This window comes from Pleurodeles waltl, chromosome 9 (assembly GCF_031143425.1).
Source record: "Pleurodeles waltl isolate 20211129_DDA chromosome 9, aPleWal1.hap1.20221129, whole genome shotgun sequence".
Classification (NCBI taxonomy): Eukaryota; Metazoa; Chordata; class Amphibia; order Caudata; family Salamandridae; genus Pleurodeles; species Pleurodeles waltl.
In genome coordinates, this window is record NC_090448.1 from 1,062,875,297 (window position 1) to 1,062,947,385 (window position 72,089).

Genomic DNA, 72,089 nt, shown 5'->3' on the forward strand with positions numbered 1-72,089 from the left:
CAAGAGGAACTAAAACTAATTTACATTCTGTATTTTATCCGTATTTTCCAAATCAACCAAAGTTATGTGTCAGTTCTTTTTTTAAATGTTATGAGCAAAGAACAGCCTCACTAAGAGCACCCTTCATCAATCATTAACTTATTTCTGTAAAAAAACACATAAACAAGTTTCATTTCCATCTTTAGCACACTGGGTTAAATGGCATAATCATTTTAGGAGCACATTCCACTAGAGAAGCCAAGCAAAGATTGTTGATTTGGCTCTAGTTTTGAAGACATTCATAAGTCTGCTGGTTATTCTAATGATTAAGTTTTCATGCCTGGTACTGTACATAACTTTCTAATGTTGTTTCTTATTTAGTCAATATGCTTTAACCAAACATAGCATGAACCTTTGGTCTTGCTGTTAAATGCTGATTTACCTAGCCAGTTGTGAAGGAAAGTTTTGATTGTATTAAAGACATGGATGCGAGCATGAGCTCCCTTCATTATAATTATCTTCAATTTTATAATTTCAGCAACACATCCTCAACCAACTACAGTGGTTGGGAGTTGGATTTCGGCCCAGAAAAATCAACTTCCTGAATCCTCAATGGGAAATGTTTGGATCTCAGGTTCATCATCAATGACAGTCAGTTCTACCTTTTCTCATTGCTTAACCTTCAATATTCTTATTGAGTTCTTTCAAGATGTGTTTGCCTTATCATTGGCTGCCTCATTGCATTGATTATTACTCATTTTGTTGCCCCTTCTTAAACGTTTCCACACAAGACAAGAGGATTTGTTGTTCACAGACAGGGTAAATGTACTTAATACTGAATACTGATTGGATATTGATTTATTTTTCCCCATTGGCCATTTTCCTTTTGGGCTGCTGGCTGAAGTACATGGATGCCACTTAGGGGTCACCAGGGGTTGCAGCTGCGACCCCTAGCTTGCCCTTTGTGATCTCTGGCACTACCTTTGCCAACCCTGGCCTGTAGAGATGGAACAATTGGAGCCACAAACACGTTTCACACATTGGATGATGCTGTGCAGTGCAGCACAAATGTGTGCCTCACTGCAGAGCATCATCCACTGTGTGAAACGTTTTAAAATGTGTCCGGTCATAAGATTTTGTAACAGAAGGGTTTAGCGCACCATCGCTGGGGAAGAAAGCAGCAGCAGGCACATTTTCATTCTACTCTGCTATCTTCCCCTCGAGCACTGCTACACAAAATCTGTCCTAATACCCCTACTATATCCAGTCTTGCTGGTTGCTTACTGACATAGGAAATGGATATAGTCCTGCAAATTGGTTTCTCATTACAGTTGCGTCCTACATATACTCTTCGATCAGAAAGTGTGTCAACATCAGTGACTACTTCCTAGAAAGACCTTTGCTTATTCGACGACACCTGACACTTTGTGGGTCATTATGACCCTGGCGGCCGGTGGAACACTGGCGGTAATACCGCCAAAAGGCTGGCGGTGTTCCGCCAGTGCATTATGACCGTGGCGCATTAGCCAAAGCCATTCCGCCGGCCTCTCCACTATACCACCAGGTTTCCGCCGGGCGGTCACAATCCCCAGGGCAGCACTGCAAGCATTAGTCCCCAACCACCAGCCTGTCCATGGTGGTAAACACCGCCATGGAAAGTCTGGCGGTAAGGGGGACTTGGGTTACCCCGGGGGCCCCTGCACTACCCATGCACGTGGCATTGGCAGTGCAGGGGCCCCCAGGCACAGCCCCATTGCGCATTTCACTGCCCGAATTTCAGGCAGTGAAATGCGCGACAGGTGCTGTTGCACCCACTGCACATCAACATTGCTGCCGGCTCTATTATGAGCCGGCTTTAATGTTGATGTGACTTTTCCGCTGGGCCAGCGGACGGAAATGCTGTTTCAGTCCGCTGGCCCAGCGGAAAAGTTATAATAGGGGGCCAGCCATATAGCCAGCACTGGAGATATGTTGGCTCCCGCGGCTTCTTTTCAAAGACCGCCGTTGTCGTAATGAGTGCCTTTGTCCAGATATTCATTCACCATGATCTGAATTGGCCTCCTTTGAAGGGTTGGGGGCCATTGTAAACTTACACCCCCCCACCACCCTCCGCAGCACCAGGGGCCTGCATTATGCCGCTACCTCTGACATCTAAAAATACGTCTTATGAACACCATTGCAGTTTCCATGGTAAGAATATGAATTAAAACAACTCATTTAAAAAGCCATTTTCATTTTTTTAATTTGTTGTAAAACAGGAAAATATATTCAGACTTATCAGTGATTCATTAGACAGACTATTTTTTGCAGTGAGGACTTAAGTTCACATTAAAGATGATTGATTTGATGGATCATGGGAAGCAACAGATCTCTACCTTGATAACTGTATGTCTGTAGCTCCCTTTACAGTTCCACATACATATTTAGTTAATTTAATGATCACTTAAAACGTCAGCCCGGCCATTATGCGGTATATTTTCTCTCCAGCAAACATGTTATTTTGCAACATTACCTACACTTCTAGCACCAATATATGCAGAATGGAGAAAACAGCAAAATGAACATTGGCACTGCTTGGCGTTGTCATGATAGCTGTTCTTGCTAATTCAAGTTTGTTTCTGAACATCGTGCTTGCAAACACGTTATGGATTGGGACTTTTATGAAAATGCAGAAAGACGTATATATTTCACTTCAGAAATGTATTCGCCGAAGTTTTTAACCCGGGAGTTATCTAGCACTTTATTTTGATATCACTAGTGTTTGTCACTAACAGGGCTTCTTGTGATAGAAAGAAGAGCTGTTGGTGTATATCATGTAAACCAATTTATAGACACACAAATCCAGCATTTAGTTAAGCCTGTGTGATTCTAGGAAAAAAATATTTAGAATGCATCAAATAATATTTCCAAAGCAGGCAACGAGGTTTCTTGCAATGTTGCTTTGAAATAATGGGTGTCACGATTAGCTTAATTAAAACCGCAAATTTCACTGGATGATAAACGATGCATTTATTTGTATTAAAACGTAGTGGAATGAATGTGTTTTATGCGGAGTGGGATGCCCTAATTCGATTAATAATCTTAATCTTAATAACCATTCTGCTTGGTGAGGAAAAGAAACCACACACTCTTTCCACAGGAGTTGAGAATAGAGTCCATATAGGCTTACCACAGTATTAGAAAAGGATGTTATCAGACAACACACAAGGAAAGCATTGTTTCCGTTGTGAAATGAAGAATTAGGAGGAGGTCTGAGAGAGAAATGATATGCAGTGCGGCTGATATTCTTCGACCTGATACAGTACAAGTGTCCAAGTGGTTCACTCGAGAGGCAGTGCCCTTCCACTTAGCCTACTTCGTTTGATGTGCCTATAGGAGTAGAATGTTGATTGCTCGGGTTCAGCGTCCCTGGTCAGATTGTTGTGTGTTACCAATTTCGTATGGCACGAGGAGGAAAGGGGTGATGGGAATATGGCTTTTTTGTTGTAGGCACCAAATGAAACTGATATGTTTGCGAATGGGGACATCCCAAGATGAGTGTGTTCGCGCGTGGCACAGCGGTGCTCCTGCTATTACGCGCTCGCACACATTTTACTCTGCTATTTTCTGCATGTAGCACAGCTCAGAGAGAGAGACATCACTGTTCACTGTTTCTGAAATCTGCTGACCGCAGCTCAAGCGCTCCCTCGGTTCAAATCTCATTTAAAGCCGTATGCTTTAGAAACAGCAATTACATAAAAACGTACTCGCACTTTTCCCCAGCATGAACACAGTCCTTCATGACACGGCCTATGAAGTGCACATAATGTTGGCATTGTTGAGAGTAAAAAGGGTTTGTTTAAGATAAAAGCTGCAGAACGTTTGCAGCAGTAGAGGTCCATGGGACAGGAAGATGTACTGACATCAATGAGAGAAGCATTTGGACATATGGTATATGCTAGGAATGTTGCAAAAGTGTTTGGCAGTATTTTAGCAGAACAAAATGAGTCTGGCACACTATTATTCTGAATTGGGGCACGATAAAACAGAAGAGGAGTTGAATAGACCTCAAAGAGAATGAATTGATACAAAGGTTACTAATCTGTGGTGAGGATGTTGGAGGGTCCAATATTTGTTTTATGCTTCAATTCAGGGACCAATGCAGATGGGAACTGTAGTCATTCTATTGTCAAATTGTCAATGTGGCAAGAATTCATGGTGTGAGTTATTGGATGAAATTCGGATAGTCTTTCAAGGGTATACAGGTGCAATCTACAAGGCAGCATGTGGTGAGATGGTTACTGCTGTTACCAGCTCTTAGGTACAGAAGTGTAACTGACAAAAGTAGTGAAAGAATTAAAGCAATTTCTTTAAATGCACATCTGGCTGGATTGGCAGGAAAACAACATTTTTTAAACGTAGTTTATTAAATGTGCAATAAAACAGGGACAATATGTGTAATGATCTACAGTTCCATTCCTTATATATAGCATTCTGTACTGGTCACATTAGGCAGACAGTTAACCGCTCCGTGGTATGTCTGTCACGTCATAGAACAGCAATTGTAGTCCCAGCAATTGCTGACCCCCAAAACAGGTCTGCTGTGCCATGCATGATAATACAATAACATAATCCCGCCAATGTGAGCCTGCCCATTGTCGCAGGCAGACCTCATACAGGGACATTCGGGGCATATAGTAAAATGCTGTGCGTGGTAAGGAGCACAGCTCTCCAATATATTAGAGCATTGCGGAGTAGTAGAGGAAGTGTAGAGGGTAGTGCCACTCCCGGCAGCAGTAGACTATGTAACAAGCCAGCATTCAACATGGGTTGTGAGTAGCCTATTTCCTGTCTGTGTATCCCAGCCAGGCAGTGGGAGAGCCATTGCAGCTGCATGAATGCCAATAAGATCGGAAGTCAGGGGCTCCCAGCCCAAAACTGTCTATCAGTGGTTGCAATTTTGAAAGACTAACCCGCCGTCTACCAGGGCCCCATATGGAGTGAAGTAGGAGGGAGTTGAGGGATTTGAAAACCCATCGCAGGATGAGTACCAATAGAATGACAAAAAAGTAAAATAGATTGGGCAGCATGACCATCTTGGAAAGAGCCAGTCGACCTGTTACCAATAGCAGTAAATGCGACCCAAAACTGTGCTGAAATGACCTTAAGTAGGCTCCCATCCATTAGGTTCATGGGAGATCTATGGACTTTGATGTTCAAATAACAGAATGTGTGTTGTGCAACAGGTATAGCTCACGTACACATGTGACCTGTGTTGTGCCGGATAGTGTCCCAAAAGGAGAAGGCAAAAGAGTTCGCATGATTGATCTGGAGGCCGGATAAGACCTCAAAAGATTGAAAGACAGGGGGGCTCCTGATGATGGATGCACAGTTGGAGTAATCTGTGTAAGTCTAAGGTTTCTCAGAAAAACGTCTTAATCCAAGACTGTTGGGGCGGGGTAGGCTTTATAGGGCTTAGTGTAGTAGGAGCGGAAAGCCTCATTAATAGCTACTTGAGTGGTGCATGGAATCCTATAAGATAATGTAAAGTTCAGTATTGGAGTGGGAGACAGTGGTGGACATATCTGGCGAGATAGTAATGTACCTGCCCTGTGACCATCAGAGTGCATCTTCTGTAAATATGATTTATGGTCAATGGTTCTCAACCTCTCTAATAGCTCTGCATGGTCTATCCTCTCACTCTAGAGGTCTCCCAGTCATGCAGCATCATGTGCTGACCCACGTTTAAGGCACCCTGTGTTTCTGTATTTTGAAATTCTTGAAGAAGAGAGTGCCGATCACCTGTTACGGTAGTTATGGATACTCCCCTTATCACTAATTTGAAAGCTTCCCATTCAACAAGTGGCATGGAAGCTGTTCCCTCAAAGTCAGCAAAGTATGAGTCAATGGTGTTACCCAGGGTGTCTTGGAATACCACATCTTCAAGCAGATTGGGCTGCATCCGCCATGTTGGTTTGGGAATTGGGATTCTACCTCATGTCAATACAACCTCTAGGAGAATATGGTCTGAAATGGCCTCCCAGATAGGTTGACCCAGTGAATTTTCCAACCATGGATGATGTACATAATATGCAATCTAATTGTGTATGTAGGCCGAGTGTGGGGGGAAGAAAGAATATTCACACATGCTCTCCCAACATCAAATAAGAGCCAACTCAAAACCCTATTCCGCTGGGGCTTTAGCTTGTTTGATGGTCCCTGTGTTTGTCAGTGGGTGGCGAGAGCGGTCAAGGTCGACATCCAAGACAGCATTAAAGTCTCCCCCTATCAACCATGGAAGATGTGACCAATCCGCAAGAATATAGGATATATGTTGGAGAAAAAGATCTTGGCCAGCGTTCTGTGCATATATACTACCTAGAATTAACATTTCGCTATCCAATGACCCCCAGATAAAGACGTTTTGTCCATGCACATCAGTCTTAACCTCCTGTGTCTCCTGTGTCTCAAATTTAACCCGCCTCGCAACCACACAGCTGCCCCTCGGTGAATCCGAAATAGATAGTAGCAACTATTTGACCCCTCCATTTCGTTCTCAGTTTTGTGACTTCAGGGGTGGTGAGGTGAGTTTCTGGAAAACAAACTGCGCCGGTATTCCATGACTTTTTTGTAATAATCCTAACCGCCCTACTTTCGAAGTGAGTATTTTGTAGTGTTGTAATATAGTTGGCACGGGAATACATCAGTGTTAGTCAGGTTGACAGAGACCCACTTGTTGAGATTATGTGCATGGCAGGCAGAGTAACTAAGTCAACTCTGATGATAAAGTACCCCTAACACCAGGTCCAGTGGAACTTCACGTTCGACCAAAGCACACTGAGATAAACATTTACCAATATGAAAATAAGACATCTGGCATTTGCTTACTGAGGGGGGAACCAACCCGTTGTCATTCGTAGAGTATATTTCTGAGATCCCTCTTGTATGGGCACCCGGGGAATGATAATGGTAAAATTACTTATAAGATTTGCATTAAACTACAGATGAATATCCCCAACGTTTAGACATGTTAACTCTTTGATATTCATATTAAGGTAGACCTTGACCTCAATTCTGTAAAGACATCACCAACCCCGTTGCCCCCCCAAGCACTCACTTCTTCCAACTACACACTACTCGGCGACCTCAACTTCCACCTCGATGACTCCAACACCACAAACCTCTTGGACATCCTCGCAACACTCAGCCTCAAACAACTTGTCAACGTCCCCACCCACAGAGCCAGACACATCCTTGACCCTGTCTTCTCAGCAGGGAACAACATAACCAGCTCTCACACCTCCGAACACCATTGGACCAACCATAAGTGCGTCCCTTTATCTTCACGAAGGACACTGCACACCATTATGCCCCCACATCCTTGACCCTGTCTTCTCAGCAGGGAACAACATAACCAGCTCTCACACCTCCGAACACCATTGGACCAACCATAAGTGCGTCCCTTTATCTTCACGAAGGACACTGCACACCATTATGCCCCCACCTCCCTGGCAGACGCTGGGGCAAAGTTACAGGAGCACAACTCACCAATGTTCTCAGCCACCCCCCCCGGATGCAGCAGACACTAATGAAGCCTCACGCAATCTACACCACTGGTTACCAGAGTGCACCAACAACATAGCCCCCTCAGGAAACAAGCAGGAAACCAACATAGCAAAACACCTAAATGGTTTATGACTTACAAAAGTCTAAACCCTCCTGCAGATGACAGGAATGGAAAAGGAGGAACAGCAAGTGAGCCTAAGACCGCATAGCCTACAAGAATGCAGTCACCACGCACCACTAGAACATCAGAGCAGAGCCGCTAACAAATCTACAATTGAACAACACCTTAACACAGGCGCACACAACTACAAAGAGCTCTTCGCTTTTGTCACGAACCCCGGGACAGACACCTCATGCATCCCTCCCTCATAATACTTGTGCGATGACCTCACCCTATTTTTCCACAAAAAAATCAAAGACATTTACGAAGGCTTCAAGAACCAAAACCCACTTGCACCGCCCACAAATACCACCATGGACCCAGCACCACACCAGAACCTGAACTTCTGGACCCCCATCACCAAAGACGACACCCAAAGACTCATGAACTCCATCCACTTTGGAGCACCCTTGTATCTGTGCCCTCATCACATCTTCAACCTAGCCAGCACCGCCATAGCACCTGAGCTTTGCCGAACTATCAACCGATCCTTCGAGAACGCCACCTTCCCGTCAGACTGGAAGCACGCTGAGATCAACCCTCTACTAAAAAAAAACACCGCCAACCCAAGGGAGCTGAAAAACTAAAGACCCATCTCTCAGCTCCCTTTCAAAGCCAAAGTAACCGAAAAGGCAGTCAACCAGCAACTCACTGAATCCCTTGAGACACATAAAATCCTAGACCCCTCCCAATCTTGATTCAGGAGCAACTATAGCACCAAAACAGCACTTATAGCAGCCACCGATGACTTACGGGCCATACTAGACCATGGAGGCACAGCCACACTCATCCTCCTCGACCTCTCCCCCCGCATTCAGCACCATCTCCCACTCCACCCTCTGTGCTAGACTCCACGATGCAGGCATCTATGATGAAGCACTGCAATGGATCAGGGCTTCCTCACCGGAAGAACACAGAGTGTCAGACTACTGTTGTTCAAGCTAGAACCCAAAGATACATGCTCTGGAGTGCCCCAAGGATTGCCACTCAGCACAACTCTTTTAAACATCTACATGGCCTTGCTAGCCAGGACCATCGAACAACACAGGCGAAACATAGTCTCCTAAGCCAACGATACCCAACTGATCCTCTCCTGTCTGACAACCCTGTAAAGGCCAAGAGAAGTTTCCACAATGCAGTGAGAGCAGTTGTCACTTGGATGGAAGCCAGCTGCCTCAAACTCAACTTGGATTAGACAGAGATCCTCGTAATCGGCTCCACCCCTTCCGCCTGCAACAACTCCTGATGGTTGGGAAACACCCCCATTCCCACGGACCAAACATGCAATCTGAGCATCATCCTGGACTCCTCTCCATCCATGACCCACCAAATTAACATTGTCTTGTCATCATGCTTCAACACCCTCCAACTCCTTCGAAAGATCTTCAACTGAATCCCCTCCAACACGAGGAAGACAGTCACCTACATACTTATCACTTGCAAACTGGACTATGGCAATGCACTCTATGTTGGCATCACCAAGAAACTACAATCAAGACTACAAAGAATCCAGAATGCAGCAGCCAGACTCATCCTGGACACCCCCCAGCACAGCCACATCTCCTCCCCCCTCAGAGACCTACACTGTCTCCCAGTCAACAAGAGCATCACCTAAAACTCCTGATCCACACCTACAAGGCATTACATAACATAGGACTGGCACACCTCAACCACTTCCTCACGTTCTACGTACCCAGTAGGCAACTCTTTTCTTCCTAGCTCACCCCTGTAGCCATTCCCAAGATCCAGAAAAGCACAGCAGGAGAAAGATCCTTTGCCTATATCACAGCCCGGACATGGAACACGATACCTCTCAAACTCAGGCAGACTGCATCACTGAAGCAGTTCAAGAAGGACCTCAAGACCTGGCTCTTCGACTGAGCAGCATGACCGCAAATAGTGCCTGGAGACCCTGCAGGTGATTAGCCTTGCTTTAGAAATCACTGATTGATTGATTGATTGAGGTAGTAGTCTAGGTTGAACAGTCAAACAACAGTTGCTATATATACAACAAATCCACTGCAGGCCTCCGCATGTACCCGGTTTATCCTTATCATGCCTTTCTCTGAATCGTCTGCCACAATTAGAGTGAAAGAGGAAAAGGGTAGGGTGGGTTAGGTATAGTTGAGGCAAGAGAGGGAGGAGGGGGAGGAAGGGGAGAGATGGGGGAGAAGGGAGAGGAGGAACACATAGGATATTTAGTTGAGTCGTATGCCAAGTGTGTCAGGTGGGACAACAGGATGATCAGTATCTATGACATAACTCAAGTCAATAAATCAGCAGTTTGAGGTGTTACACTATGAAATAATGCCATGCTTGTGTTTGATTCAGAGTTGGTGCCGGTTGAGGAGCTAGAGGATGGTAGACAGTGTTGTACATTCAGCAAGAACATCGTTGTTAGGACCACCCGTCTGCGCTCCAGGCCTGTTGTGCGGATGGAGCCCCTGCAGAGGCTGACCCACGCGGTTGTCTCTGTCTAAGCCAGTGAGAAGGTACATGCTGCTTCCTCAGAGGACGGTCTGGAGGAGGATGCCACTTCATATTAGGATAATTTTGTTCCAGCCAGTCCCATGCCGCATTTGGGGATTAAAAAAATATGGATTTTTGGTTACGTAATACTTTCAATTGTGCTGGATACAGTAGGGCATAGGGGAGGCCCTCTGTACACAACTGTCTTTTAGCCGCGTAAAAGAAGTATGTTTTCTTTGTACTTCAAAGGTATAATCCAGGAAAAAAGATAAAGTATCATTTTCCATGGTTAGGGGGGCTTTCTCCCTGGCCTTCTGAAGGAGAATATCACTATCTCTGAAATTGAGAACATGCACAATCATGGGGCACGGAAGAACACTGGGGGGGGCGTCTAGTGGGGACACGATGTGCACACTCCTAGTTGGAAAGCGTTGAAGGTCCCTGTGGGGCCACTAATGTCTGGAACTAATGTTCAATGAATTGCATCGGGTTGGAGCTCTCCACCCCCTCCGATACACCTATAATGCGCACATTATTGCAACATGCACGTCCTTCTGCATCTTTGGCCCTGTCACGGAGGATGATGAGCTGCCTCTGGAGTTCAGAGCTAGCAGTGGTGTAGGAGGTCTGCACAGGGCCAACACAGATGGTGTGGTTTCAGCTGATGACAGTTTTTCTGAGATTTTGCAGTGGTTATCACACAGGATCCCAAAGTCAGCGACAGAGTGTCAATACGATGTTCAATTGCAGCTCTAGAGCCTTTAATTTCTTAGAAAATTGCATCTAGTTTATCTAGTGAGGGCACCAGGTGTGTGGATGGGACACAGTATTCAACAGTATGGGTGGAGTAATCATCTGAGAGGCTATAGTGGGACGGTCCCCAGTAATGGTGAATCTTTGGTTTGGTAGACTTAATGCACCCCATGGTAGTGGCTTTAGAGACAGTATGGTGTTACCAAAGGGGTCCCTGAAAATGTGATCTGGGATATCAATTGCTAAGCTAATCTATCCCAGCCAAAAGGAGTGTGCAGGTCAGTTCTCCCGTGCTTCCTATACCAGCTCAAGGATGCCCTACACAGTTCAACAGAGACGTTCTTTTACAGATTCAACCACACAGCTGGTGAGGATCACTATTGTTATATCTCCTCTAAGGAAAGGAGGGCCTCAGCCACATGCAGCCCAGGGTGATAAACGCCACCCTCACTAGTTCAGGCTGGCAGCCCTTGGTGTGTATTAACAACCAGCCTTCACACATCCATATGAAGTCAAAGGATGGATTACTTGTAGCTGTCCTCTGTTCAAGGGTCACCCAGTGGTGGCGCAATTAGTCCAGAGTGGGCAGGTTCAGGTTCTAATCGATCATTGCTGGCGGATGAATAAGGGGATGTCAACCAGCCACAGTTCTCAGGGAAGTACTCCAGTACCTAACTGTCCTTGTGTTTCTGAAGTAGCTGGTCCAGGGACTGCAGTCATGTAGATTTCAGAGGGAAGAATGCTGCCACTGCCTCCTACCGACCACACTTTCCCCAGCATACACACAACCGGTTACAGTTGACGGCCTGACCCTTCATCTCACTCCAATGACTGTATGATCATTCCTGTGTGGCTTATCATTCCTGCTTTTCTGAAGGGCTGTTCAGGAAGACTGCACTACACGTGGGCACTGGAGTTCTCCCCCTCAATATCGGACCTCTAAAGCAAGTGGGGAAGGGAGAGGTAGGATCGTCATTTTCCACCGCAGCCCACTACTGCCTCTCATCCGGCCTCTAATTGCGGTCGCACACTTGCCTCTCAGCCGCTGTTCCTCACCTCTCAAAGATCGGCCATTTCAGCCTGTTTCAGTCGTTGTTGCTGCACTTGTCAAAGCCTACAGTGACTGCAGGCTTTGAATCAAATCACCTCTTCTCTGCTGCAGGGCAGGTCCACGAGTCATAGGGTGGGCAACTATGAGCGTGGGGGGCCTCCTTCCACATCCCGCACACTCTGGGACCACATAGCCACTCTAGGACGGGTGCAGGGAGCCCCAGGCTGCACATGCAGTCTCCTGTGTATAGGCAGTGTTGCAGCAGATATGCTAATATTCTAATGATTTGCATATACATACTAATCTAATGAGAAAAATGACATTTGAAAACTAATAAATGAAAATAATGTGTAATGTGCAAAATGTGCCCACGGGGAGTGGTCACCATCTGTGTTAACAATACTAAAATAATGCAAAATTTGTATGAAATATGTAATAATATGCCATAACTGATGATATAACCTAAGTTTTATGGTGCTTCGTATCCTTAACTTAGCCGAACTGGAGGCCTGGTCGGCGATGGGCCTTGCTTGCTTAAGCGTGGAGATGCGATGAGCCACACAGTACTGAAACCGGAGAAAAGGACCTTGAACTGAGTTAAGAAATTAGCTCTGCTAGAATTTTCTGCAAACTCACCAGTGGACAGGAGACGATCAGAACAAATTGATACAATTATGTGTAGAGTAGGCTAAATGTACTTTCCCAGGACTCGAACAATGGAACCACTGACTAAAAGCTATGGGCAACAATTTTGTTACCTGAAGAGCCGGATGATGTTCTCATCGATGGAGGGACCAATCATATTAATTGAACTTGATGCTTGTACAGATGCAGAAAAGTGATAAACAAAAATTATAGGTTGGAGTCATAACCCCTGATAAGGTTGACCAATTAGCAAATTGTGGGATGGACTGGGAGACTCTAATAAAAAGTCATGACACGGGAAGGGAAATTAGAGTGGAGAGGCGAAAGTTGATGATGTCAGGAGACGCTGTCCGAAGTGCTGATATTTGGGCTTGCTCCCTGTGAGCCCGAGCCTTGCTGATGACTCATGACCTGGAGACCAAGACTGACTTGTTGCTGATCTATCTTGGATAGGTAGCTATAAATGATTGTCCGACTAATGTGTGCTTTTTCCTTCTAGGTACCAACTGCGCTGCTTAAAAATGTTTTTCTCTTAGTTCGATATTTTTCCAAATTGAGACTTTTGACAAAATTATTTTTTGCATGAAGACACACATGCTGATGCTAATCTGAGATAGGTAGGCTGACAAGGGCGACTGAATGGTGACTTTGACTTTTGACTGACTGACTTGCATTGCTGAATTAATCAATGATTATAAAATTGGTAGCTTATATTAATGTTGTTCTTTGCTTATTAATAAAAACTTGATGAATTATTGCTCATGATGATAACAAAATTTGATTAACAAATTGTAACTAATAGGGAATAAAACAAACTAACTCAAATTGAGAGTGATGGTGTTTTGTTATTAGACTAAGAGATGGTGTTATGTGTTGGTTAGAATTATTGTTGATGTTTTCACTGGTCACCACTTGGCTAGGATACTCTATGCAATCCAAAAGATTCATCGACCTATATGCGTCCCCTTGTAAGTTTACTTACTAAGGACAAGGCGCGCTAGCAGCAGCTATGAGCCCCGCCAACAAGTTCAGGTGTCCCTGGGGCATGGACCAGGCCCCTAGCGGATTGATCAATGGGCGTTGTCTTAGCACATTTTCTTTGTGAGGTGTTGGTGGTCATTTTTGCAGCTATTGTTCGGTGTATCGCTACAGATTCTCCGGTGCCCAGCAGGAGCCTAGAAAAGAACGCCCACCATTTCTGGCAGCTGCCCACTCCCTCTCCAGAAGAACACCATTTGTAGAGCGTTTTTCTTCATGCTTTTAGAGCGTCCAGAAAATAAAATGGTATTACATTTGATGGTGTTTTCATAAGTAGACAAGAGGCATGCACTGTAATATTAAGACTATTCTTCAGCCCTAGTTCATGAATGTGAATGTGTGTTAAAGGATAGGTTTGTCCAGGTGAGAGTAACTTTGGGCAGTGCAATCTAAAATACACACCTGAAGTTCCAGAGATTGTAAAAACCCTGAGAGGTAGAAATATTTCATGGTGATATTGGGGAAGAAGGGCTTAGAGACAATACTGATTGACTCCTGTTATTTAGATTATTTTGTAAATTCAGATCTAGATTATGAATAAAACAGCCTTGGTTGCAGGATGTGACAATTAGCAAAGACTTGCCCTAGGCCACAACCAGGATTTGGGTGTGCATCATAGCGTTTGGGTGTGCTACGTGCCTCACTCCTGAGTTCCTTGAGACAGCTGTACATTGTCCATACACCCATAGAGCACCCACCTATGCCTTGCACCCAGCCACTATGCTTACCGAACCCATTTTAGGTTGATTATTTTTAAGTTGCATTTTCCATTTTTCTAAAAGTGATGCTCTTGAACCGTTTTAAGAACATGTTTTTAAAGTTAGAGTACTCATTTCCATGACCGTTGGTAAAATGTGGGGCATTTTCACCATGCTGAGATGTCTCCTGGATTGAGGTATGCCCCCTTTTCGTACATTTTTGCAACTTTAGAAGCACATACAGCAGTTGTAAATACTTTAAAACCCCTGGCAAAGTGCAGGCTTACCCAATTTACCAGCCCTGAGCCAGAAAATTGGGCAAACTCTAATCAACTAACCTACTAGGAATTACTTGAAGACAGTGCTTACAGGGCAACAATCAGTCCTGTGAGACTACAGGATGATTTGATCTGCTAGTGAGACCCAAGCTCTTTCTTTTCACCATGAATAGACACACACAAGAAAGCTACACTACATATTTAAAAGAATTTAATAAGAATGAATACACTAGTCTAGCAAAGCTTATAGGAATATATGTAATCATGACAATGAACAAAAGAGTGGCAATACAAGTATATAATAAACAATGCATTACAAAGAATTGCTGGAGATGATATTCATTAAATCCAAGCATTGAAACTTGAGAGTCCTTAACATCACTGAGCCCGATTCACGAAGGTACTTAAATGTAGTAAAATAATGAGTGCAGCGTCTCCACACTCATGGTGGATTCTGCATAGCGCACTGTCTGCAAAGCGCTGCGTGGAGATTCCGCTCGGAGTGTGGAGATTCCACCACGAGTGCCTAGCGTCTGCATTCTAAACTTTACTGCACACAGCTACCTTCGGGATTCGGGCCCAATGGGTTTGTAGGAGCTTTCATAGCTAAATGCATCACTATCCTCCTTCCTCAATAGTATCAAAGGAGCATGAAACAAAGCTATTTATTTATAAATGTAAATGATTTATTAAAAAAATATTCAAAGTTTAGGTATTGTAAAAATGTTTTGCTATATGAGGCTGAAAACAATACATTAGTTTGACTTGATGTAACTTGTGTGCGCTTTCTCGTTTTAAAACCGTCCCAATGCCCACCTGCTACTCGTATTGATTTCTCTGTCTCGGCAACTTTACTGCAGCTTGTCCCGGGGTCTGTTTGGTGGCATTTCATCACTTAGAGAATCTTCTTTCTTGTTCGGATCGTTTTTGTGTTTTAAGCCTCCCTCCCTTATGGAGACCAGCCGCAAGCTAAATATAGATTTGGAATTAGATGCAATTTAACTGACCTCATCACATTCCATTTTAAGAAGATTCGAAATGCCTGTTTTGTACCTGACTTGCAAGGGAATACTCGACCAAACACAGGCGTGTGTGTATGTTATTTAATGCAGCCTGCGTGGATCGTTTTAATGAGCTACCTCAGCCAATAGAGGGAATTTGCAGTCGCACGGAAATACTAGATAATGGGTTTAATTAGTTCTCTGGTTAACACAGTTCTCCTAAAATTAGATGTTTGTTCACGACCCACATTCTCTCACAGTTTAGCAATTACTGAAGCTAGCAGCAATCTAAGCAGAAAGCAATGCCATTGGAGACAAATTAAAAAGAACAATGCAATTTAAAGTGAAAACATGTGGTATTTTTAAAACATATTGATCGCCTTGGTTTCTCAGGCATGTTGCGTGCACTGTCAGAGCACTCTGCAAGAAAGTAACGACCATAGAATAAATGCTCCCTGCCCCCAACACCAGCCAACTGCCCACGGATTTTCCATTGTAAATCATTGTTAACAGGTTTCAAAATCAAATTAGTTCGGTTAAAGAAGCCAACAGTTTGCATGCCCCGTAACATTAAAGCCAGACCGAGTTGCTTTGTGAATGGTAGTTTAACGTTAGGATTACTTATTGATAATCACATTACTCCAAATCGTAGTCCCTCACTTTAATTCCTTACAATTCCAGGCAGTCTTGCCTCATCAGACACCCTATCACTAAATCGTTATCAACATAAAAGCCCCTCCTCCCTCCACTCCTCCTGTTGCAAAGCAGCACAGAACTCACTAAGCCTAGTTGCCCAGGATCGACCGGGAGGGAGGTAAGGGCTTAAAGCAAGACATTTGGGCTTGGAGTAATGCCATTACTTGTAAGTAATTGGAACATTACCTCCTCATCCCTGCCATCGCTTTAATTCCTTACAGCTCAAGATGTACAAAGTAAGATCAGACAACTAGGGCTGCATGTACAAGAAAAAAAATACTAATGAGAGGTATACATTTATAGAGAGCCAGGCTATATTGTTTCATAGAAGGCAAAACTCTTGAACCAAAAATATCTTTCATCTCCAGTTTACTGAGTAATTCTGTAGCAGGTGACAAGGGGGAAAGAGGAGGTCCAAGTGGCTGCCATACAACCCTCAGAAACGGAGGCACCCTGCATTGCAGTAATAAGGTTGACATATTCCTGGTGGATCTAACTTGGACTCCTACCAGCAAAGACTTAACCGCTGTCCTATAGACCAAGGCAATGAGGGATCTAATTCTATGATTCAACAAAGCGCTGAAGGCTTGTAACCTCTCATAGCTAGACCAAAATATTAAAGATGAATTCAGAAACCCTAAAGGTAACCACCCTCTTGAGGTAAATAAGAATGCCCCTGTCTATAGATGCAATCTCAGCTCCGCACATGGTCGATACTTGGTAAAAGATTGGTAAGACAAAAACTAACAGGAGGAGTGGAGGGTGGTGTGGGTGTTTTTTGTTAATAAATATTTGGTGATTGGGTGACTAGTGAGGCATGACTTCCTCGAATTTTAAGGAATGAGAGCCATGTAGGGGATGATGAGGTAGTGTTTTTTAGAGTAATGAGGAAAAGGGCAGGTAAAGAGTAAACTGGGGCAAGTGCAGAACATTTGCATACCCACAATCTTTTCACTATCCTGCAACAATTGTAAAGATTGACTTAAGCACACTGAAACGGTTTATTTTTTTGTTCCTGTTCTCTATCCCAGTGGTTCCCAACCTGTGGGCCGGGGACCCCTGGGGGTCCGCAAAGCCTTCTCAGGGGGTCCGTGACTGCTTAGAAAATTTAATAATATTAGGTTCCAACTATCAGTAATGACTCAGTGGGGGTCCCCGGATTCCAATAATGATTCAGTGGGGGTCCCCGGGCTCCAGTATTGATAAATGGGGGTCCACAGAAGTCAAAAGGTTGGGAACCACTGCTCTATCCGATTATATAAAAACCTCAAATATTGTATTTAAGAAGAAATCTTATTACCTTGAAAAACATTACGTTTCTATTGATATCGTTGTTCTTCTATTTCTATCCACTGGCTAATGCAGAGGCTGCTATAGACCTGAACTTTTGGAAATTGTTGCAAAACAGTCTGTTGATTGGCTTAATCGTTTCCTTGGTGATGAACGGTATTGTTGGCTTCTGGGTAGAAGAGCAATGCTGCTTTCGTTTTTCAATATAACTAAAAGAAGAGCTCCAGAAGGAGCAATTTGAAACCAATTTGGACAGAGTAAAAGTGGCTGGTGTGAAAAGAATCCAGCCACTAACAGCAATGAAAGACACAAAGAAAATATATATGTATATATAACAATATATATATTTAAAAGAAGGCATACTTTGGATAGATTATGCCAAATCTATGTTTATAATGTGAAACTCAGATCATTAGAATACTTAAGATATATGCAAACAAAGATACATCATTCCAAGACTTACATGGAGCGTCAAATATCAGACACACAACCGTCAGTCAGTAGTCACAGAATACCAGACAGTTACTAATGGTGACAGGGAAATTCACCAAACCAATAATAGTCCATCCAAAAATCCTCACCATGGTCATAGTCCATTGGTTGTAATATCTGGTTAGATTATTCTAAGAGTGGATATGTCATCGACATTTAGCTCTCTTAAGGCTGAAAAGTACTCAAGGCCATCGTCAGGACTAGGTGCCAATAATACAAAGAATGACCAACCCTTGCAAGTACCAAGTATTAATGAGGAGATTATTCAAAATCGAAATAACATCTAAGATTCATAATGAATCATTCTGTATGGACTAATCACAAAATGTATTGTTCAGGAATCAATCTAAGCAGTCACATGGGGCAACAGAGAATCTACACTCAATATTAACATTTACCCAGTCTCCTGGGTATTATTGGAAAGCCCTTTTGTAGTTACTGTTTTCATTATTTAGACATTCAATTATGCCAGTATTTATTTTCTTTTATTGTCTCTAATCTAGGAGTGTGGGATTTGCCACAGTTGCCATGGTGTGATGCACTGCAGGTAGAGTTGAATGCAGTATCCATGGGCCAGATGTAGGTAGGTATCCTTTTGCGAGTTGCAAATTGCGAGTCCCAGTGACTCGCAATTTGCAACTCGCAAAAGGAAATGCAGAAAGGTGTCTCAGACACCTTCTGCGACTCGCTATGGGGTCACAAAGACCCACCTCATAAATATTTATGAGGTGGGTCGCAGTTTGCGACCCCATAGCGAGTCTTGGCACTCACGGGGATGGTGGCCTGCTGGAGACAGCAGACCACCATGTCCGTGACTGCTTTTAAATAAAGCAGTTTTTTTTTCTCTTTGCAGCCCGTTTTCCTTAAAGGAAAACGAGCTGCAAAAAGAAAATATACCGAAACCTTTTTGTTTCGTTTTTTTTCAGAGTAGGCAGTGCTTTTGCGGTCACAAATCAACTCTACATCGCGATGCGGTCGCAAATAGGAAGGGAACACCCCTTCCTATTTGCGAGTCGGAATCACATTTTGCGAGTCGGTACCGACTCGCAAAATGTGATCCTGCATCGCGTAAGGGATTTTGAGCCTCGCAAACGGCGTTTTTCGCCGTTTGCGAGGCGCAAAAGCCTTCCTACATCTGGCCCCATATTCTTTTGGAGTTGGTAGAAATGGGGTCTCTAGTTTGCAGTCAATTTACACCCTGTCCAAGTAGAGACCCTCACTCTGGTCGGGGTAAGGGAAACACACACCTAAGATAACCCCTGCTGATCACCTTGGTAGCTTGGCACAAGCAGTCAGGCTTATCTCACAAGTGAGGCAATGTGTAAAGTATTTGAACAAACACACACAGTAAAACAGTGAAAACACCACAAAAGGACTCCACGCCAGTTTAGGAAAATAGCCAATATTTATCTAAATCAAACAAAAGCAAAACAACAAAAATCCGACATGCACAAAACGAGATATCAATTTTTAAAGTAGAAAGAGTCTTAATCCATAAGAATCAATGTATGCATTATTTTAGCACAAAGTACCCGGTATGCGTAAAAAATAAAGCTGCAGGGGCTCGGGTGCATCAGAAAAGCAAGTGACGCGTCAATTCCTTACTCTCAAGTGAGGCCGTGCTTCGATTCTTGCCATGCCGGGAAAGGGCTGCGCCACTTCTTTCCTTGCAGGGAATGGATGCTTTGATTTGCAGACGAGCAGCCTCTGGTCCATGCTGTGGCATTGAAGATTTTGACTCCCAGGGACGATGCATAAAAAATCCAGATGCACGGCAACACTGAAATCACACTGAGCTGGCGATGTGTTGATTTCTGCAGCTGCAAGACAGGCAGAGCACTGATTTTACGCCAGAAAGTGGGTAATGCATAATTTTTTCTGTCGCTCATCTCCGGGGCATGGATTTTCACTCAGGTTCTGCCAGCTTCTCCTTCCAGGGCCCAGGGACTGGATGGGGCACCACTTGGCAAGTCCAGGGGTCTCAGCAAGAGAGCCCAGGTGCTGGCAAGTTAAGTCTTTGATGTCCCTGTGACTTCTTAACAGGAGGCAAGCACAGTCCATGTCCTTGTGCTAGAGCTGCCCCACACCATGCTCTGAAGCATCAGTTTGCACCACAAATTCCTTGGAGAAGTCGGGTACTTTCAATACGGGTGCTGTGCACATGGCTGCCTTCAGGGAATTAAAAGCTGTCTGACAAGTCTCAGCCCAGATCACTTTCTTGGGCTGCTTCCTGGAAGTCAGCTCTGTCAATGGGGCAACAATGGTGCCATAACCCTGGACAAATCTCATGTAGTAGGCGGTGAGGCCAAGAAGGCTTTCACCTCTGTCTTGGTTTTCAGGGATTCCCGAGACAGAAAAGCATCACTTTTGGGTTGTAGGGGTGCCACATGGCCACTCCCTTTTGCGCTTTCTAAATGCCTTCATTCATTCATCTGAGCAGAGAAGCGGGACCATATTAAGAAGAAAATTGATGATCGGGATACTAACTATTTTGATGGACTCCAGTTTGCTGAGAATGACCAGATTTTATTGACTTTCTTCTCCGCACTTTCGCCGACAATGTAGACATTCTCTTAATAATAGGAGGAAGAACTGTGGAACGCAACTTTTTTTCTTATTTTTTAACAAACAATTCTAGTTTTTCACTAGTATAAACTAGGATAGGAGCTGGGGAAGTCACTGTTAATTGCTAAAATGGCACCCATAGAAATCCCAAAGCTGTGTCAGAGCTGCATGTCCTTCCCTACAGCTATTGGAACCAATGGTGTGATTTTTCCCAGAGGGAAACTCAGCCTCTCTGCAGGACCTCAGATAGCCTTTGACATAACTACTTTCAAAATAATTCCTGCTAACCAGAGTCCACCATTTGAATGAAAGTGTGTGATTTTCTTTGTAGAATGACCTCGACTAATATGCCGCAGAACTTCATCCTTGCAGTGAGAGACTGCTGCCTTCCTGCTTCATGGGGTCACTTACTGAGGTTTTTACCACTCTTTTGGGAAGCTAAATAGCTGTACCCATGGATTTTAATCATCATGGAATAGTATCTACGTGATCATGCTTTTCTATACATTTTACAATGTCACAAGCCTAAAAACAAGGTGACATAGTTGAATGCCCGATCACTACCAACAGATCTGCTGGGCATACTGCAGGCTTCTTCAGGGCTTTAGAAATGTCTGATTCTTAGCTTGATTTCTTGTGCAAACTAACAGTTTTTAAATGTACTAAATCATGGCTATGTTGTGCTACTTTTGTTATAATGGCCAGAGACAAATATTCACCATGCAGATTGTTCGTATGCAAGTTTTGTGCTGGCGTAGACAAAAACATACAACACAGGGACTTATTTATAGGCCCCTAGCGCCACAGGAGCATCACATTTTGTGGCTTAACGCCACCTTGTAAATACGGCCCCTTCCCACACAGCACTGTGCTTGGAAGAGGCGTGCAATAGGTGTTACTGAGGGTGTGCCACAGCAACACCCATTGCATTTAGACACTGCCTCAGATTTATGAAATTCTGTAAACCTGAGGCAGCACCAGAATCTAACACCACCCCCCAGGGGTGGCATTAGCAGGGCACTACAAGAAGGAATACTTTTATTCCTCATTGTTTTTTGCTTTTTCTATGCGTGCTGCAAAAAGCAAAATGCCAGAAATGATTGTTTATGTGCGGGAAGGAGTCCCTTCCTGCACTTAAACAGTCATTTGAAAAAGACGCTTTGGCACTTCTGTGTGTGCTGCATTGTGCAACACACACAGAAGTGCCAAAGCACCATTAGTGATTGTTTATGTGCAGGAAGGGACACCTTCCCGCACATAAACAATCACACCCCTCAACACAGACATCCTTGCACCATGGTGCAAGGATTATTGCCGTTGGCGCTGGAAGCTAAATTTAGCGCCAGCGCAGGGGAAACGCAGGGGTGCACCATATTCCCTTACATACAGCGCATCCCTGCATTTCTAAAGTGAATCAGTGCTGCTAATTTTGACGCAGCACTGCGCTGCTCCACTTTTCTTTAAATCTGGCCCTCAGTAGCTTCAGGGTTCTCCCAAATAAACTAACTGAAGCACTGTCTTCTATCTGGTGGAAAACATGTAGGATATGATTGCAAAAGGCACCTACCTGTTCCTTACACATGAGGCATGATAAGGGTTTAAAACACCCTATCATTGAGGGTGGGGGCAGTAGTCTGACCGGTTGTTGGTTAGGGAGGCTGGCCGAGGGGCCTCTAATTTGAGCCCTACTGCCAACAGGTAGCTTGACTTTACATGACTTCGCAAATATTACGATAAACAAACACATTAAGCTACGAGCCTGCTAAATGTAATATAGTGTGGAATTCTATTTAGGGGTTAGGGGTTTCAAGTTAGGGGTGTATGATATGTGTGTATGTAATCACCATATACAGTGTTCTCTAAACCGAACAGTCATCATGGTGCAAAAAAACTGCAGCATCGTAATTTCAATAACCAGTTTCAAGACGTGGATAGCCAGGTTTTTAATGCCTCACAGAAGGTCATTATTATTAGTTCCAGATCTTAAACGGAAGTGCAAAATGTTACATGTCTTTACTCCCATCACGGAGAAAGCCCTAATCAGTCCTAGTTAACAAACTTGAGGGATTCTGATTATAAAGTCAGCAGATGATCGTAATTCATGAGTGGGACAATACTGATGACATTTATGCTGCAGATAGACCAGTCCAAGGCAGTGAAAGTATTGAAAAAGTAAGTACAATTCTTTCTTCGACTGATTACTCGTGTAGATCACCAAATCTGCATCAGAGGTGCTTTAAGGAAGGGCAAGCTTAGCTGGGATATTTTGTATTCTTTGAAATCACCTAATCACACTTTTGAAAGCCCCTAAGTATAATATGTCCCAGCAATCGAGGTGACTGAGTATAGCTGTCTGAACCACCAAGGATGTGTATTTGCTGGTAAATGTGGCAGAAACATATCCATCAGTTTCAGGAAAAGCACCGTGTACCTACCATTTGGCTTACTTGGTTTGTCAGAGACATGGTGTAGTGAGAAATTAAATGCAAGACTACACTATGGACTGAGAGCTGAAGGTACTGGAGCATGTAAAAGCATATCTATTAATAAAGACAGGTATTAATTGTCCGTGTAATTAGATTAGCCCAAGTAGACTGCAAACTTAACTTACTCAGCCTCGGATCTGATCACATTGACAGCTAAAGAAACATGGTTGTTAAAATTTGTACCGCGATCCTGTTTTTTCTCTCACACTGCGTTTTCTCTTATCATAAAATTCACAAGATTATTTGCCATGGCATTGTTCATTTGTACTGAATCGACTAATGTACTTCAGAGGAAGCATGCTTGAGATGTTCATGTAATGCTTCCAGTTTCCAAGTTTGACGCTGGTTGCTGGTTCAACTGTGCTCCTAGCCCTAACATTGTTTATTAGACTTAAAAGCCTTAGGGTGGTCTTTCCTGAACTTTTTGCCTGCCTGCCTCTCTCCATTTTTCTGATCTTGTTTTTACTGGTTTTAGACTGCACACTTTACCACTGCTGACCAGTGCTAAAGTGTTTGTGCTCTGCCCCTAAAAATGGTAACTTTGACTCCTTCCCAATTGGCACATTTGATATACTTTTAAGGCCCAATACAGTGCACTTTATGTGACTAGGGCCTGTAAATTAAATGCTACTAGTGGGCCTACAGCACTGCTTGTGCCACCCACATAAGTAGCCCCTTAACAATGTCTCAAGCTTGCCATTGCAAGGCCTGGTGTACAGTTTTACTGCCACCTCGACTTGTCAATTTTCCTTTTTATTACATGTGAAACCACTAAGGTAGGCCCTATGTGACCCAGAGGGCAGGGTGCAGCATATTTAAAAGGCAGGGGATGTAATTTTAAGTTTAGCATATCCTGGTATTAAAAAACTCCCAAAGTCATTTTTCACTTTTGTGAAGCCTGCTCCTCTTATAGGCCAGCATTTAGAATTTCTTAAAAGACTTTTAAGCTGTAATTCTTGATCAGAAAGGAGTAGCTACATCATGTTTCACATATTTGGGATGGTAATGTGAAATCCTCTTTACTGATGAAGTCAGATTTGACATTACTATTTTAGAAATGCCACTGTTCTTACAGCTCTGTGTGCCTTACAGCCTGTCCCCAATACATATCTGGACTAGGCTGGGTGACAGCTATGTTTGTGCATTCCATCCAGACAGCCACGAACAATAGGACACATATCTACATTTGCATTCATCTGAATACTGATGGGTCTTCCTGGGCAGAAGGATGGGAGAGGCTCTCACACTTCAAAGGGCAGTGGCCTGAACCCACACAAAGGTCTGATTACACCCCCCCCCCCAGATGGCCTGGTCTGAAATGGAGCTGTTGCACTTCAAAACCACTCTTTGAAGCCTACCCCTCTTCAAAGGCACTTTTGGGTATAGGTACTGGGTCTCTGACTCCCTAAAATCAGACACCTCTGGATGTGGAACTTAACCTCTGTCAGAAGAACTTCTGTACTGCTCAAAGGATTCAACTTGACTACTTTTCAGAAGGACTTTCCTGCCTGTTGCATTGCTGCCTGCTGCTCTCCAACCCTGCTGGAAGTACTCTGCCTTCCCACCAGAGTGATCTCCAAGGGCTTGCTGACTTGCCCTCTGTTCTCCTAGAGTCTCAGGAACAACAAAGACTGCCTGCAACTCTCCTGGTGCTGCTGGACTCTGCCTTCTGTGAATCTCACGCTTGTCTGAGGTGCCCCCTCCAAGCTCTGGGCCTCAGAAGTGCGTTCTGCAGCTGCTTTCTGCAATAACTGACTACGCCTCCGGTTGGGGGGGTTGGGGGGGGGAGGAGAAATCCCCTAGTGACTTCTACGCACTTTTTTCACATTTAAGATTTTAAAAATCATATCTTGACTTGCACTGGATGGATTTTTGTTGTTTTGGTCTTGCTTTACTAAGGTACATATTCATTATGTTTCTAACATGGTATGGAGTCTTTTCGTGGTGTTTTCACTGTGTTATTATATGGGTTATTGCCCAAATGCTTTATACATTGCCTTCTAAGTTAAGCCCGCTTGCTGTGTGCCAAGCTACCTGAGGGTGAGCACAGGATAATTTTGACTGTGTTGTGACTTACCCTGACTATGATTTTGGTCCCTATTTGGACAGGGTGCATACCTTTGCCAACTAGAGACCCAATTTCTAGCATTGTTCAAATGTGTAATGTTGTTTCTCCTTGTATATAGGTACAGATAATCAATACCTATTCATTTTGGGAGGATTTCTAGAGTAAGCCAGTTCACGTAATGCAAATTCTGCAATTCTGATTGGTCTCTGTCATGTAGCATTTATTACTACAGCCCATGGTGCCACTTCACACAATACAAAATGTATGCTCTTCTATTCCTCTTAAAACTATAAAATGTGCTGTTTTGGGATGTGTTCCAGACCTTTCCTCTATTTTCTTATGAAGCAGATTTAATGCCAGTCCTACTTCTGATGTTATACTTACACTTTTATTTGTTTTATTATGTTCAATACTGATTTGAACTGATTAATCATTTGCCTTTTGCCTTCTTGATTGATGCTTAATTTAGAATAAACCGAAATGGTTTGAACTTCAAAAATACTCCTGTGTGGATTTTCCTGTACATGTTTTGTTTTATTTGCTTTGGGCATTCACCCTTTGGGACTCATATGGCACAGGCCCATCTAATACGCCGTTTGGTAAAGTGAAGTGCCTACAAGCATCACCTAATTCCAGTGTACATAGGCCAGGTCATAATCCAGCACATATTTACATCCTGATACTAAAGAAACTACTGTTGTGTCTGAAGTAAATGTCAAATTATTTTCAGCAAGATAGCTGTCCCTCCTCCCCTCAGCAATCATGCACTGTTAAAAATTAGTGGTGTCTTCAGTGACTGTCATATTGTGATCCAGTGAGATCAATATTTGGGTATCTTCTGCATAGTTCATGAACCTCTGTCTGAATGACTGTCTCAAATGGGACAGAGGTCTAATATGGATATTAAAGAAGTGTCAGACTGAAGGATGAACCCTCTGTTACCCCATGTCGTAGCCACTTCAACTCAGATCTGAAAGGAGCCAGTGGCACTGCTTTCCATCTATCTGATAAATGTGATAATAGTTAGTGAAATGCCAAGAGTCTGATGCCAGTCTGACTCAATCTAAGTAATAGACAATCAAGTGATTTTTGCAGAGCCAGACTGAAGACTTCCCCTGGTCTGCCAGAATTTGCAGATCACCCAAAGCAGTCTCTGTACTCTGTGCAAAGCGAAAATGTGATTAAGGTGCATCTAATATATTGTTCTTGTCCATAAACTTTGAGTGTCATTTGTTTTCTAACCTTTCTAATAGTCTGACTGGATACAACAGAAGATATGTGGGTCTTTAATTGACAGGATTGGCAAGGTCAGTGGAAGGCTTCGTCATTAGTGGAATTACTAATGCCTGCTCCCATGCCAAAGGCACACTAGAGTCCTGCAGAGATTTGATACAAATGGGTAGTAGGGCATGGTGTAGTTGCACAGATTTGAGGTGCAGGAGTAGGGTTGAGAGTTGATCTCAATTTAATACCCCATAGACCTGTCAGCCTTACAGTGGTCTTCCTTCCCAGTTTTATTGCCTTTTCTCTCCAAGGTTAGCTGGAAATCATTTTTGTTGGCTCTAGGACTATGTGCACTTTACCACTACTATCTAGTACTAAAGTGCTTCTACTTTTTTCTTTAATCATGGGAAAATTGGACTACACCTGATTGGCATGTTTAACTTAGTTATTAGTCCCTTGTACAGTGGTGCACCATAAACCTAGAGCCTGTAAATCAAATGTTATTAGTGGGCTTGCAGTAATTAATGTGCCGCCGACTTAAGTAGCCCCTTAAAATATGTCTCACGTCTGCCATTGAGGCAGAAAAGCAGTTTTAAACTGCCAATTCGACTTGGCAATATAACCCTCTAGCGAAGCCTTATTTCCCCTTTTTTGTATGTTAGTCACCTCTAAGATAGGCCTTAGGTAGCCCTAAACATGGTAAAATTGGCGTACACCTGAATGGCATTTTTAATTAACTTATAAGTCCCTTGTGGAGTGGTATACCATATTCCCCGGGCCTGTAAATCAAATTGTGTTAGTGGGCTTGCAGTATTTATTGGGGCACCCACTTAAGTAGCCCCTTGAAATATGTTGCAGGCCTGCCATTGTGGCCTGAATGCAGTTTTAAACTGCCAATTCGACTTGACAATATAGCTCCTAGCCAAGCCTTATCTCCCCTTTTCTTTGTACATTAGTTGCCCCTAAAGTAGGCCTTAGGTAGCCCATAGGGCAGGGCACCTTGTAAATAAAAGGTTGGGCATGTACATTTGTATTTTATATGTCCTGGTGGTGAAAAATCCTAAGTTAATTTTTTTACTACTGTGAAACCTATATCTCTCATAAGATAGCATTGGATTGCCTTATTACATTTACTAAATGCTAACCTTTGATAGGGAGCAGGTAAACTTTTCATGTTTGGCATCTGAGAAACTGGAATTAAACATCCTGTTTAATGCTAGAGTCAGATTTTAAGTTAACAATTTTAAAATACCCCTCATAGAAAGTTGCCATTTTCCTGCCCTAAATATTAGGTGCCTGCAGCCTGTTTCTGAGTCACCTGACTGGGAGTAGTTGGCAGCTGGACTTTGTTTATTCCTCCCAGACAGCCACAAAACAGAAGAATTAGGTGTGCCGTGATGGACCATCAACTGGTAGGATGGGGGGTGGTGCTGGGCACAGCCTGGCTTGCAACTGAATCGACTGTGCTTTCCTTCACACAAAGGACTTGTCACCCTTGCATTGTTCATGAAGCCAGCTTTTAGCCAGTGCAGGGGAAGCAGGAAAGTTCAAGCACATCAAAGTTAATTCTCTAGAAACATCTCCTACTTCAAAGAAGGCACCAGGTATAAAAATCGGACTCGTAGACTCACTCTTCAGTTCACTTTCTGAACCTGTGGAAGGACTCTCAGAGGACTGCCTGCTGGGGTAGCCTGCTGTGTACTCCACAAGACTGCTTTGCTGCACTTGGAAATACTGCTTTGTTGCCTGGAGCCCACCTTGAACCTTAAGAAGCCTGCCCTGCTGGTTGAACACTGTTCCACTGCTTTAACCTGCGACTAATAGATTGACTCCAAAGGCTAGTTGGCAGGCCTCCAGGTCAGAGCCTTGGGGGACAGAAAATGCTCCAACCATTCTCAACCCGCACTTGCACACAGCCTGAGTGACCCACTCCAAGTGGTGCCCTTCCAGTCCTGGACCCTTGGTGGTGGTGTTAAAGGTTCCCAGATAGCCAAAATCCCAAACTTCTTACTTAATTTTTTTTTACAATCTGGCGATTAAGTGAACGCTGAGCGGTTATATTGTTTGCTATTGTTTTGTATTTGAGTTGTAACTTCTTGACTGTTATATGTGAACATGAAAAATGTATTGTTTATGCAAGTGGCTAATAAAAAGATATTAGGCAAAATGGCAAAGAAATCAGTTAAAAAACATTTTTGACTAAAAACTGCTGTGAGAACTGAGAGGAGACTGTGACTAAAGTGCTTGCCTATCGACCCAAGGTCTATTGAGGTGGGCCTGATTTTGTGATAGCTCCCACTTCTTCTTTGTAGCAGCAAATACTGTTCAGCAGTCCTTTCCCTGAGGAATGTCGAGCCTCATGGAACTCTTGTCATCTACAGCCTTCAGTTTTGCCCCACTGGGGATTTTAGACTTCCAAACAAGAGACTAAGGGGTATTTTTATACTTGTTTTGCAGCAATTTGTGTCATATTTTTTTCGGACTCTAGGGCCTTAGTGCCATATTTATCCCCCGTGCTAAAAGCACACACGGGGGAGGAGGGTTCAAATAATGGTGCAAAGCTTGCTTTGCACCATTATTTAACGCCTGGGTCAGGGCAGGCGTTAGGGGACCTGTGGGCCTATTTCCATGGTGGAACACCATGAAAAAAGCCCACAGGTGCCCTCCCCAGGCCCCAGGGACATCCCCACCCACACCAGAGGGACAGCGGACGATGGGAACACCATCCCAGGTAAGTATAGGTAAGTACAAGTATGTATTTTATTTTTTATTTTAAAGTACCATTGGGTGCAATGGCCATGCCCAGGGGACCCTGGTCCCCTGTGCTGCCCATTGGGGTGGTGGGCATGACTCCTGTCTTTTCTAAGACAGGAGTCATGTGGTATGGATGGTTTTATATCTGAAAATGACACTAGGCTGGTTAGAGTCATTTTCTTTTTTACTGTAACCTGCCTAATGTCATTTTTTGGTGCAAACCCCCCTTCTCCCTTACTGCCACCCTCACCCGTCTAACATATTTTTTTTTCATGCAAGTCTATCCTTTGCGCCGGCTTGCACCATTCCAAAAATAAGGTGCCCGGCTGGCGCTCAAGGATGCTGCAAGCCAGTGCAAAACGTTTTGATGCAAAACTGTGTTAGTGCAGTTTTGCACCAAAAAGTATAAATATTCCCCTGAGGACCTTATTTAGATATTGGCAGATGGGTTACTCCATCACATCAGTGATGGGCACCCATCCACTGATTTCTAAATCCCATAGGAAATAATGGGATTTAGATATCGGCGGATGGGATATTCATCAGCATTGTGATGGAGTAACCCATCCGCCAACATCTAAATCAAGCCCTAAGTCTTAACGTAGAAATCTTCACCCGAGTCCAGCAGCACCTCGACGACGGTACCTCCTCCACAGACACCACTTACAGCCTTGCCCCACTGCACTCCTACCTTCTCATGGACGTTTCCTTCAAATTTCTTCTACGTCCAAAAGTACGCACAGATGAGGCTCAATCCCACTTTTGTATCCAACTCTCGCTCGATCAGCCATATTTTGCGACTTTGACACGGTCTTGCACGACTATATGTAACTTTACCTTAAACTTCTAAAATTCATATCTCCAGTTCTATTGATTGTATTTTTGGCTTTTTAGTATCAAATAATTTATTAAAATGCACTCTATTTTTCTAAAGTGGTGTGGGATTTTTCTAGTGTTGTGTTTTCACTTTCTTAACTTGTGTGTGCTGTATAAATAAATTACCCATTGCCTCTAAGTTAAGCCTGCTCTGCTCTTGTGCTTAGCTACCAGACCAGAGGGTTAAGCATAGGTTATCTTAGTGACTTTTGTGGTTCACCCTTACAGAGATTGAGGCTGCTACTTGAGCAGAGGTCATCTCTCAGTCCACTAACAACACAATTTCTAACAGTAGCTGACATTTTTTCACCTACCTCCTCTTTAGTAATTGGCTTGAATTCATGCACTGTAAGCATTTGTTGAGGTTCCACTCCAGATTGCCTTCCCATAGCAGTGAATTCCACCATTGCATATTGAGCCTGCCACTGGGATCTCCTTAAAGAATGGCAAATCTTTTTCATTTTCTGCTACAAGTCATTGGATATTGCTTCTCTTACAAATTGAGAATGCTCAATACTTTGACTGAGACAGGAGGAAACTGCAAAAGAGTTCACCATGCAAATATGTCTTTAGAGGCATTATAAGCATTTAATATCACCTCAGTGAAAAAGTAGCTTTAGCAGTGGCAACTAATTAATTGTAATCTGTCAATCATTTTGTTTGCTAAGTGATTCTCCTCAGTAGTGTAGCCACATCTCCACTGTCTTTCAAGTGAATTGCACTTTGGTTTGCCCATCCTTAATTCTTCATTAAAGGAGGGGGGTAAAGGACATCACTGTTGCCGGCATCTAATTGAAAATGGCAATGCATTGTCTACTGCCTGCAAAATCCACTTTAAAATGATTCATAATCAAGCTCAATGTAGACAGTAAAAAAAGCAGATTTAAAACTCCAAGTGTTATATCTTGTAATTTGAAAGATAACATGCCCCATTGCATCTTGCCCTGTATTTGAGGGAGCAGCGCCTTGTTCAAACTCCCATAGGGGGGGGTAATCTTTTCTTAAAGTTAATCAAGAAATGATTGGCTCAAAGGTTAGGCATATTATCCTCACAGCCTACCACACCCTGACAAATATATGGTCAACACAATGAGCATCTTGATGGTTAGGGCTATTAAATATCTGAAAGAGCCCCAAAACCTCCAGTGACTGAACCAATTTGCTAACAGGTGCTTTTTTTAAACATTGGCACACACATTAAAATCCCCGAAAATAACAAAGGCAGCATGAAAGAAGGCGTCACACAGTCTGTCAGGAGATTCCAAACCGTGGGCAAGTAAAAAGGGGTAGTTAACACAGGATACCACCCTCCAGAAAGGTCACACATAAATTGATAGAAAGACCCAGCAATTCAGAGAGTTTAAATGGACTGAGCTCACTTTGGATGCTCTTTAAACATTATTGCAATGCTGCCACCCACTTTTGTGTACCTAAGGAGATGTTTCACACAGTAGCCAGGTGTGAATACCCTTGACCGATCTGGCATTAAGTCTGTCAAAGTTTCAGTAATGCACAACAGATCCCACTTATTTTGTGTTTCAAGGTCAGCGATTTCTAGCATTTATAAGCGCGCATTTCATCACATCCACACTTTTGGTTCTGACATCATTACATCACAATTTTCCTCTCTCTTAGAAATATTCAGATAGGGCATGTAAAACCACTCAATGTATGTGCTAAGTAAGGACTGTGGGCTGGGCACTGGCCTAAAGGCACAGCCTCTCCAAACCTCAGTAACTCCTACCTGGTATAGCTAATGCACTGGTCCCAACATACTAAAGTAGAGCTACTTCCACTGATCCCTAAGCATAGGAGGCCCTGGCCCAAACCAGGTTGCAAGTGGACACAGATGGGTTTATCTTTGGCATGCCCTATGCATGGCTGCACTGCAAGTTACCTGAAATACCCGACAGCTGGCCTGCTCATTTATGATGTTTAAAAAAAGACTACAGCGTGACCCAAAATAGTGACCACCATCGTCTAATCTGCCTGACATAAACATTAGGTTTGGGTGGTGAGTACCCTTCATCAGCCTAATCTCCACTAGGATTCTGAAGTTGTATTAGGAAAGCCAGGCAAGCTAGAAACATGACTTGTTTCCCTGAAAACATCTCAATTTACTTACCAAGCATTGCCGTTGACCTCCCACAGCACATGGTTGAAGGCCTTTGCAGAGAGCTAATCCCCGATGGAGGGCTTGTGGCTGAGCCTTTTAAAAGGCATTGATGGAGGCTGCTCAGAACTGAAGGCCATGCACATTGGAAGGCTGGACACCCACAATGGGTAGGGTGCTGGGACTAGTAAGAGGCCAAGCCTGCGGGCAACTGCTGCATATGTCGAAAAGATATGTTCAGTGGGGGAGTTGGGTCAATATGATTAGAAAAATCTGAAATTCACTGAAAAAAACAAAGTTTGAGGGGTGGTAAGATTTTTGCTTACATTGAAGAAACCCTAGAAATTCACTAAAAAATGAAGGTTTAAATGATGTTATAATTAGGTTTTAATGTTTAAAAACTATAAAAATACACAGAACTTCACCATGTAATATTCACTGAGCTCACTAGAACTTGTGCCTTTGCAATGCACTGGTTATGACCTCATATATTACATTACTCATGACATGTTAAATGACATCATTGATGACATCACTGTTGACAACTTATATTTGACATCAAATGTGTCATGAAATAACAGCCACAGCAGCAAGCAACTTATATCACCACGTACATCCTACAGGAATAAGTTCATATTAGATTTCTTCTCAAACATCAGATTGCTTGCTTCTGGAAAACATATTTTGCTCCCATATGCCAGGACTCCAATTTGGGTCAGTAAACTGACTTCTCCACAGTGTAATACTCTTGGTCTTCAAATTGCATTTTTGCAAATTTTTTTGTAAATACATGTGTGGTCTCTAGTGTTTATGTATTAATGAATGTTTGGGTATTCTTTATCGTGCAAACACAACAATAACAAACCAAACTCTTTATATTATTAGGGTGTTGGGAGAGGATCTTGATATCGTGTATATCAAGTGAGGATTATACAAAGGCGTTTCATATTTTATTTCTAGACACAGTCACATTTTCATCAAGTAGTTACATGAACTGACACATGGATAGATTTCTCCTCATATGTTGATGCATCATGCTTACTCTCTGTAAAAGCACACACAGACAACAGGGACCGTAATGCTACCCATTCAAGGGTGGAAACAATTTGTAAAAGATATAATTATGCCAGTAGTGGCCACTATTATGTCAGAGTCACATATTGTCAAGGTGACAACAGTAGACAAAAGCTATAGCTATACTTGCCAAGAACCGCATTATCATCTGTGACCACCTCTATGTGGGGAGGTCATCATGATAGATGGCCAGCACTATTGCAGGGATGCTGCACTTTCCTAACAATCAAATACTCACTCATAAAGACTCACAGACAGATGCATGCACAATAAACTCACTCATACATTTACCCGCAACACACACTCACACACATGTACACTTGTACGTGGGTGCATTAAGATATCATGGTATCATTCTGAGGTTGAAGTCACCAACAGGGCATCATAAATGGTGTTTACCTTTCAGAATGAACCCCTATTTACAAATATTATGCTAATATGCTGACTTCATTCACTTTGGTTTCATTTTCATGAAACATTTAGACCAGTGGTTCCCAACCTTTTGGCTTCTGTGGACCCCCACTTTACCATTACTGGAACCCAGAGACCCCCACTGAATCATTATTGGAATCCGGGTACCCCCACTGAGTAATTACTGAAAGCTGAGATCCTAATCTGTTACAATTATTACATTTTCTAAGCAGTTGCGGACCCCCTGAGGGGGCTTCGCGGACCCCCAGGCGTCCCTGGACCACAGATTGGGAACCACTGATTTAGACCAAGGTAAAAGAGCCTTTACGGTTGCATTTATTTGGCTAAAGATAATATTAAGGAAACATATGACCAAAGCCAGATTCAGATGGAAGATGTTAAAAGTCTTACTTAATCATTTGTTTGACACTGCAGGTCAGGAACTCGGGCTGGCTGCTGGAAGCAGGTGACCATGTGGTTCTGTCTGAGATCTAGGTACCTGTAACTGGCTCACTGTGCTGTTGCTATTGCGCAACACCATTTAATTTGGCAGCAAAGTAATAGCTAGCGGGTATACCTCCAGCTAGTGGGGTGACAGCTAACACAATCTTCAGGTCAGCTCCTTCTCCACATATGCACACAGAGGAAAGCAGCAGATGGTCACCGATAGAGCTCGCCCTTGACTATACTCTTCCTTGTCACAAAGTAAGGAGGGGTCAGTGAAGCCCACCCATGACAAGTAGGAAGTGTGGAATACCCTCTGTAGCCTTGGGCAGATCATGAGAATATAATGATGGAGAACAAATTCTCTCATCATCAGAACACATGTGCCTATGGTTGTTGAGGGGTTGCGCACTGGATAGCCCTACTGCCTTTGTTCATGGCTTCGCGCATATGCTCATTGGAGTGCCCTAAAATACCGTAACCTTCACTCTAACTGACTCTTACTGATGATCATGCAACCAAACATTGACTATATTTCAACATAAACGTTTGTATTATCTGTTATAAAAATGTTTGATATTAGAAATGTATTGGAGAGGAACACCAATGCATAGGCAACCAAGCAATGGCTATATTGCAAAATAACTTTTTTCATGTCCGTTAAAAAAAAAGTCTGATTCTAGAAAAGTAATTGGTGAGGAACACCAGAGCCCTAATGCAGAGTTTGATACTGGCCTCTATGATGTAATTCTATCAGGACCAGTCTGTCGGATACGTATTCCTGACCCCTTTGTATCAATTTAGAAAATATTCAATACAAATTGTTTATGAAAGAAATTAAAAAAGGTTTCAAATTGGATCCTGGTACTGGTTAAGTTCCAAAAAATCGCTTATAGGGACCACTGCTGCCTTGTCAAATGGACCACTATAGGCCCACTAATGGACAAGAAAATAAGCATATGCAAATCCAATAGGCTGTGCTTTTTTGTAATGAAGCTCTGTCTTTCCTGTTGCAGACTGTAGTTGCGCAGGCCATTACTAGAGGTGTCTTGAGTGAGACAGGTTCCCATTCAAAGGAGAAACTGGCAGGCAGTAGACTCTGCAAACAGCAAGCTAGCTCATGGGATTAATGGGCCTACTGCAAAGATGTGTGTGAATGTGTGTGTGTGTGAGAGAGAGAGAGGGAGAGAGAGAGAGAGAGATAGAGAGAGAGAGAGAGCATTTATGACATACTAAATAATTATAACACCAACAAGCCTTCACAATAATATACACCTTTAGAAACTACTGGAATTACCTCACAAATTAGAAATATGGCATTCAGGTAACGTACCCCTTGCTATAGCAGACAACATCACAAAAGAAGCACTTGTAATGCCAATGACTCTGGTACTAATATGTTGCACCCTCACAGGGTTGCTTTTCCTGTCATCACACTGGCAGTCTTTTACTTTTGATGTACTGTGACCGTCTCACGATTCAACTCAAACTGAGCATCAAGTACACTTCTTTTGTTACTGATCCTCAAGGTTGCACGGCAGAGCGGCCTAAGACTCACTCAGGAAAGTGGTTGGGGTTGAATGAATTGATGAATTCTGTTTTTCATAAAGTGCAACAACTGTTCAAAATCATCACAGCTCCAAGGAAAACAATATGATCAAGTACTCCCTAGAGATCGATAAACAGCAAAAAAGAAGAGATACGTCTTCATCTTCTTGACAAAGATGATATGGTTGGATTTATGTCTTGGCTCCTTAGGCAATATGTCCTGTGAGTGGAAGCAAGAATGGAAAAGGCAGTCCCTCTGCTTTGGTGTGATTAAATATGAGCACAACCAACAGTGCATGAGAAGACAAAAAAAGCGTGCAAGTAGGGCTAAAGCTAAGAGCTGTTAGGGCCTCTGCCTGCAAGTTCCTTGTGCATCATGGAAAGAACCACAGCGGTAAGTCCAACTGGGATTTAACAGCTATGTCCTGGTCTGAGTGAATTATTAGACACATGGCTGACTTTTGCACAGTCTAAAGGTGATGGATATAATTAGTAGGTAACCCAATCAAGAACGCATTCATTTAAACCAAAACAGGATGAGATAGCATCCAGGATTACTATCCTTCACCACTCAACTGGGAGCCAAGAACGATTTTTCCTTCAGCTCTCTCAGATGGTGAAATATGTACCAACAATCCTAATGTGAAGCAGACTGAAGGTAATCTTTCCTAGCCTAAGAGAAACCCCTTTTTACCTACATTCTACTTCAAAGGTTTTTGGTCATGCAAGAAGTGACTAAATCAATACATTAACAAAGTTCAATGGGAAAGTCAGGGTTAGTATCACTTGTTTTTAGCATTATCTGAGTTACAAGCATAATTAAAAAGAATGAAACTAAAGTTAAATAAACCTTAAGGAACTCTGCAAAACACACAATAACTGCTTATTAATCAATGTCCGGCCAGTAACTTTACTTTTAAAAAGAAAAACTACTTTATTTCACACACAACTAAACACTAGTCATAAAATTACAAATACATGCAAGGAAAACCAGGCCTCTCCAGCACCTTCTGAACTAGAAATCTGTATCAGAGAGTCTCTCAGAGTAAAAAAAACTTAAAGCTCCTTCCTGCTGTATTTGTCAAGAAGTTCACAATATAAAGTTCCTTCCTAATGCAGTTTTCAGAGTTCACAATATAAACCCCCTTGCAATTGCATTTGTCAGAGTTCACAATGTAAAGCCCCCTAGTTAGTTGTTGCCACTGAGTTCACATGAAAAGAGCTTCCTATAGTATTTGTTCACAATGTAAAATTCCTTCCGATTGTATTTGTGTTAGAGTTCACATTATTAAGCCCCGTCCTATAATGTTTGCTACTGATGAAGCAGAAAATGAAGGTTTTGATTTATTAGCGCTTAAACGTAGTGTGAAATAATCATGTGTGACTCTAACCGAACTAATAAAGATTGTACGGGGACAAAATGTGCCCTCAGAGTAGTTCGCCAACATTTATAAGCGTGCTTTATGTAACGTGGTGTATTAGAATTGCACTAATCCGACATAACCATAAACGTGTGCTACGATTTGCTTGTTTGAAATGCGTTAGCTTAGCATTACTTTAGCGGAGGCTTTGGCCTAGTGGCCTGGTCTCACGGTTTAGATGCTCGTATTTTTCCAATGTGCTATTAAACGTGTATTTCTGCTTGAAGCTGTACTTTTCCACAGAAACTGTTCACATGCTTATCTTAAAGTTTCGTGCCAGCCTGGCATATTTTCTCTTTACTTCAAGGTCGACTTGCAGGTGCGGACAATGGAGGCTCTGAAAGTGAACTAATTGGTATACAATGTTGCAACTTGCGTACCCATCTCCAAGGATAATGTATGCTTAAGTAAAAGCTTGAGAACTGTCGTTTTTGATTGGACAATTTGAAGCTAACCTATGAACCCTCCAATGGAAGACCCTACTGGATTTGAACTGTTGTCTATAAAACCCAGGTGCACGAGAAGAAATTAGATCATTACAGCCATTACCAGCTATTGCCCGACATTGCGTCCTTTCGTAGCCATTGTGGCCCACTTTGCTGCGATGCCATTTTGAGAGACTTTGATGCTTTCTCTAATCGAGAGAAAGAGACTTTGATGATTCTTGCCCTAGAGACTTTAACTTTGATCCCTTTGCATGAAGTAGTAGTTTTACCTTGCCGCCGTGAGGCAATTGCCCGTCCACCCCTGCCCCTTTGCCCCGTCCCATGCTGATCGAGAAACGGTACCTGTGAGACGAAGACTTCCTTGTACGCTGATCGTAATTGGTAAATATGAGAGGAAATTGTAAAATTGCATTGTGTTTCTTTTAGGTACACAACTGCTGATTTTGATAAGGGCCCTAGCTAGGAGTTTTTCTAAATTAATGTTGCTAAATTGTTTTTGCATGAAGTCCCACATGCCGATGCTAACTTGAGGTTAGATGAGGATTCCATATGTCGCACGATGCAATTTGAGATCTTGTTATGCTGACTAAATGTATGCAATTAGTTCATTACAGATTATCGTATTAGTGCTTTGCATTGCCATTATCGAATGCCTTGTGATTCAAATGCTACATAGATTACACTTGTTTCGCCATTATGGACAGCTATTAATGTTCATTTATGTTTATCATTTGGTGTTGAGACACATATATATTGTGCTAGCTTTGTTAATATAGGGAAATAAATTCACTAACTATGCAATAAACTGGTGTGGTTATTCCTGACTGAAAGGTCAGGGTTCGCCGAAATGTATTCTGGATTAATTGTTAAGTGTTATGTTGATCAAGGTATTGCTTATGTTCGTTATTGATTATTGATTTCAGGAAATTGATTGATTAAGAGTACAGAGAGTTCCCACTTAGTCAAAAGATTCATCGGCCTAAAGAGCGTCCGAACACAGGTAAATTATTACTACGGACCGCTCTATCAGTAGATGGTAGCAGAGGACGGTTACGTCTTTTGGGACCCTGTACTCTTAAAGTACATGGTGTGGAATTAACGGTTACGCATTTTGAGACCCCACTCGAGAAGTTGAATTAGATTTTTCTTGGATAAAATAGATTGACAGAATGATGATGGGCTAGGTCCACCGCGACTTTCCCGGGATCTCGGAGCTTGCGTATGGAGAGAACGGAGGTGTGGAATCAGCGTTGGCGGTACTAGTGATGGTATGAGTGAAGTTAGGGTTTTGCGCTTGCACAGCTTATTGCCGCAGGGTGTGTGAAAAGGGTGCGAGGGATTTTTTCTTTTAGAGGATAGCGGAGGTGCGACTCCGAGTGTAGAAGTAGAGAAGTCGTCGAACTTCACAGAAATAGCGGAGGTGCGGCTCCGAGTGTGAGAGTAGGGAAGTCGTCGAACTTCATGTGCGTGTGGCGCTTTGTGCATAAAAAGGTCCACGTGGTTGTTGTTGTTGAGACGGGCCCTGCGAGGTCAAGAGACTCCGGAGTATGTTGATCCATGTTGTGGTCTGGGCGGTTTAGTAGGTTGATCGGGCGTGGTCAACGAGTCGGTACGTGTGTTAGGGAGTGAAAGAAACTTCGACTTCGGGCTTTGACAAGATTCTAAGTGCACTAGAATAGATCATTGACAAGTTGAGAGTAGGTCTGCAGGTCAGATTTGCTTGCGAACGTGGGGACCGAGAAAGACGGAATAGCGGCCGAGGCTGGTGAAAGGTCCCTAAGGTCCTGAAGCGACTGTGTTACCCTTCCTGTAGTAAACCGACAGATCTGTTTTAGTTTTTGGTAGCTCGCGATACATGCAAGAAGTTGTTACGAGAGGAGCTGAGTGAAGGAAGACTAGCCGCGAGGCTTTGTCAGCCGCAGTGTGTGTGAGTGTGACGTCACTAGGAGCCGCGCTGGGATAGGTTGGTTGGAGAGAAGGGTCGCGCACGGATTGGACGCAGTCCGTGGGGCTCGATTGCAAGGGGAAAGGCAGGCGAAGAGTATTCCGGGAATTAAAGTCACCTATTGATTACAAATTTTGTGGAATAAAAGTGACATATTGATTATAAACTTTGTGAAATAAAAGACGAGAAAATGAAATTCCTTAAAGCATTTAGGAGTGCGATAAAGGGGGAGTCTTACATCAAAGCGAGCGTAGGAGAGGAGACGCCGCCCGAGGGCACACCAGCTTACATTGTAATGGAGGAAAAAGGGGTAGCTCCGTGTCTTTGGCTAAAGCAATGGCACAAACTGACAGAGAAACATGGGAGCGTAGCGTTCCCGATACATGGGACATTCAATATAAGGATCCTAGAGAATTTGAGATTCACGATGTATGACATGAAGGTGCCTCCAAGGCCAGCCCAGTTTGAGGCTCTAGCAATCTGGGAATTAATGGCTAGACAGCAACAGAAAAATAAGTTTGAAACAAGGATGAGGAAGGTAGAAAAGACACTAGCGGATGCTAGGTGGGATAATGCGCAGAAGGTGTGGAGGTCAGATGTATTGCAGGGGATAAAATTGTTTCCCGCAATTACTAAGGAAGAAGAGGAGACAGGTAAGAAAGCTACCTGTAAGACAGACAGGAAGTGTTCCAAGGATAGAGAGGACGAGGAAAAATTGAGAAGAGAAGAGGAGTTAGAGGATGAGGAGTTAATAATGCAATTGCTGAACGACCGTCCACCACCTTATGCGGAGAATGGACAAGGTCCAAGTACCAGTTCTGCCCCTCCGGCATCGGTACGGAACAGTGAAACTCAGAGTTCAGGAGCGTCATCGGGATCTAAGGACCCGAGTTTACTGTTTACCCCGCAGATACCGCAGGTTAGGAGAATATATCCAGATGTGCCCATGTTGAAACCAGCAGAAAATTATCAGCCGCAGATGCCAGGGTACTACAGCAGTGACAACAGTGGAGGAATGATTCTAGAACAAACCGTAAGGGGAGTACAGAATGGTCACAACCCTACATTGGCACAAGTTGAATCAACTCAGTTTCTGATGCCTCAAAAGCAGATGCAGGGGGGAAATGCACATGCTCAGATGACGGGGAGTCAAATGGGCATGCCGGCAATGATGACCCATAGTATGGGAATGAACATGCCTCAGAACATGGGAAATGGACAGAACCCAGATGCGATATCACTACCCATTACTGTAGGTCCACCGATACCTTTGTATAGTCAGCCTAACTTAGGTATGAGCAGCCAGGGATCAATGCTGCAGAATGGGACAGAGAGGAGGTGCATAGAAAACACTCCAGGGATAACTCCGATAGCGGCTCAGCCAACTGGACCCGGATCCTTGATGGAGTTTAGTCCCATATGTGCTCAGTCTACACTGGTGAGGTCGAGTCCCCCACTGATAATACCTCTAACATCGAATACTGAAAAGTTGCCGCAACCATCAATGGCAGTCGATGTGAATGCTACACTGATGGGGGTAAATGCGCAACAGCTGACACAGTGGTTCAACAGTTTAAATTCCACACAAAGTTCAGCCAGTGGGAAAGGAGAAGACTATATGAATAGGGTCAGGTTGAACATGGAAGCACAAGAATTGGTGGAAGGGACTATGGGTGTAAATAGGTTAGAGTCCTACACGGAAGAAGAGCTGAGGTATCTATGTCCCAGGATTACGAAGGAAGTGAACACGGTACATAAGAGCTTGCAGGAAGCAGCTGACAGAAACGGGGTTGACATAGACAAGATGAAACACTTGAGCAGAAGCTACAGGTTGGATTTTGGGACCACAGATTTTGAACACATGAGGTCAGCAGGCATGAAGACACACCTTAGAGAATTGCTACAGAGTGCACAAGTGTGGAGGTGCTTAGACAAGTGGGAAAGCAGATGGGTAAAGAGGAAGGAAAAGAGGAGGGACAGTGCTACAGAGCATAATGAGAAAAGACCACAAAGCAGCGAGACAGTAACCATGTTACCAATGAGGGAGACAGCAGGGGGAAAATTAATACATGTACCATGGCACAGAAGCAACATCCAGTCATTTACGGATGATTTTCCCAAACTGAGAGAGAAGCCGATTGAATGGTATCAACAGACTGATAGGTTTGTGAAGCTTGCAAAATGCCTCTGGGAAGACCTGAACACTCTCTTTGAGATCGTGGTTCCGGCAGATTTGTGGGAGGATTGCAAAAGAGCTGTAGGTTGGCCGACAAGTGAACCAGAGAGAGACAGGGAGACGGGTGCACCATCACCTATGGTGATGAGCTTGTACTATAAGGTGATTGAGCATTTGAAGACGAAGGTTGCCGCGAAAAATGTGGATTGGCAGAAGATTGATCGAACTGCCCAAGAGGCTAAAGAATCGATTCATAGTTACTATGAGAGGTTGTTGAAGGCGTTTAAGAACTACAGTGGCACGGAAACAATCGAGGCGAAGGATATGCTTCATTTTGTGTTCAGATTTGTGGAAGGGTTGAGACCAGAGATAAGTCAGATGATAAAGTCGCATTTGATTTGCTGGCAGTCGAAACCGATTGATGAGGTCTTGAATTATGCGAAATACTGTAGCGACGAAATTGAGGTGAAACAGAAAAAGCTGAAAGAGAAGGTGATGATGATGCAACTTAAAGCAGCTCAGACAGGTCTGCAAGGTTTGCAAGGGATGCAAGGGTTCCAACAGCAGGTACCGCAACCGCAGCCGCAGTTGCAGGGAAACATGTCGTTTCAGCCACAGGCCAGAGGCAGAGGCAGAGGAGATTTTGTGAATAATGGTCCGGATTTAAACACTGTTGTGACGGGTGTGCAGGCAATGAAGAAGGTGATGCCGTGTCACGTGTGCGGAATTGTCGGTCATTGGAAACGCGAGTGCCCGATGGTGGTGCAGGAAGGTGCAGGTGCAGGTGAAGGTGTTGGTCAGCAAAACAATGATGTCAATGCATTTCAGACAATGAGGGGACCGAAAATGAGAGGTCCAAACCCAAATTTTCAGACCGTAAATCAATTGCAGGGATTGCAACCTATGCAGCCGCAGCAGATGCAGATGCCTCGTATGCAGATGACGCAAATGCAGCCAATGCAACAGCAGTTACCCATGGTACCTAATCAGCAAATGCAAATACCCTTGGCACCAATGAGTCAGCAGCAAGTGATGGTTCCTCCACAGGTCTCGGGTCAGGTAATGAGTACAAATGGCACCGTACAACAGTTCCCATTACACAGTGAGAGTGGAATAAACAATGTATGGGAGAGTGAGAGCTCAGAAGAAGAAGGAGATTGTGTGCTTGCAGCATCCTTGGAAGTTGATCAAAAGGGTCCGTACGTAGAGGGAAGAGTAATGGGTCATCGTGTTTCATTCTTGGTGGACACGGGAGCCACACGTTCAACTGTTAAGAGCAGTGAAGTACCAAATTTGCCACTCTCAGGGAGGACAGTTCAAGTGGTGGGAGTAGCAAACAGGCACCTGACGAACCCAATAACAGATCCGGTACCAGTCAGCATCGGTAACTATCAAGGGGTGCATCAGTTTGTGGTATGTGACTCAAGCCCGATAGCACTGTTAGGAAGAGACCTATTGTGCAAATTGGGTTGTTCGATCATGTGTTCGAACGAAGGAATAACGATACAGACGAGCAGTGATGGGGAAGAAGAGGATAGTGTAGAGGGGGATGAGATGGAAACGGTAGATGAAGAATATCCTCTGATTTGTCTTTTCCCGATGATAACTGAAGAAGATATTCCAGCTGAATTACGGGAAACAGTCGGAAAGGAGGTGTGGGACATGACAGGGAAAGAGGTGGGATTGATGAAAGGAGTGGAACCAGTGAAAGTGACTGTAAAGCCCAATGCAATCTTTCCCCAGACCCCACAATACCACATGGCACAAGATACCCTTATGAAAGTTGCCCAACTCATTGACGAATTTGTAAAACAGGGGGTACTGAAAGAAGTGTTAAGCAGTCCATGTAATTCACCAATAATGGGACTAATAAAGCCGAGTGGAAAGGTCCGACTTGTGCAGGCCTTGAGGAAAATAAATGACATCATAGTCAAATGCTGCCCAGTAGTACCGAATCCAGCTGTGATAATGTTTCAAATTCCTTGCGATGCCGAATGGTTCTCGGTCATCGATTTGTCACAAGCATTCTTTTCTGTGCCTCTTCATGAGGACAGCCAATTTCTCTTTTGTTTCAAATTCCTAGACAGAGTGTACAGTTGGTGTCGAATTCCTCAAGGGTTTTCTGAGTCACCGTCAATATTCAATCAGATTCTAAAGAAAGACTTGGAAGAGTTAGAATTGCCATTCGAGTCAACCCTAGTACAGTACATTGACGACTTACTGGTTGCATCAAAGACAGAAAGCGACTGCACGGCCGATACCATTGCTCTGTTGAACCATTTGGGAAGGAATGGACACAAGGTGTCTCCTTCCAAATTGCAGTTCTGTCAGAAGAAAGTGAAATACTTGGGTCACCAGATAGAGAAGGGATCACGGAGAATAATGAAGGAAAGAATAACAAGTGTACTTCAAATGAGTCCGCCCAAGACGAGAAAGGAGGTGAGGAAGTTTTTGGGAATGGTGTGCTACTGTCGCCAGTGGATTCCCAACTTCTCGACTCTAGCGAAGCCTTTACTGAAACTGACCCAGAAGGATGCTTTGGATCAAATTGAGCTGAAAGGAGATGAGATGGATGCTTTTGTCGAATTGAAAGAGTGCATGTGCAGGGCTCCAGCTTTAGGTATGCCTGATTACACAAAGCCTTTCACATTGTTTTGCCATGAACGTGATGCATGTTCTTTGTCTGTCTTGACTCAAGCCCATGGTGGCGTAAACAGACCAGTAGCGTATTTTTCAGCTACCTTGGATCCGGTCGCAGCAGCACTCCCAGGGTGTTTGCGCGCCGTAGCAGCAGTTGGTATCAGCCTCACTCAGAGTGAAGGAATAGTGATGGTAACAGTCATGGTCCCTCACTCAGTCGAGATACTTTTGACCCGCTCCCGAACGCAGCACATGACTGGAGCTAGACTCACAAGGTATGAAACGATAATTCTGGGCTCACCGAATGTGCAGCTGAAAAGGTGCACTACGTTGAATCCAGCAACCTTGCTCCCTGGAGAAAATGCTGAAATTGAGAACGCTGAAGACGTCGAGCATGACTGCCTTCAGGTGACTGAATTTTGCACAAAACCTCGACCGGACATTAAGGATACTAAGCTTGATGAAAATGACCAAATTATTTTTGTTGATGGTTCATGTCTAAGAGACGGGATGGGGATTTTGAAAGCAGGATACGCTGTATGTACTGTAACAGGTGTCTTGGAAGCAGGATGGCTCCAAGGAGTCTATTCTGCACAAGTAGCAGAACTTGTAGCCCTTACCAGAGCATGTCAACTGTCTGCATTGATGAAAGTCACCATTTACACTGATAGCCAATATGGGTTTGGGATTGTGCATGACTTTGGACAACTATGGTCACAGAGAGGTTTCCTGACTTCTTCAGGATCCCCAGTGAAGAACGGGGAAAGGATAAGGGAATTGTTACATGCCATTCAAGTGCCAGCTGAAGTTGCAGTGGTAAAGTGCAGTGCTCACACGAAAGGACAGGACTATGTTTCTCTGGGAAATGCATATGCGGATCAAGTCGCAAGATTTTGTGCCTTGAACTGTATATTACTCAGAGATGAATGGAATTCAATAAGTGAGCCAGAACTCGAACCAGCTGAAGCATTTGCCTTGAAGGTCGTAGATACAATAGAGGAACTAAAAGCACTACAGAATAATGTCAGGGAGGCTGAACGAGATTCCTGGATTAAATCACAGTGTATAAAGAGACCAGACGAGTTATGGGTTTCAAATGAGGGAAAATTTGTTTTGCCAAACAGTCTCTTATCACAGCTTGCGCGGTTCTATCATGGGCAAGCTCACCTAGGGAGAGATGCCCTGATAAGATTGTTCAAAACTGATTGGTTTAACCCCAGATTTCGTCAAGCTGCAGAAGCAGTTTGCCATCGATGTGTCACTTGCCAGCAGATGAACCCAGGAAAGGGAACGTTTGTGAACGCGAGTCACATTGGTAGGGCAAGCGGGCCTTTTAGTCGTATGCAGATGGACTTCATTGAGATGCCTGTGCATGGAGGTCTGAAATATGTGTTGGTGATTGTGTGCATTTTTAGTCACTGGATAGAGGCATACCCAACACGTAGAAATGACAGCCTTACAGTTGCAAAGTTATTGTTGAGAGAGTTAATACCACGTTTCGGATTCCCGATCTCTTTAGAATCAGATAGGGAAGTCACTTCAATAACGAGGTGATAAAGTTACTCTGCGAAGCGCTGAACATTGAGCAAAAACTGCATTGTAGCTATCGCCCTGAAGCATCAGGACTGGTGGAGCAGATGAATGGTACACTGAAATCAAGAATGGCGAAAATATGTGCATCAACAAATTTGAAATGGCCTGACGCATTACCCTTAGTGCTAATGTCAATGAGAAACACCCCTGATAGAAAGACTGGATTATCTCCGCACGAAATTCTCATGGGCAGGGCTATGAGACTTCCTGCAGTTCCCGCAAACGCGCTTTTGAATATTACAGATGATATGGTGTTAGACTACTGCAAAGGTCTGGCTGACGTGGTTCGCTCTTTCTCTCACCAGGTGGAAGCAACCACCTTGCCACCGATCCAAGGTCCAGGACACGCACTGAAAGCAGATGACTGGGTCGTGGTAAAGAAGCACGTGAGAAAGTCGTGTCTGGAACCCCGTTGGAAAGGCCCTTTCCAAGTGATCCTGACGACAACTAGTGCTGTGAAGTGTGCGGGGGTTCCCAACTGGATTCACGCCAGTCACACAAAGAAGGTGTTGTGTCCCACAGATGAGGAAGTTGAAGCGCTGAAACTGCCAGTGCCTGATAAAACAGTGCTGAGTGCTGAGACAGAACAAAACCGAACTGAAAACGGACAGGCAGAAGCAGGAGAGAGAGAGATATTATTGGAGAACGAAGAGTCCGACTCACTTGGGGAAGACCAAGGAGAAAGTTCAGACAGCGACGGAGAAACTGAAGGTGACAAAGAGCCTGAAGCAGCTGAGGGTAGCGAAAAGCCTGAAGCAGCCGAAGGTGACAAAGAACCTGAAGCAGCTGAAAGTGATACAGAGCCTGACGAAAGTAACGGTGAGGAAGGGCTCGAAAAAGGTGAAAAAGCAGGAGAGCCTGATCAGAAGAGGGCTTTCCCAGAAACAGACGATACAGAAAAAGAAAAAGAGAACGTGATCGATTCCCCTGAAGGAGGGGACAAGGCAGAGCAGAACGAAAAAGTTCAAACCTCTACAGAAAAGGTCGCAGGTCCATCAAATGGACATGGTGCAAAGAGGAGACTAAGTATATCACCAGTAAAACAAAGGTCTGGAGAAGGTTTGAACGACGGAGAAAGGCCAAAAGTAAAAGAGAAAAGAAAAGAAGTGTCTGTCGTGGTACCAACCTCGAGTGAAGAAAAAGACTTGACAAAAGAGGAAAGTACCAGCGAGGCAGAATCGAAAAGAGAAGCAAAATTGAAAAGGAAAAGGATACCGAACAGAAGGTATTCCGGTCCAGAATGGGCATATGCAGTCAATGACGATTGGACTGACGAGTTTGTATCTCTAAGCATCGAGAACGAAGAAGAGGAAGAGATACCAATAGAAAAGAAAAGTTTTATGGACAGTGTTGATTGAAAGGGTGATAAATGATATTGCTTGCTACAATCTAACGTGAAACAAACAACCAGCTGAGACATTGCTAAACCGGATGAGACATTTGCTAAACAGATAAAGACTGAGTTATTGCCGAATTGAGACAAATGCTGCTAACCGATAAGTGACTTGGCCTTTGGAGAAGACGGTGTGAACATTGCGCTCGCTCAGCTTTGTAACTGAATTGCTAAATAAGTTTCATTTATAAGTGCTTCTAGCTCTCTGATTCTATACAGATCATGACGCAAAACAATAGAAAGAAATATTGTAAATATGTGTGTATAGGCTTGGTAATTACATGTGTACTAATAGTAATGGCAATTGTGCTTGGAATACGTGGTAAAACTGAGAATGAGAGAATTGAGGCTTCTACTTTTGCTCCTGTTACTGTCACTGAACTAACTGCATTGAAAAGGCTAGCACTGGATGAGAGACTCTTGCATGATAGGAAAGAGCTTTCGTATAATGTTTTCTATCGCTTACTAACAGAATATGTTGAGACAATGGATGCGAAAGATTGTTATGTGTGTACCCAGATACCGACATCAGTGAAGGAAGGGGTGACATATCACCACATGCCTCTTACATACGGGATTACATGTAGTATAGTAATGTCTAGGTTTTATGGTCAAACTAACATACAGTATTTTTACTCAAATTATGATGTTACCTTTGCTTATGTTCCTATAATAGCGCAGCTAAGCCAGATTGCTAAAGATTGGGATGCTAAAATTATGAGGGAATTTTTCGAGCCAATGCAACCTTTTGAAACGGCTCACGCTCATAGGGAAAATCTTACCTGCTCGCTCTCTGCAGTAGAAATAAGCTTTTTAGATCGCACAGATGATAGAAGGGCTCAAATGAAGGCGAAATTAGAAAAGGAGTTACATAAGAGGACTTCAGTAGATAATTATGATTTTGCTGCAATAAAGACACAAGGGAAAATTGCTTTAGATGCTTGGCATGTAGGGAAGTTAGGAATATATCGAGGTGAATCTTATTATGACAACATTTTTGTAGGAGCGAGTGAGTGTAAACACACGTTTATCTTTAAGGCCAAATGGACATTCATGATGGACGGACTTGACCCTGTCATTCCAGGTGTATATTACATTTGTGGGTATAATGCCTATTATCGTCTTCCGAAGGGATGGTGGGGAAGATGTTATTTGGGTATAGTGTTCCCAAAAGTTTATCAACTGGATGACCTATCGATGATTCAAAAGACATCTGGATCCCATCGTATCCAGAAGAGAGAGACCGCAGCTGCTGTGGTAGGTGATATATTTGGAGCCATGATTCCTTCATTGGGAGTTGTGCTGAATTCCATCAAAATAAGAAAGTTGTCTACTATAGTGGATAACATGTTGACAAAGTTTTCAGGTGCTATAATCCTGATAGATGCTGAACTTGCAGCGGAAAGAGCTATGACTCTTCAAAATAGGCTTGCTTTAGATATTCTTTTAGCAAAGGATGGCGGTGTTTGCAAAATGCTTGGTGCACGACACTGTTGTACCTATATACCTGACAATAGTGTGAAAATTAAAACTATGCTTGCTAATCTAACAAAAGAAAGTGCAGATTTGAAGGAACTGAAAGAACCAGGAGTGTGGGAGAAGGTTGGAAAAGGACTTGCTTCAGTGGGACATTGGATTGGGGGAATTTGGAATGGAATATTGCTAAAAATAATAGAGGGAATTTTAATAGTGATAATTTGTGTATTTGGAATTTGGGGAATAAAAAGGGGAATAATAATGATTATGGAAAGAATAAAAAGAAGAAAGGAGGAGAAAATTATGAAAAGAATGGCAGAAGAATACAAAGCGCAAACTAGGGGAACTAAAAGGAAAAGAGAACTGACAGAATTTTAATGGAATAAAATTTGTGGGATTAATTTGTGTGATGACAAGTAGTCATCAGAGGAGGGATTGATGAAGCAGAAAATGAAGGTTTTGATTTATTAGCGCTTAAACGTAGTGTGAAATAATCATGTGTGACTCTAACCGAACTAATAAAGATTGTACGGGGACAAAATGTGCCCTCAGAGTAGTTCGCCAACATTTATAAGCGTGCTTTATGTAACGTGGTGTATTAGAATTGCACTAATCCGACATAACCATAAACGTGTGCTACGATTTGCTTGTTTGAAATGCGTTAGCTTAGCATTACTTTAGCGGAGGCTTTGGCCTAGTGGCCTGGTCTCACGGTTTAGATGCTCGTATTTTTCCAATGTGCTATTAAACGTGTATTTCTGCTTGAAGCTGTACTTTTCCACAGAAACTGTTCACATGCTTATCTTAAAGTTTCGTGCCAGCCTGGCATATTTTCTCTTTACTTCAAGGTCGACTTGCAGGTGCGGACAATGGAGGCTCTGAAAGTGAACTAATTGGTATACAATGTTGCAACTTGCGTACCCATCTCCAAGGATAATGTATGCTTAAGTAAAAGCTTGAGAACTGTCGTTTTTGATTGGACAATTTGAAGCTAACCTATGAACCCTCCAATGGAAGACCCTACTGGATTTGAACTGTTGTCTATAAAACCCAGGTGCACGAGAAGAAATTAGATCATTACAGCCATTACCAGCTATTGCCCGACATTGCGTCATTTCGTAGCCATTGTGGCCCACTTTGCTGCGATGCCATTTTGAGAGACTTTGATGCTTTCTCTAATCGAGAGAAAGAGACTTTGATGATTCTTGCCCTAGAGACTTTAACTTTGATCCCTTTGCATGAAGTAGTAGTTTTACCTTGCCGCCGTGAGGCAATTGCCCGTCCACCCCTGCCCCTTTGCCCCGTCCCATGCTGATCGAGAAACGGTACCTGTGAGACGAAGACTTCCTTGTACGCTGATCGTAATTGGTAAATATGAGAGGAAATTGTAAAATTGCATTGTGTTTCTTTTAGGTACCCAACTGCTGATTTTGATAAGGGCCCTAGCTAGGAGTTTTTCTAAATTAATGTTGCTAAATTGTTTTTGCATGAAGTCCCACATGCCGATGCTAATTTGAGGTTAGATGAGGATTCCATATGTCGCACGATGCAATTTGAGATCTTGTTATGCTGACTAAATGTATGCAATTAGTTCATTACAGATTATCGTATTAGTGCTTTGCATTGCCATTATCGAATGCCTTGTGATTCAAATGCTACATAGATTACACTTGTTTCGCCGTTATGGACAGCTATTAATGTTCATTTATGTTTATCATTTGGTGTTGAGACACATATATATTGTGCTAGCTTTGTTAATATAGGGAAATAAATTCACTAACTATGCAATAAACTGGTGTGGTTATTCCTGACTGAAAGGTCAGGGTTCGCCGAAATGTATTCTGGATTAATTGTTAAGTGTTATGTTGATCAAGGTATTGCTTATGTTCGTTATTGATTATTGATTTCAGGAAATTGATTGATTAAGAGTACAGAGAGTTCCCACTTAGTCAAAAGATTCATCGGCCTAAAGAGCGTCCGAACACAGGTAAATTATTACTACGGACCGCTCTATTACTACCACCATAAACAAACTGGGAAATACACATCAATCAACACTAACAGGGTCCATTAGGAAGTGCCTACACAAGGATAGGCCACAGCCTACACAAAGTCACTACAAACACCTCAATCCGCATGAAAACATCAGCGGAGCTTTTAACTATCTTTCAAAAATTGGGGGTCATTACGACTCCCGCCGGACGCGGTGACCGCGCGCCTGGCGGGAGCCGCCAAAATACCGTACCGCGGTCGTAAGACCGCAGCGGGTATTTTGAGTTTTCCCCTGGGCTGGCGGGCGGCCTTCAAAAGGCCGCCCGCCAGCCCAGGGGAAAACGACCTTCCCACCATGAAGCCGGCTCGTAATCGAGCCGGCGGAGTGGGAAGGTGCGACGGGTGCTACTGCACCCGTCGCGTATTTCACTGTCTGCAATGCAGACAGTGAAATACAAGCGGGGCCCTCTTACGAGGCCCCTGCAGTGCCCATGCCATTGGCATGGGCACTGCAGGGGCCCCCAGGGGCCCCGCGACACCCCCTACCGCCATCCTGTTCCTGGCGGGCGAACCGCCAGGAACAGGATGGCGGTAGGGGGTGTCAGAATCCCCAAGGCGGCGCAGCATGCTGCGCCGCCTTGGAGGATTCTGACGGGCAGCGGAAAACCGGCGGGAGACCGCCGGTTTTCCTGCACTGACCGCGGCCAAAGCGCCGCGGTCAGAATGCCCTAAGGGGCACCGCCAGGCTGTCGGCGGTGCTCCCGCCAACCGCGAGCCTGGCGGTCACAGACCGCCAGGCTCGTAATGAGGGCCATAGTGTTCAATTGAGCAAAATGACTACGTACCCTATGCCTCACCACAAAAAACAAAAGGCAACAGCGATCCAAGAGAATCAAAGGTTCTACATGCTAGGCACTTCACAGACAACTAACGTAAGCAATGGCATTCCACCTTTTTGCATAGCGCAACCATTTTCTGTGCTGGAAAGCCACATTTTGTATCCTCCAGTACGATTTCTTTGTTCCATGCCCTCTTCTGTAGTCCAAGATTTGTCTTTGCATTCTGCTGTGTGTGGTCCTGAATTCATAATGGAATCAAAATAGGAGTACTACATTTACAGGGCAATGTCTAGGTTTTTTAATTCTGATTAAGTACCTATTACCATGGTCAGATGTGCAAAATATGATTATAAACTGTCCCTATTTCAATTTATTGGAATTGTGCATGTTCTGTGTGAAAATTTCATTTGTGCAAAAATGAAGTGTGGAGGAGTTTAGCTGAATGTACAAGTGCCCGATAAATGCAAAAAGCGTATAATGAAGTAAAGGTGCTGAGGCTTGTCTCTTTTTATTTAAAAGTAAGTCAGTGTGAGCATTTCCTTCCAGGAAATTAGGCAAAATGGCAAAAAATTCAATTAAATTGCATTTTATTATGGGAAATGCCAGTGAGACATTTCCTACTATCTAGATTCGTGGGTGGATTTCACCCCAAACAAGCATTTGCAATGCAATGGGTCTCGCGTTTGCTCGGGTTAGAGCTGTTAACGTTGTAAATTCCTAACTGAACTTTTCTTGTACCTTAAAATGAAAGTAAAAACATTTGACATAAGCAAACTGATTCAAAGCACCATGGCCGCTGGGAGCATGAGCGCGAAGGAGAGACAGAAAAGAAAAAAAAGTTTGCCTGCAGTCAAACCTATCAGCAATCGTGTAATTATCCATGTAACAGGGTCGATGTACAAGACGGTAACCAAACTGCCCCAAGGGGGGGAAAACGTAAAGCACTTACCGATGAAAAACAAGGATTTTTGAAAGGCAAGCCCAGGAACCAGTGATAGTGATGGGCATGTGGTGGGCGTGGTTAAAATCCCACAGATAAATTACAACAGGTCAGAACATGACCTAAAACCACAAAATCAAATGTAACCCAGACAACAGCTGCTTGTGTTCAGTTTTTTTGGTTTGCTTCTGTGCTGCTGCGAAAGGATTTTTACCTGAAGGAAATCTCAATTATGTGGGGTGACATAATGCCCTCACCTGGGCCATTTCTGGTAAGGATCGAAATAAAAACTGCTGGATTAAGTTGAGATAAACGAAATTCTGCCCAGGCTTACTTAAAAGTCTGATTTCACTTTCATACTATGTGATTGAATGAAGTATAGGAGCCTTAAGTAACTAGACGGAAATACAAGCTTCGAACAGCATTTCTATTACTCAGAAGAGAAGTGGGGATGTTTAGATGTCATGCTCTATCAACACTTAGATGCCCAGGCTTGATAACAGGACAGACAATGCCTTTTGAGCACTTCTGGGGTCGTGAACACCCGGCCAGGGAGAGAGGGGCCGAGGTCACCAGCTCGTTTCACAATGCCACCTTAGAAGCTGTCAGATGGTAATACATTTGAATCACTTCCTGCCTTAGAGTCATCCAGCTTCTCAGAAGCCAATTAAGCCAGTGTGACAAAGCAGCAATAACATATTGCAGTTAAACAGTTGGAGCAAAATTAAGATGGGGAAAGGATAATTCACCTTGGTAGGGTTTTGATACAACTACATTCAGAATACCGTTATTAGCTGGGATAAATCAGCATATAAAGGCCTATATAAAGGCTTACATTCACATATTTGAGAACGTGCTGAGAATGATAACACGTTTAATGGAAGGACTGCACAGAAAATGGAAACATTCACAGAAAGGATGAGTATTGAGTACGTTTTATCTCCAAGAACAGATTTTGGATTTATGTACTGAAGATATATAGGCGGTGATTCTAACCGCGGCGGGCGGCGGTCGCCGCCCGCCATGCGGTTACCGCCAAATGACCGCACCGGCCATTCTGGCTTTCCCGCTTTGCTGGCGGGCGACCGCCAAAAGGCCGCCCGCCAGCACAGCGGGAAAGACCCAGCAACGATGAAGCCGGCTCCGAATGGAGCCGGCGGAGTTGCTGGAGTGCGACGGGTGCAGTAGCACCTGTCGCGAATTTCAGTGTCTGCTAGGAAGACACTGAAATTCTTTTTGGGGCCCTCTTACGGGGGCCCCTGCAGTGCCCATGTCATCGGCATGGGCACTGCAGGGGCCCCCAGGGGCCCCGCGGCACCCCCTACCGCCATCCTGTTCCTGGTGGGAGACCCGCCAGGAACAGGATGGCGGTAGGGGGTGTCAGAATCCCCATGGCGGCGGAGCGCGCTCCGCCGCCATGGAGGATTCTCAAGGGCAGCAGGAAGTCGGCGGTACACCGCCGACTTTCCGTTTTTGGCGCGGCTGAACCGCCGCGGTCAGAATGCCCAGCGGTGCACCGCCAGCCTGTTGGCGGTGCTACCGCGGTCATTCGCCCTGGCGGTTTTTACCGCCAGGGTTAGAATGACCACCATAATTGCTTAGCATAAGAGCGTTGCACATTGCTTTGAACAGCAAGGATCACAATAAATGAGTGCAATATAGCAATATGTATTGCAGTGCAAAACAATTTTTTGTGAAATTTTTGTCCTTCGGTCTCCAAATTATAACATGGTTCTTGCAAATTTGCCTTTGTACAGAGTCACCTCAAATTTTTGCCTTCTGGTGCTGAACTCGTTTCTTATCAGCTTTGGCATTACTCCTGCTAACCAGTGGTAAAGGGCCTGTGCTCATCATTCTAAATGTGGTAAAATTAACATTCACCTGGTTACTACCTTTAATCTACTACTAAGGGGATCATTATGAACCCCAACAGTTCAGACCATCATGCCGACGGTGGAAAAGACCGCCACCGGCATGGCGGTCTGAACCGCCATATATTAAACACAGGGAGGGTGCGCCTGTGACGGCCCTCCGCCACCGCCAGGCTACCGCCGACAGGCAGCCTGACGATGGCGGAATACATTATCTGACAGGACAGAGCTGCAAGCAGCGCTGCCCTCTGGATAATGTACCCTGTTTCCCCCAGCCTTTCCCTGGCAGGTTCCCCCGCCAGGGGAAGGCTGGCGGAAGGGGTGTTCTGGGGCCCCTCTGGGGGCCCCTGCACTGCCCATGCACTTGGCATGGGCAGTGCAGGCACCCCGTGCAGTGCCCTGTCGCGCAGGTCACTGCCCGATTTACGGGCAGTGATCTGCGCAACGGGTGCTGCTGTGCCCCCGCACTGAGACATTGACGACAGCTCCATGTGGAGCCGTCGGCAATATCCAGCACCTGCATTCTGCTGGGCCGGTGGGCAGAAACAATGTTTCCGCCCGCCGGACCAGCAGAATGTTCATAATGGTAATTGGTAGGATGGCCTGGCCCAATTATGGGAGGCCTTTGCTGTCATAGACGGATGCAGCTAACACCTAGGCCTCCACCTCGTTTGTCCCGCTAGTCACTCAGGCTCCAATCATAGTGAGCCTCTTTTAGACATTAAAGTGAAAGGTTCTCTGGAGGTTTGGGTAGAACACTTGGGGCACACTTCAAAGGAGAGAGCACAGGATAGCAAAACAGTTTGCGTAATTCACTATCTGGCTGCCGTAATACCAGGTTGTTCTTTCTGCCAGGCTTCTGTCTCTGGGTTTCTTGGGGTTATAAGGACCACCTCAAACTGGATTTTGGTGTTCAAATGTGGAAGACAGTAGGATAACCTTAGTATGCTCCCCACATACATACCAAGCCCCCAGAGCACATGTTAAGTGTGGTTGAAGTCTTCCACCATCTTGAAAATGCCCAAAGTGGGTAGAATTATCCCCAGGAACCTTTACCACATTGGTTAGCATATTTCCACCCACTAGCTCATGCCAGGCATTAATGTCACACAAAACCTCCAGGCACCCGCTTCAGAACACAATCTGGGCTGAGAAGAACAGAAGAAGGACACCTGTGTCTGTGACCTGAGAAGAGCCCTGAAGACTGGACCTGTTCTCCTTCCCGTTCCTTGGATAAAGAATTGGACTTCAAGTGTCATATGGTGGCCTCCTGTTAAAACTACAGAACACAACAATTTAGAAGCCTTTTTGGGTAAATACCCAGCTGATCCTGGCCGGACCCTGCTGTGCACTCTACCTTCCATCCAGTGAGTCTCTAAGTGCCTCCCCTGGGGTCCTGCAGGGCTCTAGAAGTGTACTCTGGTGGTGAATTGGGACTTAGAGGACTAAAGATGGAAGGTAAAATCTGATCTACGCTCCCTTGTAGGCAGCGTCAAATTGTGTCAAAGTTCTGCTTTCTCACAACCATTGACTATTATTGGCACTTTGTGCTTCTGAACTCTATTTTACTTAAACCTTTAAAAATTAATTACGCTGGTTTCTCTTACTGGATGTTGTCATTATGATGTCATTGTGTTTGTTAAATTATATTCTATTTTTCTAATTTGTTTTGGCAGTTTTATTGTTTTGAAGTTCAAATTTATTACTGTTTTAGTACAGGAAAAAATACATTACACATGCCTCCATGTTAAGCCTGACTGCTTTGTGCTAAACCACCAGTGTTAGGCACAGCTTTATTTAATGACTTTCGTGATCCTTCCTGGCAAGGATTCTGATTATTATTTTAGGTGAAGCCTAACCCCCCCAACTAATACTCCCCATTTCTGACAGTGGTTGTCAATAAATGTTGGAAAATGGGTTATTGGTAAGGGCAGGTAAGTACCTACACTTAGCAATAGGCCACTAACCTCCACTTAGGTCCAGTTAGGTCTCAGTAAAATAAACCTAGCTCAAACCTTGGTAGCTTGGCAATGAGCGACAAGTCTTAACTTAGGAGACAAAGGCGGTCATTCTGACCCTGGCGGTCAAAGACCGCCAGGGCGGAGGACCGCTGGAGCACCGCCGACAGGCCGGCGGTGCTCCAATGGGGATTCCGACCGCGGCGGTAAAGCCGCGGTCGGACCGGCAACACTGGCGGGCTCCCGCCAGTGTACCGCCGCCCCATTGAATCCTCCAAGGCGGCGCAGCTTGCTGCGCCGCCGAGGGGATTCTGACCCCCCCTACCGCCATCCAGATCCCGGCGGTCCGACCACCGGGATCCGGATGGCGGTAGGGGGGGGTCGCGGGGCCCCTGGGGGCCCCTGCAGTGCCCATGCCACTGGCATGGGCATTGCAGGGGCCCCCGTAAGAGGGCCCCTAAGGCGACGGGTGCAACTGCACCCGTCGCACAGCTTCCACTCCGCCGGCTCGATACCGAGCCGGCTTCATCGTGGAAGCCTCTTTCCCGCTGGGCTGGCGGGCAGCCTGAAGGCGACCGCCCGCCAGCCCAGCGGGAAAGTCAGAATTACCGCCGCGGTCTTTCGACCGCGGAACGGTAACCTGACGGCGGGACTTTGGCGGGCGGCCTCCGCCGCCCGCCAAGGTCAGAATGAGGGCCAAAGTGTAAAGCATTCAAATATCACAAAACAGTATTAAAAATAAAACACAGGAAACTGTTTAAAAATCCAAAATCAATTGATAAAAATAGTAAATATTTTTAGCTTTAAAATGACACAAAAACGAAGAAAATCGAACAAGGGGAACCCGAGATATAAATTAATTTTTAAAGAATTATTGCTTTTTAGCACATAGAAACAAAAAGCGCCAATATGGTCATCTGGTCGCACCTCGACCGAGGCAAAGTCAAAGTTTGAGGCTGACCGCGATGGAGCCCGGCTCGTCTACAGCCCGCGGGAGGCGTTGGTCAAATGTTTACCTTAGGACTTATTCATTTTTCTGGAAATTTTCTTCAGCGGGACAAACCTGCCAGTCCAATCCAACCTCCTGGAACTCTTCCTCAGATACACGTTGTGGGAGCCCTCAGTGGAGATTTTTGCATTTGGACGTATTCGTTTTTTCAAGGTGAAAATCCTTCGACCGGTGCAAACCTGAAGCTTGATCCGACATCCGTGGAGCCCTTTTCGGATACGCTGGCTGGCAGGTCCCGGTCAACTTCCTACTTTCGGACTTAGGCCCATATTTATATTTTTTTAGCGCCGCATTTGTGCCGCTGTTTGACGCAAAAGTGGGGCAAACTTACAAAATACAATTGAATTTTGTAAGTTTGTGCTGTTTTTGCGCCAAAATGCGTCGCAAATGCTGCACTAAAAAAGCATAAATACGGGCCTTAGTCTCTTTTTTGGAGATTTTCCTCACCAAGACGAACCTGCAAGTCAGGCCGGGTCGTGGTTGAGGCAAGCCGGCTAGAGTTGCTGCAGCAGGTCGGCCCCTTTATGGAGCTTTTTTTCAAAATTTCTCCAAACTTCTCCAAACTTCTGGATCTTCTTCCAGATGTTCTTTTAAGGTTCTTTTGAGGTTCACAGTTCACCCCAAGGTTCCAGAAGCTCTGAGATGCTCCTTGAGGGTGTGGACTACAACTCCCAGAATGCACCCGGCGCAAACTCCTTTTTGGCCACTGGCCACTGGTCAGCGGGTTGGTTTCTTCAGGAGTTGGTGCAGGGGACACTCATTAGCAAGCTTTCACCTGTAGCAAACAGGGAGTCCCTCCTTGAACCAGTTGAAGCCAGGCAAAGTCTTTCTTGTGGTGAAGCCCAAGTGTGCAGCTGGTGCAGTCCTCTAGAGTGCAGTGTCCAGGTGCAGGCCAGGGGTCCAGCAGGGCAGTCCTTCTTCTCCTGTAGTTCTTCCTTGTTGGAATCTGATAGGGATCTGAGGTGTGGGTGCAGGTCTACCAGTTTATCCTTGCTCCTGGGTGAAAAACAGGGGGTTCCTGGTTCTTCAATCCGGGGCAGCGTCCTTCCCCCTGTGATAACCACTTCCTGGGAAGTGTGGCAAAAATCAATCCCAGGGAGCAACATTCCTCAAAAATCCATCATAGCTGAAAGTTACTTTTGGAGGTTACACCTGGCTGAGCCCACCCACTGGTGTGGCTAAAAATCCTAAACACACCCCTCTCCTGCCCTCTCCTAATCTAATCAAGGGGGCACCTAATTGTCTGGGTTTGCAGGATGTGAGGGTGTTTCTGGGTTGCTCCAAACGTCCTTCTCTACCTATGAAGACCAGTCTGGCAGCCCGACCCCTTCCTGCTTCATCATCTGCTGAGGGGAGATCTCCTCCCCAGGCACATCTCTTTGTGTGGAGCCAGGCCACTTCACACCTCATCAAGGCAGCCAGGCCAGGCTGCCAGAGGCTGGCCAATCGAGGAACAGCAGCAAAAACACTTCAGGGCTGAAGTTGGCAACTTTTGAGGTAAAGTTTAAAACTCTTTACCTGAACAAGTTATATTAAATCCCACAACTGGAAGTTGTGGGATTTATCATAACAATTAATTTGATACCAAACTTGTAGTATCTATTACTTAAGGGGATTTTTAAAATTAAAATAAAGTCTCCCCATTCTAGCCTAAGGAGGCCATTCACTACAATGAGGAAAAAACAAATTTGGCTGTTTTACCGCACCAGGGCTTATACAACTAATTTTATAAGGTCCCTGCTTATAGTTACATGGCACCCAGCCCTAGGGGCACATAGGGCACACCCTATGTAAAAATAAGGTATTTTAAGACTTTGGAATTACTTTTAATTCCAAAGTCGAATTTGCATGTAACTTTAGTTTAAAAGCAGCCAGCAAGGCATGCCTGCCTTTAAAATGACACTGGGAACCTCAGCAGTGCACCTATGGGTGCACTATCTATGCTGGGGTTCCTAAACCTACATGCCCTACCATATACTAGGGATTTATAGGTCTTATAGGTAGGTTGACTTAGCCAATTATAATTAGCCTAATTTGCATACTGATTTTACACAGAACACAGGCCCTGGGACTGGTTAGCATTACCCAGGGCACCATCAGAGTCAGGGAGACATCAGGAAAAAGTGAAAAATGGAAAATGGGGGCAAAAAGTTAGGGGACCTCTGCAATCAGCCCTGTTCTCTCACAATACATACACAGAATATACCAGTTAACTTTAAAAACTCTGCTACCCATCCCAGTCATTTTGCCCCTGTTATCCCATCCCAGTAAGTATGTCTCAAGTTCTTGGGGACTGCATGCAGAAGTTCATTGGAAATGGTAGACTTGATTTGGAACCACTTGCTTATAAGTACTATGTGAAAGACCATTCCATTGTTTTGGTCTACCCAGTAAGAGAGTTGGCATAACCCTCATTAACAATAAGGTACTGACAGTAGGATTTTGAGCCAAACAGTCGGGAGTGACACTACTCAGGTCGGATTGCTGTGCTTGTTGATGAAAGTTCTAGGGTTTAGGACGTTAAGTCTTATTTTGGAAATACTTTTTTAACTTGGTGAAGTCTAGATCATCGCAGATTTTTCTGAATTTATTATGTGAGGTATTCTGTAATTTGGAATTTTTTGCAGTGCTTTCTCTTATACTTATTATCAGGCATGATAGCTAAGCCTGATTCTTTTCTTGAAGTATGATTTCCTCTCTCGCGTAGATTTTTCATTTTGATTGTAAACAAACTGCAAGCTACCCTAAGGGTAAAGGATGGGTATTTGGAGGATTCTTGTCCCATGACCAATAGCTGATGCAATGCCTTGACGGCAGGTGTGATGTGGTCACAGAAGCAACAGTATTATGTACTCTTTGGTGTTTCCTGATTAAGTCTTTGGTGTTTCCTGATTAAGTCTTTCATAAGCTCACGGTATAGTGGTTTGCATAATCTAGTTTTGACATCATTACTTATTTTGATGTTTCTACTCCATGGAGATAGCCCATATGTGAGAAGATTTGTTGGAGATATCTCATGATGCTTATGGGGCTTATTGTAACATTGTTAACTTGACATTCAAGTGAGAGTTTGTGGTCTGTGGTCACACCAAAATTCTTTATGTCTGTGCACATGGTGGGAAGACATTCATTTTTCGTAGGTGAGGCTGTGGTTGGAAAATAGTTTTTCCACAGTCCACTGCTTCTGATTTTAATTTTAGAAGGTTTTAGTTTGAGATCATCTTATAGCCTTTAGCTATCAACTGCAAGTAGACATCCAGTAAATCCATATTCCCCAAGAACTCACGGTCTTTCCATTTGAAAAATAATCTACTTGTCATCAGAGCAATAGTATCAAATTAGTTTCAAGGCTTTAATTAAACCAGGAAAGAGTGTCAGGTCTGTGTCATTAAGAAAATGGCATCTATTTCACAAGATAATACTAATGACAAAAAGAGGCAATCGTAACATTTTTGTTCTGACAGTTTGTTATGACTGAACCCATTTTATTGCAGATAAGTAGTAATTGATGATTTACATCAGAAAAGCTGCTGAGAGGACAAGTAGATGTGCTGCAGCACCTCCGTGGGAAATAACAGTGCTCCTGAGCTCTTGATTCAGGTCCTCTACCTATTAGTAAGATGATTATTTGTATGAGTTCTGAATTCTGCCATTACTGTTTTCTAATATTGTTCTTGGGATATATATGTTTATATAAAGCCAACCTGGCTTATGTCAGGGTTAACTTTCTTAAGACTGTAACAGGAGTTATTATAGGGAAGAGCTCAATGAGCTAGCTGTGGAATTGGCTGATGGTCATCAGTGGGTTGAGCCACTGAGAATTGTTCCTGAAATCTTTTAATGTTGAACTATTTCCATAGTCTATTAAGAGAGCTTTTGTACAGCCTTGTATGTAGTGGTGGTGCCATTGCAAGTTTAAGGTAAAGTATGTAATGGGTGGCCACTCTATGTGAAAGGCTCAATTTTTTTTAAATTGAGTTTAAATACTTTGAAATAATTTGAGGAAAATATGTGTTGGACCTGGACCTTTTTGCAGGGTCACTCCCAAACATTTTGCCTCCTTCCTCCTATTTTTTCTGACCAGTTTTTGTTGGCTTTAGGACTCTTGGCATTTACCACTGCTAACCACTGCTAACATGCATATGCTCTGTGTAAACTGTATTTGTGATTGCTTTATGCATGATTGGCATATTTGATATACTGGTAAGTCCCTAGTAAAGTGCACTAGAGGCGCCCAGAGCATGGAAATCAAACGCTACTAGTTGGTCTCCAGCACTGATTGTGCCACCTACATGAGCAGCCCTGTAAACATGGATCAGACTTACCACTACAGTGTCTGTGTGTGCAGTCTTCAACTGCCAATTCGACCTGGAAAGTGTACCCATTTGCCAGGCCCACACCTTCCCTTTTTATACATGTGAGGCACCACTAAGGTAAGCCCTAGGTTACCCCATCAGTAGGTTGCAGTGTATGTTAAAGGTGGGACATGTACTGATGTCTTTTACATGTCCTGATGGTAAAATACTGCCAAATTTGTTTTTCACTGTTGCAAGGCCTATCTCTCTCATAGGTTAACATGGGGACTGCCTTTAAATATCTTTTAACTGCATTTTCCCTTTGGGAGCAGATAGATACCTGGAGTTTGGGGTCTCTGAACTCACAAATTAAAAATACATTTTTCGGTAAAGTTGTTTTTTAAATTGACTGTTTGAAAATGCCACTTTTAGAAAGTGGGCATTTTCTTGCTTAACTCATTGTGTGACTCTGCCTGCTTGTGTATTCCCTGTTTGGGTCAGACTGACAGCTGGGCTGTTTGTGAATCACCTCAAGACAGTGACACAAAGGGAGCTGGGGTGTAGCCTGCATATCCTGATGAGCCAACTTGGCTAGAGTAGAGGGAGGAGTGGTCACTTACACCTGAAAGAGCTGTGCCTGCCGTTACACAATGCAGTCTCCGACCCTCTGGTGTGAGTTTGGAGCCAGGCCTGGGCAAGGCAGGATCTTGTGAACAACAGAGACTTTCCTTTGAAATTTGCCTACTTCAAAGGCAGAAAGGGGTATAAGTAGTAGACCTAAGACCCCAGATTTTAGATCACTCTTGGATTCAAAAGGAACCTCTGCCAAGGAGAAGAGCTAAAGAGCTGAGGAGGAATGCTGTCCCTGCCTGTGACTGTGCTTTGTTGAGCTATCCTGCAGTTGCTGCTTCTGCCTGTGAAAGGGGTCAAAGACTGGACTTTGTGGTATATTCCGGCTTGAGAAGAATCTCCAAGGGCTTGGAGTGAGCTTGCTTCCTGTTTTGAAGTCTCATGCCCATCAAAGACTTCCTCTGCCAGTACCTGGACTCTCTGCTGAGACTCCTGCCCTTGGCCCTTGAAAGGTGAAGCTGGCAGAAAAAACATGGAAATCCAAGCACAGGAAGCTGTGGGGGGAAAAGTTTGATGCACCACCTGCAACGCAACTGAAAAACTATGCACCACCCGCTTTGCAGCTAAAATTGAGGCCACACCTGCATCGCGGCTGGGAGGTCAACTCATTGCGGATGAAGAAACAATGCAAAACCCGCTTACGGCTGCTGATAACAACGCAAACCCCACACAGCGTGGTTTTCTGACACAGTGTGACCAGATTTCTCATGCATCCTCGCTGGACGTCACAGTCAGCATAACCCTGCGTGAATCTTAGGTGCCTATCTGGAAATCGACACATTGCTCTCTTGCGGAAGAGGAAAACAACACAGCACTTGCCTGACTGATGAAGTAGCAACGCACAGCCTCACTTGCGAGTAAGGAATCAACGCATCACTGACTTTTCCGAAGCACGCTAGCCCATGTGGATTTATTTTGGCAAATACCAGGTTTGTGTAATATTAACGTTTCCATTTTTTTCTATGAAGTAAGGATCTTTTTACTTTGAAAATTCATATCTTGAATTGTGTATGTTGGATTTTTGTTGTTTTGTTGTATTTAGATAAATATCACCTATTTTTCTAAGCTGGTGTGGTGTCCATTTTGTAGCGTTTTCACTGTATTACTGTGTGTGTTGGTACAAATACTTTAAACATTGCCTCTGAGATAAGCCTGACTGCTTGTGCCAAGCTACCAAGAGGGTGAGCAGGGGTTATCTAAGTGTGTATCTCCATTGCCCTGACTAGTGTGAGGGTCCCTGCTTGGACAGAGTGCAAACTGACGGACAACCAGATACCCCATTTCTAACATCAATGCTATGTCCTGCATCATGTGTTGCATAACAAAAGTAGTCAGTCAGGGTGGTGGATGTAATGTTCTCCTTCACCCTGATGGACAGTGGACTACACACAATTCTTTAGATCAGCCTCTTTGACCCTCAGACTATCAGAATGCCTTTTTACTCTCACATTCAATAATGACTTGCTCAAACTCCGACCACAGCTGCGCCATGCACCATTTTTGTCTGCGACCATGTGCATCTCTGACTGTAAGATAACATTCCCACAGTGGCTGCTAGGGAAGCAGCTGCTCACCAACTTTCAGTACCTTCCCTGGAATTGCTATTGCAGCTTCTGCTGTAAACACATAGCAGTCACCGTTTGGCAGCTGTGATCTTTAGCTATGGTGGGTTGTAGTCACCCTTGTTGGTGCACATGATGCTAACCTGATGGCTGCCCCCTGGTGGATGGTGGCCATACCACCATTATTTAGAGCAGGCCCTCTGTCTCTCAGACCTTCAACATGCCTTCATACCCTCACCTTCAATAATAACTCTCAAAACCCCACTACAGCTGAACCATGCACCAGTCCTGCCTGTTACTATCTACATTTCAGGCTGTAAGATGACACTCCCCCCACACGGCCATCAACCACACCTTCAAAATATGTCTTATCACAATTGAATCATGCATCCACATCTCTTACAACACCTCCACTTCTGCCCTGTCTATTGTTGGACTACTTTTGGCTGAAGTTCTCAATATGTGTTAACTTGGTGGAGAGCTAGTTTATAGAGCAACGTTTTTGATTACTGAGTCACCAGATAGTTCAAGAATATTACTATACGTAGATCCCAATGACTAAGATTGAAGTTTTGCAACATGCATGATCAACCTGCTGTGTGTGATGGTTGGTTTTCATCTTCATTGTAGTGTTCGGATTTTACTCATACATACATCATTCAAAGTTATTAAGATAATGTTATTAAGATAAACACATCTGATTATGTCCATGTGCTTCTGTTATGTATTACCATACGCAGCTTATTCAATGGTGGGTATATAAGGACGTCAAATGATGTCTTTGCAATCAGAGCAAAGATTTCCACATGGTAAAGTATAAGGAAAAGTAAAAGCATTTGGAAAATGTTTGTAAAAATATTTGTATGTTAAATATTAATGTAAATAGTTTTTATATATGTATTTTAAATGTAGAACTAAATAATTGTCTTATAGCACTATTGATTACATTTTGGATTCAAAATGTAAATATTTAAAATATATTAAATCATATTAACATTATTTTTCTCAATGTTAAATTAAAAAATACATTTCGACGTAAAGAAAAAAATATATAATGCATTAATAATAATTAAACATGATGTACATTATTTAAAAGTAATTTAATTATATTGAGTAAAATGTACTGTTGCATTAACTGTAAAGAGCAAAACTTTATTCAAAACGTTAATTGAATTATTTTTAATTATGTACTATACATATTTTTTAACATTAAATTATTTTTAATTTTATTTTTAACTATTTGAAATAATTGAATTTAAAGTGACATGAACTATTTCCTAGGGGGTTTACATTTAAGACTCTTCAGCAATTATTTTCTATATTGGGACTACCAGAGGTTGGCCATGTGTGGTGATACACTTACCACTGTTACAATACGTTAGCCTCCACCCCATTTTTCTTTTGTGAATAATGTAACACTTGGATGTTGTGAATAGTCAAAAGTAGCACATTTTCTCAAGAGTGTAAGAGTAAATTTACAGGTGCAAATAACTCACAAGGGTAACTTACATTTTACTACAACAAAGTAATGTGAAAAGTTTATCAAAGGCTCTCTCTATTAATTATAATGCTTCATGCCTACAGACATGCAGTGTGTGTCAGGTGGTTTGTGTGTATTACAAACCACCCTGACACACACTGTCAGGGTGACAACAGGCAGCCCTGTCTCATCCCTCCCTTTACTGAGAAAAGCTCATGTATTGTGCACAAAGGTTTGCATAGAGAGCGCACATGTATGCTATACATCTCAGGCAAAATCCCATCTTTTTGAGTACTGTGAAGAAGTATTATATAAATTCTATTATTAAGAGTGCTAGTGGGTCTTTAATTTTATAATTTAGGACTTTTGCATTGATTGCTCTTCGTATGCTATATCTGGTGGCATCAAGAGGCATGCACCTACCCCTGTCATCTCATACAATAACACATCTACGACTTCTGGCAGTACTAGCCATCAAGGATTTATAGTATAGCATAGGTTTACATTTGAATTGAATTTTGATTGAGGCATACCCACAAAGATCCCCTGGAATGCAGAGATGTTCCTGTGATGTGGTACACATCTAAAGTTGGTATTAAAAATAGCCGATTGTGAAAATTATTCCTGTGCCCCTGAAAAGAAGATGCCTCCCAGCCCCAGACAGTGTGATAATGTCTCCGTGTATCGCTCAGTCCATACAGCGAGTGAAGTCAGTCAGTATGGAAGATTTGGGTGATGTTGTCGTTGAGGGACCACTTCTATCTAAACAATAGTCCATGAGTCTATTGAAGACTTCCCAAAGACTTCCCAAATTATTATGAGACACCTGGGTGCTTCTTGTAGGGGTAAAACTATTGAATCCAGGAAGGCCTTGGATAGTGGAGGCATATACGGTCATAGGTTATTTGCCTTCCTTTTAGTAAACCCTTCAGCATGGCATATCTCCCATAATTGTCAATCCACTTATGATTAATCTGTACAGATAGACATTTGGACACAAGGAGGGCTACCCCTATAACTACTACACAGCAGTGAATGAACTGCCAATATGAATCCATATCTGCATATATATCTACAGGTACTCTCTATGAGGTGGCTATTGTACGTCTGTCCATATCATATAACTTTGCCACTTTGAGCACACGTTTCCTTTTGATTTTTTTAAGAAAACCATTACCGGTCCATGAGATGCATTTCACCAGTGTGTGGGAGCTGGTCATTTTATTAACACGTATAATGGCCAGATTCCGGGATGGGGGGTCAACCCCTAGGGCTGAATATGTGCCCATGAGATGTATTATTCTATGTATCTTGTACACTATGATAGCTTCTCTGCTTCAATTGCTACACTTCCAACTTTGACGTGTAGAAGCATGTTTTATTCTATGTGGAATTCATCTTGTCTTGTTCATGTTTTATGACATTCACTGATGACAAAAGCCTGCATTGTGTGTTTAGAACTTGGATGACCGCACATAAACTAATGTACCTAGACAGATAACGTGCAATGCACAGCTTTCTTAAAAGAGACACCTCACACAACTAGCATTGCTACATTTACCCAGCAACAGACAGACATCTGGATGCCTACAAAGGTCTGAGTCCAAGAGCCAGCATTTTTTATTGGATAGGGGTTGTGAAGAATTTTTTTGTTCATGCCTTGGAAAGTCCCAACCATTTGAAGAAGTTAAGGTCACGCTTGTGGTCATATTTTATCATGCTGCCATCATGAAGTGTTTTTTAATTGTGATTAGTTAGATGCTTAATATATGTGTACCACAATGCATCTTCTGATCAACATCTTGCCATGTATTTGCTCATAGTGATGAAGAAATGACCTTTTTCTGTTCCCTGATTGGAGGATGTATTTTCACACCTTTATGGTTTTCATGCATAAAAGTTCTGACAGATGTTTCTCTTATCGGACATGCTGTTTTGTTAAGCACATGGCCCCATGAATCCATGAATAATACAGCTACATATGGAACTTTACTTTGCCTGTATCTCTTTATTTAGCTTTAACAGAAGCATCTGCGTCTGTGACCGTCTGTTCCATGAATTATTGTCATTCGTTGATTTACTGGCTAAATGGGCCCAAGACTGCCTTTTAACTCACCCATATGATTTTTTCACCAGTAAAGATGGCATTCACAATTGATGAATGTGTGCTGAATCTTAAAGAATAGTATAGCCATTAATGATGTCCATGAATTGTACTCCCTAAACGTTATATGTTTGATGGAAACTTGACGTTCTGTGGACATTATTTGCTTGTTAATTGATCTCACACTTCCCCATGTACCGCAAAATATAACAGCATTTCTCCTCACCCTTCAGGAAAAAGGGGGGGTGGGTTAGACACCGTTGCGAAAAAGAAGTGCAGGTGCCAAATAATTAACATTTTCTACTCACCAGACCTTGAAGTTCTAATGGTCAGCTTAAAAGACTCAGTAAACATCCCTTGGACATTTATGCTGATTACTGCCCTCCCCAAGATTCAGTAAAAGGCTTTGATTTCCTCCCTTTCCATCTTACTGCTGTCCCTAATCCAACACACTTGATCCTGCTCAGAGATTTTAACTGCCACTTTAAGACCTCACCCAGGCAAACCTTGAAAAACTGCTTCACCTACTAGAATTAGACAATGTACTACTGCCTCAGACTCTTCCCACCCATACATCAGGACATACCCTGGATTTCATTTATACCAGAACCCCCACATTCTACTTTTACGACCAGTACTACCCCTGATCTGACCACCTTGCAGTCCCATTTTTTCTCTTTTCATCTATTCTAACAAAATCAAATATAAACCCTCTGGTTCGGCTATAGGGTAGACCCTGGAATAAAGTATCCCTGGACCAATTAGTACATGAGGTACAAAGGGTGCAGGATCCCCAAACTGACGATCCAGAGCTAGCTTTTAATACATTGAATTTGGTCTTACAGAAATCTGTTGCTGTTATGACACAATTAGAAGAAGCCATTCCAATTGAAGAGTCAATCTTAACCTTGGTACACAAAGGAGCAACACAATGAGATGAACCCTATCTTAATCATGCCTGGAAGTACTGATGTGCTTGACTCATATGTTAGCTACGGCATGTAGAAGTAAGTTTCATATGCCATTCAGCAGTAATGCACACATTCACAGACCAAAGGATAACAATTATAACTGTGTACCAAACTCCTTTAAAGCAGAGAGAGCTGCCATAGACCACCTGTGCATAAGTAATTGTGTTCATTGATTCCGTTTTTTCTATAATTTGGAGGCGTTACTTATGTACCACTGAAATGTAAAATACCATAATTGTATTATTATTTTCACTGCTACAGCGTTTTACAAGTAAATGGTCAGAATACAAATGTATTGCTGCACATTATATCAATAGTCAATGCTATATTTACAGACTGAAGGGTTAAATGATGTATGAAGGAGCTCCTCATTGTAATTGCATTTTTAAAAATAAATTACACTACTTAGTTGGGACATTCCATGATTGCTGAAACATTAACTATCTGTATTGAGGACAGGTTAACCCTTTGTTTGTGTTTAGCAGCTTAGCATCACAACATAGCTTTCTTAAAACTTACGCACCACCTTAAGATTCAGATGACTTGTGCACCTTTGCACACAGTTGTTTCACCTCACTAGCCACACTACATTAACTATAAGTTGCCACTGTACCATGGAGGGTGTTCCGGGAAATCATATAATTTGAAATATTATGTGTTAATATTGCAGTTATTTCACATGCTCTAACTTCCGAACTTCCGTAATAAGCAAGGGTATAGGTAGTGCATGGAGAAGGTGTGAGTTATAGTTAATGTAGTGTGGTGAGTGAGGAGAGAAGACACGAGTTATGTGAATGTTAAAGTGGTGCATAAATATAAATATGAGTTATAAATATGACTTATATAACTTCAAAAGTGGTTCTGAAATTATAAACTAAAGATATAACTATAATTGTAGAATATCTAATGTTTGTGTCGTTTAAGTTGGGTTTGTATGCTAAACATAAGGAAGGCTTTTCTAACTATAACTTATCTTTAACCTTTGGCTTTGGGTGTATTTGTGTGTGTGTCTCATTTTTAAGACTAATATAATAATGAGAAAAATCATAAAAATGGACTGTCTCTGTGAAGAAAATCATTAGAGAATCGAACAGAATTACTAACAAGCCAAAAATCTCAGTGTCTTTCTGGCTCTCAAAGACTTTAAATAGACCATTTTAGCACAGAAAAAAATGAAAAAAGTCAGTATGGTGTGAGAAAATCATAATTCAACAAACCACATTGCAATATTCTAAAATGTCAAATGACCCTACGATCTTAACACTAATACACAACATGAATATTGATTCGCCCATTCTCACCTAATGTCATCCGGAAATTTCATAACAAACCAGTTACATAAACAAGTAAAAAAAAGGCTTCCTCTGGCAAGTTCTTTGAGAACAATGTGTCATACAAAATAAACAGTGCACATCTAGCTGCATGTGGTGTCAATTAAGAAAATATAAACATACAATGAACGTTATGATATTGCAGCCTTTTTATAAAGATGCATTTGAAGCCTAACTGAGGTTTAATTTAGCCCATGCCCGAAAAACACATTAAAAAACAACATAATGATTTTGTTTCATTTGCAAAAACTTCATGTTAATACATATATGTGAATTCAAATGTAGACCAACTCCTACTAATGCACATATATCTATATTTCACTAAAAAACAAAGGTTAAAGGAATGTTGTAATTAGGTTCAGATTTTGCATGCACAAAACTATACAAATTCAAGAGTTATAGTTATACTTATCTCAAGAAACTATAATTCCTGCCCTAAGGTGGCTATAACTCGCTCCCCTGCAGATCCTCTTCACGGATCAACTCTTGGAGGATCTGCAGAGCCAGAGGAAAAGCAAGGCACTGATTGGCTAGCCACAACGTGAGAGGAAAGTTGCGGGTGCCATTTTGTTTCTCACATCAGGCTGGGGATGGATATATATATATATATATATATATATATATATATATATACACATATATATATATATACATATGTGTGTATGTGTGTAAATATATATGAAATAACTTCCACAGGGTAGATCTTGTCAAGTAGCCCTAAATTGCTACAGTTCCTCACAAGAAGATTGGGTAATGGAATTTCTCAAGGATCCATTCTGTCTCCCCTTCCTTTTTAATATTTACATGCTTCCCGGCATGCTTTATTCAATCATGTGCTAGTGAGCTATATTTTATGCAGATGACTCAAAAATCATTATGAAATTTGATGATGAAGTGGCTCAAGCATTGGAGTCCATCCATTTCATTTTTTTCTAAAGACAGTTAGATTGATGAAGCATACAAACTTGAACCAAATGGAAAAAAAAGAAAGTTCTTTCACCTTTCTATCCCTTACTGGTCTGGGAGCTCCCTTTCTCACCTCTTTTGATAGAACCGGCGACTAAGCTTGCTCACTGCATATTGCAAACTTACAATGAAAGAAAGTAAATGCAGTAGTAAAAAGCAGTTTTTTTCAATTATATTCAATAAGAAAGATCATCAAGCTGTTGTTCTCTCACAGATTGCAAATCCTCAATGTTTTGTTTCCTCACATTTAGACCACTGGAACTCAGTCCATCTAGAGATATTGGAGTGTCTTATTATTGCAAACGTTTCAAAATGCTGCAGCTTAAATTATATGTAATTAAAAACTGTGGAATTATAATTCCGAGGCTCTAAGATCCTTATACTGGCTTCCAGGCAAGTATCGCATAAACTCTTAATTAGGACAAACTCCTTACGATAGCCAAATAACAAATTAAAGAAGTTCCAAGAAGTCCGGGATGCCCAGTGGCACCTCATTCGACTCACTAGAGCCACCAATGTCATTTAATGGTGTGTGCCATTGTTTATCTGTTGATTTTAATTAATGTCTGTCCCTTTGAGTGGGCCATTTCCCTTTGGGTTTGGTGGCAAACCCCTCCGTTGCTCTATTCCCTTTGTTTGTTTGTGGATTTATCAAGTCTGTGGCATGTCTCACTCCAGTTTATCATCATGGTTCATCAGGTGTATCTAAGAAGACTCTGCTGTTCCTGGAAAATAAACTTAAATCTGTCTGGGAACATACATATGTAGCAGATGTTTATTACTTTCATTTTCTTCCTCATTTCGTCCGAAGATTTCTGATATCACGCCACAGTCCTGGTTTAATCAGGAAAATCAAGATTGACCCGCTTCATTTTCCAAGACCTGTTTCTCTTGGGCTCTGATCAGGATCTTGTCCCTGTCCCTATAACTGAGGAAGCAGGCAATTGTGTGGTGTTCTTTGTGTCAGAGTCTATTGAGCCCTTTCAAAACTGAAGCAGCACAATAGCTTCTCTTTGGATAGCCATTCCCTGAAACTGATTTGGTGTTTTTTAACTAGATTCCAGTGTTATGGATGCTAAGCCCTGGAGAGACATCTTCTCTAGGAGAGACTTTATTGGTCCTCAAACTTAGATACCAACGTTCTGATTCAGTAATTCTTTCCAATGCATTTCTTTGGACTGTTAGAGCAGAGGGACATCCCATCCTATCTCCCCTAGTTTGGCCTATAGGGCCTCCTTCAAAGAGTGATTAGGTTGCAGAATTATGTTTGTGACCTGCAATATATCAGACAGCTCTCCTGAGCTGGCCCGTGGGCTGACTAGAGCACTAGTCTATGATTCAGGCTGTGAGGAGCTCGGTTCAGCACATTTATCTAGGGTTCCCTGCTTTGAGG